The 66868-nt window shown below is 45.9% G+C and overlaps 10 protein-coding genes, 3 long non-coding RNA genes and 1 pseudogene across 24 annotated transcripts in view; 8 read left to right on the top strand and 6 right to left on the bottom strand.

Moving 5' to 3' along the window:
- Positions 1-120, top strand: part of LOC120693448 (anthocyanidin 5,3-O-glucosyltransferase-like) — a 2027-nt gene extending 1907 nt beyond the window's left edge. Inside the window, exon 1 of the mRNA XM_039976896.1 lies at positions 1-120. This exon is cut by the window's left edge and continues 1907 nt beyond it. Within this exon, the coding sequence (XP_039832830.1) occupies positions 1-83 (83 nt within the window). The 3' untranslated portion in view covers positions 84-120.
- A 652-nt stretch (positions 121-772) lies between these two features.
- Positions 773-2149, bottom strand: LOC120691515. The gene is made up of 2 exons (XR_005682267.1): positions 1842-2149; positions 773-1262 (listed from the first exon to the last, which is right to left on the bottom strand). It is a non-coding gene; the product is annotated as an uncharacterized LOC120691515 (long non-coding RNA).
- Positions 2150-2428: 279 nt separating this feature from the next.
- On the bottom strand, positions 2429-3169 carry LOC120689257. Its single transcript, XM_039971564.1, has one exon. The coding sequence runs from the start codon at positions 3167-3169 to the stop codon at positions 2429-2431; it is 741 nt and encodes a 246-aa protein (XP_039827498.1).
- A 4424-nt stretch (positions 3170-7593) lies between these two features.
- LOC120689790 (dormancy-associated protein homolog 3-like) lies at positions 7594-12351 on the bottom strand. Of its 3 annotated transcripts, XR_005681438.1 has the most exons (5): positions 12107-12351; positions 11795-11989; positions 9185-10790; positions 8780-9090; positions 7594-8144 (listed from the first exon to the last, which is right to left on the bottom strand). XR_005681438.1 is itself a non-coding variant. In XM_039972187.1 (3 exons), exons 1-3 carry the CDS (start codon positions 12216-12218, stop codon positions 10699-10701), a joined length of 399 nt encoding a protein of 132 aa, XP_039828121.1. In that variant the 5' UTR covers positions 12219-12347; the 3' UTR covers positions 10253-10698. The 3 variants fall into 3 exon arrangements, 1 of the variants encoding a protein (XP_039828121.1); XR_005681437.1 differs by having other exon boundaries at positions 8780-10790; XM_039972187.1 differs by lacking the exons at positions 7594-8144; positions 8780-9090 and having other exon boundaries at positions 10253-10790; positions 12107-12347.
- A 6946-nt stretch (positions 12352-19297) lies between these two features.
- On the top strand, positions 19298-24094 carry LOC120690392 (uncharacterized protein C57A7.06-like). Its single transcript, XM_039973033.1, has 11 exons — positions 19298-19736; positions 19940-20066; positions 20338-20780; positions 20945-21169; positions 21263-21565; positions 21676-22008; positions 22090-22170; positions 22249-22332; positions 22418-22792; positions 23010-23141; positions 23513-24094. The coding sequence occupies exons 1-11, from the start codon at positions 19458-19460 to the stop codon at positions 23681-23683; spliced, it is 2553 nt and encodes an 850-aa protein (XP_039828967.1). The 5' UTR covers positions 19298-19457; the 3' UTR covers positions 23684-24094.
- A 252-nt stretch (positions 24095-24346) lies between these two features.
- Positions 24347-27376, top strand: LOC120687910 (blue-light photoreceptor PHR2-like). The gene is made up of 4 exons (XM_039970000.1): positions 24347-25376; positions 26191-26420; positions 26500-26598; positions 27061-27376. The coding sequence occupies exons 1-4, from the start codon at positions 24450-24452 to the stop codon at positions 27140-27142; spliced, it is 1338 nt and encodes a 445-aa protein (XP_039825934.1). The 5' UTR covers positions 24347-24449; the 3' UTR covers positions 27143-27376.
- Positions 27377-27727: 351 nt separating this feature from the next.
- Positions 27728-29389, bottom strand: LOC120687911 (60S ribosomal protein L22-2-like). The gene is made up of 2 exons (XM_039970001.1): positions 29041-29389; positions 27728-28149 (listed from the first exon to the last, which is right to left on the bottom strand). The coding sequence occupies exons 1-2, from the start codon at positions 29289-29291 to the stop codon at positions 28005-28007; spliced, it is 396 nt and encodes a 131-aa protein (XP_039825935.1). The 5' UTR covers positions 29292-29389; the 3' UTR covers positions 27728-28004.
- A 1542-nt stretch (positions 29390-30931) lies between these two features.
- On the top strand, positions 30932-34915 carry LOC120691042 (peter Pan-like protein). Of its 2 annotated transcripts, none has more exons than XM_039974002.1 (7): positions 30932-31134; positions 31280-31580; positions 31707-31937; positions 32039-32131; positions 32225-32412; positions 34348-34541; positions 34635-34915. In XM_039974002.1, the coding sequence occupies exons 2-7, from the start codon at positions 31353-31355 to the stop codon at positions 34718-34720; spliced, it is 1020 nt and encodes a 339-aa protein (XP_039829936.1). In that variant the 5' UTR covers positions 30932-31134; positions 31280-31352; the 3' UTR covers positions 34721-34915. The 2 variants fall into 2 exon arrangements, with proteins under 2 accessions (XP_039829936.1, XP_039829935.1); XM_039974001.1 differs by having other exon boundaries at positions 30935-31134; positions 31277-31580.
- A 1340-nt stretch (positions 34916-36255) lies between these two features.
- LOC120687263 lies at positions 36256-36999 on the top strand. The gene has a single exon (XM_039969249.1). The coding sequence runs from the start codon at positions 36405-36407 to the stop codon at positions 36798-36800; it is 396 nt and encodes a 131-aa protein (XP_039825183.1). The 5' UTR covers positions 36256-36404; the 3' UTR covers positions 36801-36999.
- Positions 37000-38070: 1071 nt separating this feature from the next.
- On the top strand, positions 38071-39183 carry LOC120692085. Its single transcript, XR_005682475.1, has 2 exons — positions 38071-38172; positions 38486-39183. It is a non-coding gene; the product is annotated as an uncharacterized LOC120692085 (long non-coding RNA).
- Positions 39184-43392: 4209 nt separating this feature from the next.
- LOC120687265 lies at positions 43393-44207 on the top strand. The gene has a single exon (XM_039969251.1). The coding sequence runs from the start codon at positions 43483-43485 to the stop codon at positions 43843-43845; it is 363 nt and encodes a 120-aa protein (XP_039825185.1). The 5' UTR covers positions 43393-43482; the 3' UTR covers positions 43846-44207.
- A 920-nt stretch (positions 44208-45127) lies between these two features.
- On the bottom strand, positions 45128-48816 carry LOC120687266. 7 transcript variants are annotated; one of them, XR_005680672.1, is made up of 10 exons: positions 48457-48811; positions 47526-47727; positions 47311-47433; positions 47038-47177; positions 46821-46970; positions 46564-46708; positions 46348-46422; positions 45997-46252; positions 45692-45897; positions 45128-45494 (listed from the first exon to the last, which is right to left on the bottom strand). It is a non-coding gene; the product is annotated as an uncharacterized LOC120687266 (long non-coding RNA). The 7 variants fall into 7 exon arrangements; XR_005680673.1 differs by having other exon boundaries at positions 47536-47727; XR_005680674.1 differs by having other exon boundaries at positions 47688-47727; positions 48457-48809.
- A 1492-nt stretch (positions 48817-50308) lies between these two features.
- On the top strand, positions 50309-55073 carry LOC120689598 (serine/arginine-rich-splicing factor SR34-like). 3 transcript variants are annotated; one of them, XR_005681329.1, is made up of 16 exons: positions 50309-50464; positions 50641-50736; positions 51108-51173; positions 51294-51368; positions 51451-51556; positions 51632-51678; positions 51761-51818; positions 52888-52937; positions 53130-53186; positions 53272-53357; positions 53430-53525; positions 53978-54089; positions 54174-54323; positions 54511-54544; positions 54631-54705; positions 54790-55073. XR_005681329.1 is itself a non-coding variant. In XM_039971911.1 (14 exons), exons 2-14 carry the CDS (start codon positions 50650-50652, stop codon positions 54802-54804), a joined length of 852 nt encoding a protein of 283 aa, XP_039827845.1. In that variant the 5' UTR covers positions 50309-50464; positions 50641-50649; the 3' UTR covers positions 54805-55073. The 3 variants fall into 3 exon arrangements, 1 of the variants encoding a protein (XP_039827845.1); XR_005681328.1 differs by having other exon boundaries at positions 54174-54544; XM_039971911.1 differs by lacking the exons at positions 53978-54089; positions 54174-54323.
- Positions 55074-55754: 681 nt separating this feature from the next.
- LOC120689256 lies at positions 55755-59950 on the bottom strand (annotated as a pseudogene).
- Positions 59951-66868: the final 6918 nt, after the last annotated feature.

Raw genomic sequence — 66868 nt, 5'->3', positions numbered from 1 at the left:
TGGAGGACGGCGGCTCGTCGCGGACCTCGTTTGCTAGGTTCTTGTTTGATTTGGAGATTCTTGATAAACAGCTTGGCAAGTGACCGTGACCCTTGTTTGGCATCCATGCCAATTCTCTAACTTCCAGCCCTCGTTTCTCTTCCCTTTTTCCACCTTGCTAGCTATACGGAGTACACAGCCAGCTGCTCCAAAGGGACACTGCCAAATTACCAATGCTGCGGCGATCTTCAGCGACTACGTCGGGGATGCAGCTATCGTTCACCAACTATCACCCTTCCTACTAGGTGACCGGAGTTGTTTAGTAACGCTCATCTGAAACTGTTATTGAACCGTTTAGCGTCATAATATCAAGAAGTTGAGGAAAACGTTCAATCGGCCACCAGCCTACAAACTTCCACCAGCAGCCAGATCTGCTTGACTTGTGCAACGTTTCAGCATGCGCTTCAGACCAGCATCGCTTACCGGCACGTATCATCGCTTCAGACCAGCCTCTCCAGGAATTCATTTGTGCACTGAGTTGTGCAATGCGCAGGCCACAACAGGAAACAGACACCCTTGCTGGCTCCTGGCTGCAAATGTGCGATGGCCTCTACAATCTGGTTCCTAGATGCCTGCTTATTCTGAACTTGCCAGTGGCCTGGGAAGGGGTATGAATTATGATCTTCAGACAACTACTACTGACGAGGCGCTAGTAGTACCAACCATTTCCAGACTCAATAATTCATTTGTGCACGCATCAAGAGCGCGATGCAAGTGGCGCACAATACACAAGTAACAGAAGCATCCCACATATATATAGAATTATCAGAAGGTTCAAAAGACCCATATAACAGGCATCAATCAATATAACAGGCAGTCTGCCTCTCCCCCTAAAAAACAGGCACCGAACACCACCGATTTACCATAGCAGTAGAAGAAACAAAGTAACAAACAAGTAAAGATGCAGCAGAGAGATCCCCACAGCCTGGAGCTGCCTTCAAGAGTAGATAGAAAACTATACACGGTGGAGGTAAGGCAAAACAACATGCAACTTCTCTCCATGAAGTAGATGCTAGCCAAAGCATGAAGTCTAGCAGAACAGGCTCAGCTGAAAAATAACAGGTTCTAAAGAGTTATGCGACCAGAAATACTACCTCACTATTGTCGTCTACCATCACAACTAGACTCTTCATTCTTGATTTAGAAGACCTTGCATCACCTACGCCTTCATGGACTTGAAGAACCTTCTCTTGGTCCCTCACATGTAGAGGCAGGTCCAAGTGCTGCAGAAACACATATTAAAAAATGCACACATCAGCTAAATGCGGAATTAATTTGGCCTTATTAAACATTATCACTCACTAGGCACATCGACTAACAACTAGACAGTAATGGCTAACAAAAAAGTGCAAACTCACGAAGTGAAATCAACTCAAAATTCCAGAGATACATCTCCTATTTAGTATTTATATCATCACCGGTTATCCATATTTCTAACTTGTTAGGTGACATTGATAGGATACAGCCAAAACATGTACAAGGTTAAAGATAAGAAGAAGGCTGATATATATCTGGCGTGTACACGCTCATCGAGGTAATGAACTTTTTAAATCAATTCACGTCCAAGATCTGTCCCTAACATTTATAATAAACGAAAGTGCTAATATGCATATGCGGCAGGTTTTAAAAGATGGTTATGGTTAATAAAACAATCAGCGAACACAGTTTTTAAGATATGCCATGGTCATGAACTCATTTTTCTTTCAATTCACATGCCATCATCAACCATATTTGAAGTTGCTAGCAGAAAAAATATTGATGATTATGAATATTGACATATCCAAAACTAGGCAAATTGGTACCTGGAGTGTAGAAGCTCGTGTACGGAACAACAGGGTAAATGACACGGTCCTGAGGTATCTTCCTAATCTGTCCAGTTTTCAAATGAATAATGACATATGTCTGATCCTTCCCCCTCACAATGGCAGTTACACCATCTATACAACAAATTGTTGGCAATGAGGCCGGCACCGGCAGTGTACCGATTGTCCCGATATCAATGGCTTGGCTTTGCGCCCATCTTGCATATCCCTTGGTACCAGACACCCTTGACCACAGGTCAAGTTTGGACCCATGCACGGAGGCGAATCCCAGACCATCCTCCACTGTCACCAGATGTCGGGAGGGTTTTTCGGACACTAATTAAAAAACTAATTTCAGAACTCACTTGGAAACCGCGAGACGAATTTTTTGAGGCCTTTGACCGCATCATTAGCACATGTGGATTACTGTACCACTTATGGCTAATCATGTACTAATTAGGCTTAAAAGATTCGTCTCGTCATGTACATCCAAACTGTGTAATTAATTTTGTTATTTAATTATATTTAGTGCTTCATATATGTGTTTAAAGGGGAGGTGAAAATTTTTGGGTGAAAATTTTTTGTAACTAAACGGCCCTCAGAGATATTTCCTGCGTGCCCAAATCATGTTTCAGGATTTTGATGTTCCTCCCATAGTCACCAGACATGAAGTGGAGTGCATTCCCCACAAGGGCACTGGGCGCAGCCAGATGGACGCGGGCACGGCGAAGCTGAGCAGAGGCTCGCCCGCTCCATGCACCAGTCTCCGATGAGTAGACGCAGGCGACCGCCTCCCTTGAGCCGATGCACACGAAGACAACGAGGAAGTGGGCACGGTGGCAGTCAAGGTGGTCGCAGCCGCCCTCCGCCGCGGCACATAGCACCGCCGCAGTCCAGTTGCAGCAGTACGGGTGCGGATACATGTGATCCGGCAGCTTGGGAAGCCGGTGGTGGTCGCCCGTGACGGGGTCCCAGACGACGAGGTCGTCCCCCGAACAGCCGAACGAGAAACTATGCCAGGAAGCCGCGCTGAGGAGGACGCGGCCGTGGCGCGCGTCGACGGAGCGCCAATCGACTCGGATGACGTGGGGCAGGGGGGCGGAGGAGGTAGGGACGAATCGGGAGGTAAGGTAGTCGTTGCAGAAGAACCCCAGCATCGGAGGCGCGCGGTGGAGCTCCCGAAACCTGCGGCGGAAGCGGGGGTCGGAGATGAGACGGAACCAGCACTTGGAGACGAGGGCGGCGCGGACGAGGAGCTCGGGCTCTTCTGGGGAGAAGCGGAGGAGGATCTCTTCGATTAGATCATCGGTCAGCGCCGCCGGCGGCATGCTGCTCCGCTTGGTCGGGCGGGCGGACGCCGGCGGCGGTGCGAGGGTTTGGTCGGTCGGGCGGGCAGATAGGTGAGGTGCGACCGTGCGAGACGGGATGACGCGCCGAGCCGCCTGCCCGGTTGGGTTCAACCAGCTCGAGCAGGGTCTCTGCCGGGTGGGGCCTAGAAGGCAGCGAGACTGCGAGAGAGGGCCTGTACGGTTGGATTCTGATGTTGTTGGCCTGGACATCTGAAAAGTAAACAATTTAGGCTGATTAGGTCTTGTTTGATTTTTAAGTAGCTGTTACATCAAAGAGTAAATTGCACCCATCATACAACAACTTGATATGTGGGTGCAAATTAGTCCGACAACTTGTAAAGTGCTCAATTTAGTACAATAACTTGATAGTTGGGTGCAAATTGATCCAATAACTTAAAAAATACTTAATTTAGTGCAATAACTTGATAAATTAGTGCATTCACAATCCAAACATTACATGATAATATATTTGCTAATTTCAAGCCACAATAAAGAGTATATTCACGTCGGAACATATTATTTGACCACGGATTTTTGTGTCGCAATGGACACCAATAATTTTATTCTCAAAATAAATTAGTTATGGTTATATTAAAAATAATATATTATTTAACCACCATTACAACTGCAACATATTAAGCAAAATAGATGAACGTCAATAATTCTTAAATTTTATAAATGAAAATTATTGATGGTGCTCTGTTGTTGCTTTTTAACTATGTACAATTTTTTATTAGTTCACATGCAAACAAATTTTAGAATTACACTATTAGCATCAGTGAAACACTGAAGTCGATAAGAGAGACCTTGAAATATTAAACATAGGTTTCTTCTGCGCTTCTTCTCATGTATTCAACAATGTTCATGTTTGTTTCTATTTATTTAGTTCATTTTTCCTTTCTAACGAATATATGAGCTTTAAAAATATATGTACCAAGCTCCTAAAAGGTATCAATAGTTTGTATCAATGTATTGGATTTTTTAGTTTAACAGTGCATATAATCAAACATATCGGAAACAATGAGGGTGATTTTTTCAATATTGAATATCAAATTAAATAGTTTTAATTAAGATTAAATCACTATAAAAAATAAATAATGTAAAGACATAACATTAATTTCTAAACAGTGAGGGTTTTTATCCTGGCCAAATACATTGCCACGCAGGCGCAGCACAAAACTCAATGGTCAAATAATACTTAATAATTTGTCCTAAGATAAATATACTCTTTATTGAGACTTTGTATTAGTTACATCGCCGTGTAATGTTTGGACTATTAATTATTTGCCAAGTAATTGCATTAAGTTGGGCATTTTACAAGTTGTTGGACCGATCTGTACCCACATGTCAACTTATTGCACTAAATTGAGCATTTTATAAGTTGTTGAACCAATTTGCACCCACCTGATAAGTTGTTGTATGGTGGGTGCAATTTACTCTACACCAAATGTTCAGATATCAATTCGGATATTCAGATGCCAATTTAATATAAAACTAATTGTATAAGTTGCAACTAGAGCTCTAGACGAATCTATTAGGTATAATTAATGCATGATTAGTGAATGAGTACTGTAGTAATTATTGATCAAATTATGAACTAATTAAGTTTAATAGATTCGTCTTGTGATTAGTCACGACTTATGATATTAGTTTTCTAATAAATTTATATTTAGTACTTCTAATTGGTGTTTAAATATACAATGTGACGAGACTTATGACTTGAACTGAAAAAAACAAACGAGGCCTAACTGAACAACATCGTGCATTCGCCCATCTCAAAAACGCCATGATGTTATGAATTGCAAATAGCCACACAGAGTTGGAGCAGCACGATTCTGCATTTTAGCAACAAACGGTGAACTCAAAGCAGCTATTCCCTCCGTTTTTTTTATATGACACAGTTGATTTTTTTTCTTCAATTTTTACCAACATTATTTAATTAATCAGTTAGTTAAATGAAGTGAAATGAGTAATTTTACGTCTATTATCAAGAGTCTCTTGAATCTAATTTAAAGATTTGGCTATTTGCATAAATATTTGTAGAAAAGACGAATAGTCAAATAAAAAAACAGGTCAATAGTGTCATATATTTAAAAACGGAGGGAGTATATGTTTTGCAATTCGAGATGCAGAGCAGTCAATGCGGTCCATTTTGATGCTCCGGATGTGTTGTGGCTGTTCAAACACAACTTGTGCTCCTGAATTCATCTATATCAAGAAGCATCATGACCAGCGAAAACCTGAGAAGCAGCTATCATATTCCAGGCAGGGAAACTAGCAGATAACACTTGTCTATTCCCAGCCAATGTGAGGAACCCTAATCGCCAGCGTACTCAATGCCGCACGCTGCACAAGAACAATCGACAAGCCCGGCAGCATTCCAGCATCCATCATATAGCAACACAGATTCACACAGAGTTCAGGCAAACTTCTTCAAATTACGTACTAGCTAGATACCATACATCGAACGAGATTATATGCACCACATCTCAAACCCCTTGAATTTGAAGACCTGCTATGATCCTACCTGCCATGATGTTATGGAAAAAAAAAATCTCCGCGGCGGTGCCGGTGGCGTACTGATGTTATGGTCTGGGGATAGTTAAACAAAGTTGGAGCAGGACGATTCAGTGTTCCAGCAACAAAATGCGAACTGAACCTGCTATGATACTACCTGTTTTGCGATTCGAGATGTGGAACAGACAATGCGGTCGGTGTTACTTGAATCTACGAATGTGCTATGCAGCCACAACCTCTCGGTTCCAATCGGTGCTTCTGAATGTACATCAAAGCCGTGACCTGACATATCTTTTGGAAGAAAAAAAAATGCATCACCAAGCCTCATGACCAGTGCAAGTGTAATTTGGTGAGCCAAGCACTCTCTTTTTTTTTTTTTGATTCCCCAAGCACTCTCTTCGTGCTACTAAATCTAGCGGAGATCGGTAATCCTCGTTGGATCTGAAGAGTTGTATGCTCCCTGATACAGATACCAGAGTACCAGTGTCAAAATAGCATGCAGGTTGCGCAGATCAGGTGTCCGTTCACAATTGCAGTTGACTCTCTTCAGTTTCTGTTGAAATAGCTAGTCGATTCTTCATCTTCGCATGGCAGGGAACATTGGAAAGATACCAAGTTATTCCCACCACGATGCGTCGCTGCCAAACTTCAGAATGGTCAGCGCCCGAGCAAGAACTTCAGAACGGTGCCGGATAACTGCTGGACTGCAGGTGCAGGCCGACTCCAACGGGCAGAAACCACCTAGCTGCTGCAAACACTGCTGCCAGCATCTTCCAGCGTCCTTCACTGGCTCTAGATGCATGGCAGCTAATCTGAAACTGTAGCCAATTCCTATGCATATGTAGCCAATTTTAAAGGATGGTTCAAAAAAGAATCAGGTAGTAGTGACACAGTTATAAGGATATTCCCGTGCCATAAATTCATTTTCAGCACACATACCTGCATTATATTTTCAAGTAAATAGCTGAAATACTATTATTTCTGAATATTGGCAAATCCAAAACTAAGCAAATCAGTACCTAGAGTGTAGAAGCTCATGTAAGGAGCAATGGGGTAAGCGACACAGTCCTCAGGTATCTTCCTGATTTAGCATGACTTAGGATAATAATGTAGCATTGCCGATCCATGGCCCTCAGAATAGCAGCTACAAGTAAGTCTTGTTCACCTAAATAGTTGTTCACTGAGAAGCTTCAGATTTCCTACATCCCAAATCTGCTTGACTTGAGCAGCGTTTCAGATTGCACTTCAGATCAGCATGGCGTACCGGCACGTTATCATCAGTGGCTCCATGATGATCTTCTTCAGGAATTCAGAAAAAAATGGTCCACCCATCCCCACGTTGAGTGTGCAATGCACGGGCCGCAACAGGAAACAGACACCCTTGCTGTCTGCAAATGGGCGCTCTCCTCTACCTATCAGTTTCCTACATGCCTGCTTAATCCGAATTTGCCAGTGACCCAGAAAGGGGTTTGATCTTCGTACAACAAGGCCTTGTTTGGTTGTTCCTGGAACATCCTGGAATACATATTCTAGACTCCGCATGAAGTACTAAATGAAGTCTATTTGCAAAACCTTTTCAGATATGGATGTAATTTTTCGCGACAAATCTAATGACGGTAATAAATCGAAAATTGATTACAGTGATGCTACAGTAACCATCCTCTAATCACACGATCAAAGGCCTCATTAGATTTTTCAGGCTTCCTAGCACAAGGGTTCTGAAGTTGGTTTTCTAAACTGTCTTTGTTCGACACCTCTAATAGGCGGTCAAAGTCCGTTCTAGGTTATTCTAGGAAGTATCCAAACAAGGTCAATGACGAGGCGCTAGCAGCTACCAACCATTTCCAGACTCGGTAATTCTTTTGTGCACGCATCAAGAGCACGATGAAAATGGTGCACAATGCACATGTAATAGAAGCGTCACACATATACATTATCAAAAGGTTAACACGCCTGCACCTAATTATATGCATCAATCAAAATAATAGGCGGATCCCCACTAAACAAAACACGCTCTGCACACCGCTGATTTACCATAGCAGTAGAGGAGACAAAGTAACAAACTAGTCAGGATGCAGCAACAAGATCCCCGCAGCCTAGAGCTGCCTTCAAGAGTAGATGGAAAACTATACACAATAGCATCCATATGATATAACAGTAGAGAGGTAAGGCAAGACAACCCACAACTTCTCTCCATGTCCCTTTTGATGTCTTCTCTCCTAGATGAAGTAGATGCCAAAGCATGAAGATCAGCAGAACAGGCCCAGCAGAAAATCGCAGGTCCTAAAGAGTTATGCAGCCAAAATAACTCACTATTCCTCTCTACGATCACCACAGGACACTTCATTCTTGATTTAGAAGACCTTGCACCATTAAGTCCTTCATGCACTTGAAGAACCTTCTCTTGGCCCCTCACTTGTAGAGGCTGCCCCAAGTGCTGCAGAAACACATTAAAAAAACACACATCATCTAAATGCGGAATAATTTTGGCCTCATTGAACATTTGTAACTCACTAGCCACATGGACTAACAAGTTGCCAGCAGTGGCTAAACAAGCAACACTAACTTGTTATCAAGAGCTCCACCATTAAAATGGCGCACTTGCCCAAAGTGAAACGAGCTCAAAATTCCAGAGTGTAAGTGTGTAACCTCTCTTTACTTAGCACATATATCATCATCCGTTATCCCATATTTCTAACCTTTAGGAGACAATTATAGGTTCCACAGCCAAGACATTTACTGAGTTAAAGATAAGAGCAAGGCTGCTATATATCTGTACTGTACAAACTCAAGGTGATGACCTTTCTGTTCCTCTCCTTGATCAGCCTTAGATCAATTCAAAAGACCCCATCATCTGTCCCTAACATTATAAACGGAAGTCCTACGGACATGTAGCCAATTTTAAAGGATAGTCCATAAAAGGAATCGGGGTAACACAGTTTTATTGATATTCCCTTTTCATCAACAGACCTTTTTTTTCAATTCACATGCCATCATCCATATTTTGAAGTTACAAGCTGAAATATTACTAATTCTGAATATTGGCAAATCCAAAACTAAGCAAATCAGTACCTGGAGTGTAGAAGCTCATGTAGGGAACTACAGGGTAAGCAATACGGCCCTTAGGTATCTTCCTAATCCGTCGAGACTTCAGATTGACAACAAAAAATTCCCGATCCTTTGTCCCCATCAAAATGGCAGCCATGCCATCCATACAACAAATTGTAGCAATCGATGCCGGCAAGGTACCAATTGTCTTGAGATCAATGGTGTGGCTTAGTGCCCAGCTTGCATTGGTACCAGACACCATCGACCACAGGCAAAGTTTAGACCCATCCACAGCGGCAAATCCCAGACTACCATCCGCCATTGTCATGAGCGCTCTGCGATTATAGGGTTTGTGTGGCAAGTGAATCAGAGATATTTCCTGCGTGCCCAAAACATGTTTCAGGATATTCTTGCTCCTCCCCCATTTACCAGATATGAAGCGGAGTGCATTCCCCACAACGGCACCAGGCACATCCAGGTGGATGCGGGCACCGCGGAGCTGAGCAGAGGCTGGTCCGCTCCATACGCCTGTCTCCGACGAGTAGACGCAGGCGAGCGCCTCCCATTCCCTTGGGCCGGTGCAACACGAAAACCACGAGGAACGGGCTGCGGTGGCAGTCGAGGTGGTCGCAGCCTCCTTCCACCGCGGCACAGAGCACCGCCGCGGTCCAGTAGAAACCCAACGGCAACGGGTACTGGGGCGGGTACACGTGCTCCGGCAGCTTGGGAAGCCGGTGCTGCTCCCCCGTGACGGGGTCCCAGACGACGAGGCCGTTCCTCATGCATCTCCTGGTGTCGAGAAGCACGCGGCCGTGGCGCGCGTCGACGGCGCGCCAATTGCCGGGCCCGGGGATGGCATGGGGCAGAGGGACAGAGGAGGTGGGGACGAAGCGAGAGGTCCATCGGTTGGTGCAGAAGAACCCCAGCATCGGGGCCGCGCGGTCGAGCTCCCGAAACCTGCGGCGGAAGCGGGGGTCGGAGATGAGGCGGAACCAGGGTTTGCAGACGAGGGCGGCGCGGACGAGGGGCTCGGGCTCTTCCGGGGGGAAGCGGAGGAGGATCTCCTCGATGAGATCATTCGGCACCGCCGACGGCGGCATGCTGCTCCGCTTGGTCCGGCGGGCGGTCGCCGGTGGCGGTGCGACTGCGACCTGCGAGGGATTGATCGATCTGGAGAGGTGCCAGCTGGATGCCTGGACGGACGGCTGGATTTGCGCGAACTCCGCGCTTGCGTTTTCCACTTTTCCTGCTCCTTTTGCTACACCTGAAAATCTGAAATCCCTAAAGCTTATTAGAACTGAACGGTTGTGCATTTGCGCATCTCGAAACGCCGTGATGTTATGGTCTGCAGACAGCTAAACAAAGTTGGAGCAGGACGTCCAGCAACAAAATGCGAACTGAACCTGCTACGGTCAGACCTGTTTTGCGACTCGAGATGCTGAACAGTCAATGCGGTCGATGTTCAATCTACGAATGTGCTGCACAGCATCCATCACATAGCATCGCGGATTCACAGTGAGTTCAAGCAAACACCTTCAGTTTACAAGATACCACACATCAAAAAGGATTACATTACATGCACTCCACCTCAAACCCCGCTAACATTACAGGCAAGACCCTATCCATTTGACACGCAGCAGGTAGAGGGAACAAACACAACGCAGCAAGGGCAAAGCTCCACGCAGCCCTGCTGCCACATGCACACTTCAGCAGCTTATTGACACGGCACACCACAAAGAGCTTTCAACATATTCAACAAACTAAGCCACACTGTGGATGCAAAAACACTAGCATAGCAGCATCTACAATATATCACAGTAGAGGTAAGACGGCCCGTGGTTTATTCCTGTTCCCCTCTTGATGTCCTCTCTCCTCCTCCCCTACACCTTTGGTGAAGTAGATGCTTGTCAACGAGCAAAAAGGTGTGTGAGCATGTTGCGTGCTCACACTTCGAAGGGAGGAGTGGGGCTGGTCGTCCCTGGTGGGGATGCCCTCTCATAAGCATCAGACGATGATTTCCTTCTGAAGCGACCACCTGAAGAATTCAGTACTCAAAGTTAGGCAAGATTCAATCAACTGAATGAAAGAGAGAACACTCTGAAACACTGAAGAGCTAATATTTAGCTGTATTACTGAAGGCCCATGTTATTCAAACTAACAAGTATTCACGCTACTCACTCTGGCAAACGGTGGAGAAAATATTAGCATCAATAATAGTTAAAGAAATACATTCCAAGAATTCTAAACTAAAACACGGTTGTAGAATTTGCAATAGAATCAAGACAGTGAAATGTGAATTGATTGCAAGTGTCCTTGAGTGACGATGGGACTTCTATAGTGATGGATTCAAAAACGCGCCTCGAATAATCCATATCATAATACCAGGTTCAGTAGGAGTCATTTGTATACAGCACGAGATCAAGCTTTGAAATAGTGGCTACCTTGAGTTAATTTGAAGCCTTCATTTCTAAAACCATCAACAGAACATATACTGGAAGCTTAACTAAGGCAAGACCATCATGTATGTAACGATTTCACCAAACATGTACCTTGCATATGATAAAGCAGGTCCAGACGTGATACAGATAATGAGATAATACTAACAAATGAAACCAAACCATATCTATTATTGGTTTATATTATAGATAGAGAAATTAAAGAAAAACACCTTCCTTTTGAGGTGTACCCCACCTTCACACATGATAGCTACGTTTATCCGAAATGGTTGCTTCATTTCAAGACACAAATGATAACTTATCAAACAGTTAATCCGATAATATGCAAGCCAAGTATCCACGATAGCGACCCGAGAGCGAAATGCGCCCACTGGGAGGAAATGTCCAAAGAGCCCCTGGCCCGGTAGCCCCATCTAGATGCTTCCCAACTGGGCGACAAAACCACGCAAGCGAAAGCCACCGGTCACGTCGTTTCCAAGGAGACACGGGTGCGCGGGCACGAAATGACTAAACTGCCCCTATTCCTAGGAGATGGTTAATGCGAAGGGAGGGAGCAAGGGGTCCAGGAGTCTCGGGCACTCACCGGCGCCGGCGAACGGCGAGATGGGCGGGGTGGTCCCAAGCGGCGAGGCCGGCGGCGTGCTGGCCGCGCTCCTCGGCGACGACGGGTACCCCGCGGGGCGCTTGATCATGATGCTGCGTGTCACCTTGACCGGCGTCTCCTCGCTGCCCGACGCCGGCGACGGCGGGACGAAGGCCGCCGCGTCCCCGGCCGGATCTGTACGACCAACGGGAACCAAACGATCAGTCAGATCGAAGGGAACAACGGCTACAAGGGGTTGTATTTTACGCGTATTTTCTCTTTTACTCCGGCGGCGGCGGCCACCTCGCTCACCATTGATCTTCACGGCGGCGGGGCGCACGGGCTGCTTGCGGAGGCGGCCGAGGCCGGTGTCCGGGCGGGGCCCCGCGACGGTGTCGTCCCACAGCTTGTCGAGGAGGCCCATCCCGCTCCCGTCGTAGTCACCCGGCCAGCTGCCACTGCGCGATACCGATCCCGTGCACGACGCACAGCTCCTTCCCCAAAGCTTCCGGATCTGAGCGAACGAGCGAGAAGAAGAGCCGAGCGGGCGGCGCTTATTTATACAGCAGCTGGGCCTCGGGCCGCCGCGCACTCGCTCCCTGCACCCGGTCCGTGGACCGCGTACTGATGCGGGTGGGCCCGGCACCGGGGTGCACGGCCGGCCCGTCGTGGCGGGTTGCGGGGCGCGGAAGGCAGGGACGTGGCGGGTGTGGATAAGATCGATGGGGCCGCGCACGTGGGGTGGCCCGCCTGCCGGCCTGTGGCGGGGTGCCAGGTGGGCCTTTCGCCGGGCGGGCGTCACGTGACGCGCTCGCCGGCCCATCCCGTGTGGAGAGCCTTTTGGGGTAGAGGCGGAGGCGGAGGCGTACGCGGGCGGCGGCTGCCGCGCGGGCCAGGCGGGCCCGGTGGGAGGTGCTGCGGTTGCGAGGCGGGTAAAGTTCTTGGTGGGAAAAGGTTTCGTCTATCTTCTGCAAAAAAAGATCGGAAGCGGACGGCGGTGATTGATCGAGGTGGAGGAGCAGTAATTTTGACTTGACCGGGCGTGGGGCGGCCGGCGGGTCCGTGCCGTGTGGGGTGGCCGGCTGGGGGGTGGTGGATCCAATCCACCCGGTGGCGTCGTGATCGTGAACCTCTTCGTCGCCGCCTCTCCCGTGTCGCCGTGTGTGGAAATCATTCGCCGCGCGAAGAGAACGGACACTGACATCGATATTTTGTGCATTAAGATATATGATTGGATTGACACGAGCTCCTACGAACGGCCTAGTTCTTTTTCTTAGACCGAGTAAGGTCGTGTAGTATACTAGCATACCGGTATTTTGTACGGTACGTGTTATTAAAAGATGGACCTATAATACGTTGATCCTGTTGGGATATGCACAGCTTAATTTTTCATCTTGTGATGACCATTGAGGAGAACATCTATCATCAGATATACAACGGAAGAATTAAAATCACATGCACTAGAAACACAACGGGGTTGTTCGGATTATAGCCAAACCACGCCACGCCACGGGTGTGGCGAGCCACAGGCTGTGGCAGGCAATTTCAGCGCCACACAATCAGCTGCCGCTGCTGTTAACTGTTCCGTGGAGGATCTGTAGCATGGCGCGGGTAATGTAGCGGTGGCGAGGTGTGGCTATAAACCAAACACGTTGAGGAGTAAAAACTCATGTAACCAATCGGTCCACTCCAAGCTTTCACTATAATCAACAAATAATTACAAGGAGTCTTCTCTAGGACCTTTAGAGGATTACACCAGCAGCAACACATTCATCATGATACACTTGACATCAACAATAACAACAACCACAACTATATAGCAAGAGGTATGACAACTGTTAACTGAGAAATCACAGATTCTGTCCCTTTTGGTAATCAGTTCATATCTCACAAACCACAACTCCACTATGCACAAATTTTAATAGGCAAATAGATCTACGAGTCCTCTGACTACTGACCAAATTTCAGCTCAATCGGATACCGTTTGACCACTTAAACAAATCATCTACCGAAACTGCTCTGTGCTGAAACTGCAGTCACCTGAACTGATAAAACCCTTATCAAATCTGATGCTCTGCTCAACCAATCCTCAAACCAACTGATCAGATCGAAGTACTCTAAGTGTAGAACGAGCTCACCAAGTTTGGCGCAAATCCAAGTACGTTTGAGCCTCCAATCACTGGTTTGAAGCAGATCGGTTCACAGCCACCAAATCTGGACAGATTTGCTTCTTCTTCTTCTTCCTCTCTTCTCTCTAGTTGTGTTGTGTGTGTTCTGCTCTCCCACCGCTCCAAAATGACGGCCAGCAGCTGATAAAGATGAGGTAGGGTTTCTTTGCTTGCCACTTCCTCTCAAGAAGCAATCTCAACCATTGATTCAAACACTACATCAATGATGCACAAGCACTTGGGCTTGTGGGCTGTCTTCATGATATTTGCTGGGCTCCAAATCATCCTTATTTGGAGGGATAGCCCAACAAATCCCTCATATAAAATATAGTTTGATATGGTATGGTCTCCCAAATTACAATTGGACTATTTATTTATTTTATATTGTAATTGTTATGATTATATTTTTTGAATTATTAGATAGTACATTTGATTACATATCTATCCGTATCAAGTTTATTCCATAATAATTTAAAATTGTTGACCAAATTATTGGTCGAAGATTGTAGAATTTGAATTTTGTTATGCATGAATGTTTTAAATTTTGTTATGCATGAATGTTTTATAAAAGGGTCTATACAGAGTAGGTAGATCAAGTAGGGCGTGGAGCTAGTTGGGTTGAGTCTATACATCTACAGTAGCTACAGTACAGAAAATACAGCCCAATTCCTAGAGCCATAATCCTAGTGGCCCTAGGCTCTCCTTCGCCACTAAGAGCAAGTACAATAACATTAGAGCAAATATTATAGCAGGTTGTAAGCAGGTTGAATACTAAGATAAAGAAGAAAGAAGAAGCGGTATGTAAGCTTAGAGCAAGTATTATGGATTGGTGAAAAACTGGCGAAATCCTAGATGGAAGAGAGATATAGCAAGAGAGAGAATGAAGCGGGCGGCTGGTGAAATGCTTGCTCCTAGCTGGCGGAAAGGAGTGTTGTGTCACTACTGTGCAATGAATGCTCAGCAAGGTCTGTCCATAGTCACAAAGTTCCTGGGTCGACCGGATCGAGAAACGGGGTCGAGGGTCGAGGGTCGTCATTTTATAAAATTGTGGTACGAAGGGGGTATACATCTATGGAACGATAAATTTTTATGTGGGACGCGACCCTGATTCATCGGGGTCGATATCTTCGGGTCGATAAAGACAAAAACTATATATGTGCTACTAATGAAGAAACTAATCTGCACAAGCATATAAGAAACATATAAAAGAGTACATTTAGACCATGCTACACGTACTCAGCTCATTGTCTAATAAAAACCACACCAATCCACTGTCCTTAACCTCCTTATCCCAATTAAATCTGCTAGCAATGGGGCTGCGACCCCTTTCAAACCGGGACACGATCCAACCTTGAATGGGACACTGACCCTCTTCGACCCCGACCCTCGAATCGGAACGACGTTCCCGGGTCAAGGGACGAGGCATCGACCCCGAATCCTGTGACTATGGGTCTGTCACCACCGCAGGTGATCTGACACTTCCCAGCTGGTGGCTAACGGAGACCATTAAACTTGCTCTTACAACCGGGTTCGATAGAAGAACTAAAAAACTTTGTGAGAGACCATTAAACTTGCTCTTATAGCCGGGTTCGATAGAAGAACTAAAAAACTTTGTGTGAGAGAGATAAGTGAGTCGGATATTAATGATGAATAACTAACTATTGTAAACTATTGTAAGTATCTTTGCCATCAGCAGCAAACTAAATTATTAATCTTGCTTTTAGGGACGTTGCTGTTAGAGCAAGTATTATGGTGGGCTAAAAGCAGGCTGAATGTTGAGGTGGAGAAGAGAAAAGAGGAGAGAGAAGGAAAGTCGGCTGTTAGGGCAGTTCCAATGGGACATTAATGGTAGTTTCTATCTCTTTTAAATATGTTGACAGCTCAACATTTTACTGATGTGGCAAGATAATTAATGGGGAGAGAGATTAGAAAAGAGAGAAACGGTTTCTTCCTCACGAAACCGAGTCCTCGCAAGAATCGAGACCGGAAGAAACCGGCTATTTGGTGTTGGGGAGACTCTACTCGTTTCCAACGGCTTCTTCACAAATTCATTGTTCCGACATCCGCCGCCGCGCCAAATCGGCCCTGCACCTGGCTCCCAGTCTCATCCGAGCATCACCGGCAGCGGCACTCGCGGGGTTGTCGTGCATCAGCAAGGCGGTGTGGATGACGCCGTCGAAGGCGGCGCGGGAGGTTGGCCATCTGCAGCATCGTGAGGCACTTTGCCGCGCCGTCGAGCACAAATGGTGCTACGAAAGAAAACAAAAAGCAAATGAAGACCCAATCGAGCACAAATGGTGAAAAAAATAGTAGAGAGCAGGAAGACTCAAATCAAACTCCGGCGCCAGCAAATCGAGACGCAAACAGTAGAGGGAAGCTCAAATCAATCTCCGTAGGCTTGCAGCTAGGATGCACCATGGGTGCGGAGGCGGCAAGCTGGACAAAGGAGAGCGAGAACGAGAAAGAAAAGAATGGAGACAGAGAAGAAAGGGAAGGGATAAACCTGTGGGGCAAATTTCTCCTTGGCGACCTCCCAAACAGGCAGGTGGCGGCGGCGGCCACTGTGTTCCACGCACAGTAGATCCATGTCTTTTTTATGATGTATTTAAGTGATCCATTATATAGAAACTGCTATAGAATTTTACTTTGTTCGGCAGACTGGTGCTGGTGGCTGGTGCTGGAGTGGTATGAGAAAAAAATATTGTTGCTTGGCTGGTGGTTGGAGGCTGGTGCTGGAGCGGTGTGAGAGGAGAATACTATTGGGCTGGAGGCTGGTGCACCAGCTGAACAGAGGGATTATGGGTTGGAGAAGATAGTTTCTAAGAATAATTAATTATGTTATTTTTCTCTTGGAAACTGAAATGGAAATTGTCCATTGGGACTGCCCTTAACTAACGGCCAGCTTCGACACAAGAACCAAAAAATTGTGTGAGATAGATAAGTGGGCCATGTATTTATGGTGGAGAGCTAAATCATTATACAAGTGGGCTGAGAGGTGAGCTGCAAAGGTCCTTGCAACCAGCAGCAGGCTAAATCATTAGCCTTGCTCTTAGGGATGGTGGCGATGCATGACCGCGCGCACGTTGCTAGACCGGCCTCGATCGAGTCAGCTGCCACGCACGCATGCGCCCGTGATTAGGGGGTAATGGGCCATGACCCTAGTAGTCTCTTCACAGCCCAACAAAGCCTTTAAATTTTTTAGTTCAAAATTATATAAAATTAAAGTCCGGTTCTTTTAGGGCCCGACTCTTAGATTTTCTAGTTCAAAATATTGGGCCTTTTATCACCTCTACCCGTGATTCGTGGTGACAAACATCTCGCACGCTGCGCCCGACCAATCACGACGCGGTGCGCGTCCGGTCAGCTCCTTGCAGGCCCCCGAGTCTATGGAACCAAACAAACGTCGACCGATCAAGGATCAATTGCACGGTTGGTTCGGGTCATGTTTGGTTTCGGCGCTAGAAAGTGCTAGGGAACTTTGACCGCTAATTACGATATTAAATTAAGCCATTTTATAAAACGAACTCCATAAGCCCTGCGCTAGGAAACTTGAAGAATCTAATTAGACCTCTGACACGTGATTAGAGGATGGTTACTGTAGCATCACTGTAGCTAATTATCGATTAATTATCGTCATTAAATTTGTCACGAAAAGTTATATCCATCTCTAAAAAAATTTTATAAATATATTTCATTTAGCGCTCTATACATGCAAGATTTTTTTCTCAACTCACGTGCGCTGAGAAAACGCGGAAGGCCCCGATCCCCGGCATGCTCGCCGTTGAGCGGGCAAAAGCGATGCGATGCGCCTTCGTCCGCACGAAAAGCGATTCGCGGCCACAGCTCCTCCTCCGTTCGGAAAAGGGTCGTTTTGGTCCGTTTTCGTGTGATCCACGCATGCCATTGCCATGAGCCCGCGGCGCAGGGCCGGGCATCCGGAGCCCGCCGAGCCGGAGAAGGAAAAAAAACTCATCGGCAGCCCGTACAGAGGTGGGAGATCGCGCGGCGAAGGTGCTTTCAATTTGTCGCTTCGTCGCGAACAAGGATGACGACGCGGATTGAGATCCTCTGCAGTCGACTGCAGTGACCGACGCGTGGGCCCGACGAGCGGCTGGGCCCACGTGCAGTGTCACTCTGCAGTCGACTGCAGAGGAGTTGATTCCGACGACGCGCGCCTTGTTTCACTCACCTCGCAGCTCGCACTCACCCGTTACTTGCGGCAACGGGCAAGGGGCAACGCAGGTGGATGGACACGGACGGAATTTTCCTTCTCCATATCGGGCGTAGTGGAGCAAGAGCAAAACCATCTCCGGACACCAGCGCACCGTGCGCCTTTATTTTGGCTCTAGCCGATCATTAGAGCTGGTGATAATTAACAAGCAGGTATTCATGACAGCTATTCACAAGAGACGATGATCTATTCTCTCGGTTCATATGTGTCATCGAATTAGCCAAATCCAAATGGCAGGACGAACTTGCAACTCGGCACGTCAATCAAAGATAGTTTGTGGGGACAACCGGACAAAAACTTGAGTTTTGTTCTTATTGCAAAAAATATTTAATGAGACGGCTACGTGTTTCTTGCATTGTTTTCTTTATCTTTTTTCTTTCTTCACATAAGGTCAAATTCCTCTTCCTCTTCCTATTGTTTGCTGCCGCCAACCGATGTCCCATTCATGTTCTAATCCTCTCCTCTTTAGATAGTTCCTACCGTCCGATTCAGAGCTCTCATCATTGTAATCCTCCTAATAAAACCAATCTTAGAAGTATGATGGAAGTGTTATGAATATTAAATTTACTGATATAGTAGAAGACAAAGAAAGATGAGTGTCATAGGATGTAAAAGGAGTGTCATTACCATGATACTACTCAGATTCGGTAATCTAATTCACAATCTTGAAAGCTATATGAAATACCGAGACTGGCCTGGTTATACCTCCCACCAAGGCAACAACTAACCCCTTAGAATTCTAATAGTAACCGAACAGAAAAAATAGAGGGCGAGCTTGTAATGTTTGCCAATGCAAATGCAATGCGTTGGTCATCCATGGAGCTTCGAAACGTAGCCCTAGGCGTATACGCGTAGGTTGTATAGAGTTTAAGCCTTGCTAGCTGCTCAAGCTTGTCTCGCGCTCGCGCTCGCTGCGTACCTTTATCCCAGCTTAAAGAGTTCCCATAGAGTTTTTTTTTTCTTTTTTGAGAGAGTCGACAAAAAAAGTAGAGAATGGCTTTCTAGGGCTCCAGCGTGTTTCCTCCTAGTTTTTAAGCCCAATTCCAAAAACTTCAGCACCGGCCCAATTACCCAGTACAAACACCAAATACTCTGAAAGCCCATGTCTCGTTTTGCCGTTCCTGTCTTCACGAGCATACCCTAGCCGCCAGCAGCTCGACGCGCCCGGCACCCGTCGAAGTCCCCGCGCAACGCCGCCGTCCCTGCCTGGCCGCCTTCCCTCTCCGCCCAGCCGGACCCTCCCGCCGCTCTGCTCCTCGCTCCAATGCCGAAGAACCCCGCCATGCGGCGCGGCAAGCCCGCCCGCGGCCCCGAGAAGAAGCGGCGCCACGGGCCGCGCCTACCCACGGCGATGCGCCGGGAGCTTGACGCGATGGGGCCCGCCCCCGCCCGCGGCTCTGACGACGAGGAGGTGTCGGACGCGGGCGCCGATGACGTTTACGAGTACGAGGAGGGGGTGCCCGAGGAGGAGGCCGGCAAGAACGGCCGCTACGACGCCGTCGCCAAGTACGAGTACGAGTTCGACAGCGACGCCTCCGAGGCGGTGCGGTGACCCCCTTACCTCTCTCGTGTGCGTTTGAGAATTTGATGTAGAGCGGCTAACTAGCCGCGACACGATTTGCCGTGCAAAAAAAAATCAAAATGAAAGTGTTTTAGTGCGCACCGGCGAAGATATTGAAACGACGTTGCTAAGCATTGGAGTAGGTCTGGTACTTGCGCTGAATAGCGTTCGGATTTGTGTTTTAGGATGAGGATGTGCCTTCGGAGGAAGGCGAGGACATGGAGGAAGATGAAAATGACGATGGTGAGGATGAGGAGAAGCAGATAAGGATACTTCAGGAGACGACTGGAATGCCTAGAGAAGCCTTTGATGGTAAACTTTTTGTTAATCTTTGGACATTGCATATGAGAGATCTCATAGACTATCACATACTGACATAGATCTTTCATTGAAGGCTTGAAAGGGCTGCTCTTTCCTGCCAAAATGTCATGTGACAAACGATATTGTAGCTCTCATGACTAGAAGACTAAAACTCTAAAAAAAATGTATGCTTAAAATCACATTTTCTCTTGAAGATGGTGTAAAAATTGAGTTAGTTTATATCAGTCGTGGTTCAAAAATCTGAAATACTTTGTCAAATCAGGAAAGAAAAGGAAACAGCCATTGGAGCTACCATTGCAGCAGCATGAAGATGGACCTGTCACACTTAATGATCTCTTGGATAATATCCAGGGGAAGCCTGGGTATAGCAAGGTCCGGAAGAGGCTACAGCAGCAGGAGAAAAAAACAATGGTCATGGCAGCCCCACTTCCAAAAGTGGAAAGGGAGAAGCTTGAACGTCGCCTGACGTATGACACATCCAGGGGTGAACTCACGAAGTGGGAGAGAAAAGTGAAGCGCGACCGCGAAGCTCCTACGCTGTTCTTTGAAAATGATTCCAACTTGGGTGTGAACACTATAGCGGCAATTGCTAGTGAATTTAAACCAAGGACTGAGTTTGAGAAGAGAATTGCTGAGATTACACGAAGCACTGAAATAGTGGAGGCACACAAGAATGACGGTGCCAAAATCCTGGAACTTAACAAGGTATTTTGATGATCTCATTGCACTTCATCAGTTCAATTGAATTAACTAGGTACTATAACAGTGCGGACTACTATGTTTTTGTTTGTCGAACATGTTTACTGTTATGGTGCATGTTCCAAGCCTTGGAACACTCTTCGCTAAATAAGTTAAATGGACTTATGTAGATTGATGTCGAAGATGTGAGAGAACGCCAAAACCGCCTTGCAAAAATGCGCAGCCTCCTATTTCGTCATGAGATGAAAGCAAAACGTGTGAAGAAGATCAAGTCCAGGACATATCACAGGATGTTGAAGAAGGACAAATGGAAGGCGGCAGCAGCCACAGATTTTGAGGCAGATCCTGAAGCGGCAAAAGATTATGCTATGAAACAAGAATTTAAACGCGCAGAGGTAAATCTGTGCCCATTTCTTTTTGTCTTGTTGGATAAATTCCTTGTTTGTCTCCCCAAAAACATCTTTAATTCGTGCCATTATTGTTTACAGGAAAGGATGACATTGAAGCACAAGAATACATCGAAATGGGCGAAACGAATCCTCAAGCGTGGATTGCCTGTTCAAGATGAAGGCACACGAGCTGCTATTGCAGCTCAACTCCAACAAAATGCTCTTCTGACCAGAAAAATGAATTCCATGAAAGATGATTCTAGCAGTGAGGGAAGTTCAGATGATGATGATGAGAATGAATCAGAAGCAAAAATCTTAAACAGAGGGAAAGAAAAGATTCTCAAAGTTCTTGCAGATGATAAAGAGATACCGAATTCAGGAGTTTTCTCGTTGCCTTTCATGGTGCACTTTCATTACTCTTGCCCTTTATGCATTTGTTTAGCAAAAGTATATTTGTTAGCATCATTGTGATTTGGTCATCACCATGATCACATTTCTCTGCTTATCTGCAGGAGCGTGCTATGAAAAAGCAGGAGGATGCAGCTTATGAGGAAGTACGACAAGCCCTTGAAGAATATGACGATTCCTTGAGGAAATTGGAGGATGATAGCACTGAACAGAATGAAGATTCAATTAAGGTGACAGGTAAAAGAATGTTTGGGCCTGCCAAAAATACACACACCAATGTGAATAAGAGGCAAAAACTAGAAGAAACTGAGAATAGTGATAGTGAGTATGATTCTGACCCTGCCCAACATTTGGGCAACAATGAAGAAACTACAAAGCAAGATGATCTAAAACTTGGGACTGCACTACTTGATGATGAACAGAATGATCTTTACAGAGTAAGATGTTTATACCTTCAAGTTATTAAATTGTGTGATTTACATTGCAGTAATCTGATTTGTAGTTGTTGCATTATGTAGAGCTTCGATGATATCATGAAAAATCCAGGCCCTAAGACAACATTTGAAGTTGGAATGTTAGCTGGTGGTTCCTGGAAAACGGTACTTATACTTGCATTCGCAGCTATCTATTTCTTTGCCATGCTATGTTTTAAGCTCATGGACTATTGTTTTCACCAGGTCAAGAGTAGCAAAGGAAATGACAATGGCATTACCAATAAATCGAAATTGCAGGCACCTTGTATTGTAGATCCAAATCCTAAGGTTTACCTTAATTATGATCCATGGTTCTTATGTGTAGATCAAGTTGAATTTCACTGATTTTGTTTTCCACTTTGTTTTTAAGTAGCAACGGGATTACAATCCTGATTCAGATTCGGAGGAAGAGATGGTTGAGGGCTTCTTGACTACCTCTGACACAAAGGAAAGCTATGAACTTCCATCTCAAGCTGAACTCATACGCCAGGCTTTTGCTGGTGATGATGTTGAAGCTGAGTTTGAGAAGGACAAAATGGAAGTTTTAAATGAAGAGAACCCTGAACCTGAAAAACCTGCTCTTGTTCCTGGCTGGGGCCAGTGGACGGACATCCAACAGAAAAAGGGACTTCCATCATGGATGATCAAAGAACATGAAATCGCTAAAAGGAATAGAGAAGAAGCCTTGAAGAGGAGGAAGGACTCAAAGCTTAAGCATGTTATTATTTCTGAACATGTGGATAAGAAGGTAAAGGTCTATTTGATATGTTATATACAACATGTTGATTGTGCTTTATATTTCTGTTGTTTATCTATAGTTTGTCCCTTTGTCATTCTGTTATAATTCTGGAATGAGCATATCTAGATGTAATGTTTCCTTCTGCTTGGATATGTAGTACTGAGACATTTCTTTATTTTTTTCTTAAGAAATGCTTTAACGGCTTTTACTCCTTTGCACTTTGCAGGTTGAGAAGTATTTAGTGAGGAATTTGCCTTTCCCTTACACTTCGAAAGATGTGTACGAGCAGAGCATCCGTATGCCTATTGGACCTGATTTCAACCCAGCAATATCGGTTTCTGCTCTCAATCGACCTGCGGTATGTGCATCTCACTGATACTGCCAAGAACTATTGAATTTGTACAGATACTTGAGGATGTCTCGTCGAACAAGTGATTCAATAGTCTACTTTGAAATTAACTTGTATTGCTTTGTCTGATTTGCATTGTGTTCAAGTACAGTGTAGTATAGTCTGTTTTTACATGTGCAACCAGGAATGGTGAATGATGACATGATTAGGACCCTATCTTGATAATTTTTTACTTGCACAATGTCTTGTGGTCTCAGGGCTTAACTTTCTGGTTGGCAATAGCCAATTAATGGCGAGTACATACTCGTGCCATTTATTTATGAAGTGTCTATTGATTAAGATATGCTTTTATTTCACTGTTGTACCTCTTAATTTTTCAGATTGTTAAGAAGCCTGGTGTTATCATTAAGCCAATACAGTACGAGGAGGTTGATCCCCATCAGAAGCCGGATGAACCGAAACGGGTTATTCAGAGAGTAACTCCAAACCAAAATGCCAAGAAAGCCTCTTCAAAACAATCAAAGGGTGGAACTTCACATAAAAGGAAGTGATGATGCAGCTGTCTACTTTTCAGTTGCTCGATCTGTTGAGAAGTGAAGACATAAAGGAGGAGAGCTCATCAGAATTTTGTGGCCGCACCGAGTTTGAAAGTGCACACCGGGAAGAGTGTACATTGATTTTTCTCATAGTGAAAACAGGTTTCGTCTTGACCCATAGCCCCATAGGCCATAGGAAAAGGTTTCACACCACTAGTTTATTAGGGTTATGAGCTCCTGCGCCAGAGCTTTGGAATTTTGATACTCCAAACTAGTTGCATGTTATTTATTGTTTTCGCTTCAGTGATAGTGATCCTATGATTCTGATGTAATATGTATCGAGGACGGATCCAAATAACCACTGTTACTGTCGGTATAAAAAAATGATCGATTTGCCGATGTTCAAACAGGGATTTTGTACGTACAGATACAGAGAAAAGGAACAGATCGGTCATTATTTTTTATACACCAACTTTTGTTTTGTTTTCAAAATTAAAAACTCTTTGTTTTGCACAAACTACAGAATTTGTTAAATTTCTGCCCTTGAAAAGTTCACATCTTGCCAGAAGGGGTTGGTGACAAAAGCGGAATTCTGGGTTTCTGGTAAACAACATGGTTGGTGGGGGTCCAAAATTCTCCACCACCTTCCCTCCTTCCCCCTCCCTGACTCCCTCTCCAACTCCAACCAACCCCCCTCACTCCCTCATCCACATCAAATCTGTTCCACCTCTCCTCGGTCCCTCCCGGCCTCCCTTCCCTTCGTCCGCGCATCCCACCAACCATGGCCGCCGCCACCGACTCCGACGCCGGCGCCCAGCCGCGCGACGACCCCAGCCTCCTCTCCTTCGCATCCTTCTCGCTCTCCCTCAACATCCGCGCGCCGACCGCCCCCACACTCGCTCCCATCACATCCACCATCCACCTCCCCACCCAAATCTCCACGCTCGCCGTCTGCCTCCACCCCTCCGCTGCGCAGTCCCCGTCCCGCCGCCCCACCCGCCTCAACTCCGCCTCCTCGGTCATCTCCCCGCTGCCCGCCTCCACGCCGGGCCTCTCCCGCTCCTTCCCGTCCGGCGCGCCCGCCGCCGCCGGGCGCCGCCGCACGCTCGTCTGGTTCCGCGCCGACCTCCGCCTCCACGACCACGAGCCGTTCCACGCCGCGGCCGGGGCGTCGTCCTCCCTCCTCCCGGTCTTCGTCTTCGACCCGCGGGACTTCGGCAAATCACCCTCGGGTTTTGACCGCACGGGCCCATACCGCGCCAACTTCCTGCTCGACTCTGTCGCCGACCTACGTCGGAGCCTCCGCGCGCGCGGCGGGGACCTGGTGGTGCGCGTGGGCAGGCCCGAGGTGGTCATCCCCGAGCTCGCGCGGGCGGCGGGCGCGGAGGCCGTGTACGCGCACGGGGAGGTGTCCCGGGACGAGTGCCGCGCCGAGGAGAGGGTGCAAAAGGCCGTCGAGAAGGAGGGCATCAACGTGAAGTACTTCTGGGGTAGCACGCTTTACCACGTGGAAGACCTGCCATTCCGCCTCGAGGACATGCCATCCAACTATGGCGGCTTCAGGGAGGCCGTGAATGGCTTGGAGGTCAGGAAGGTGCTCGAGGCACCCGAGGAGGTTAAGTGCGTTCCCATGAAGAACGTGCTCGAGCCTGGGGATATCCCCACGCTCTCCGAGCTTGGGCTCACTGCGCCACCCGCCATGGCACAGGTCAGTCGGCTCCTTGATATACTCATCAGGTTCTTTCTCGTGGGTGCATTTATATTTTAGATCTTTCGCTAAGTTTAGAATCTTGACAATAAAATCCAAGCTCACTCTATATTACTTTTCAGTAAATAGTACAACTAGAAGTGGATGGAAGTTGCTAATTATAGCCCAGGAGAAACCAGTACTACAATTAATTTTTATCGTAGGATGTTAAAGAAGTATTGTGTTTTGTCTCAAAGAGAAATGCCAAATTCCACTGTTCCTGCAATTGCATTGTTTATCATTGTCTCACCTGCATCTGCATTAGCAGTTAGTTTTGCTTTTCACGATCATGACATCTCGAAAATGATTTCACATTTTGGAGCTTTGGGACCAAGTCATGGGCAATTTATGCCTTGGTCTCTTCATTATCTTAAAGGGGTTATTATCTGCAGCTTTGAGACTCTCTTGCATCTGGCACTGTCATTATCTGCAGTCCACTTGATTTAGGGGCACCATAAACCTTTAACCTATGAGTTGTTTATGTAGAATATGCAGAGCTGCATTGACATCTTAAAGGGGTTTCAACATTAATTTGGAAGTGATGCTGAGCTGTCTTGCTTCCACAAAAAGAAAAAGAAAAAAGACTGATCAGTTAATGTGAACAGTGGCACTGGTGATAGGATCAGTTCTTTTGAATAATGGGAATAATTTCAGTTAGTGCCAAGGGCATAGTTTTCTGTAGACCATAGCAAAGACCCATTCTCTTCAGCATTTGTGTACTCCTTTCTACACTGCATCCTGATCTCTACATCTATTTTTTTGATCATGTACGTAGGACTCGAAACCTGCTGTTGGCTCTACTCTCATTGGTGGCGAGACAGAGGCTCTGGAGAGGTTGAAGAAGTTTGCTGCAGAATGCTCTATGCAGCCAAACAAAGCAGACAAAAGCAATACCCGAGATAGCATATATGGTGCTAATTTCTCCTGCAAAATTTCACCATGGCTTGCTACAGGTTGCCTCTCTCCACGGTTCATGTATGAAGAGTTGAAGAAGCATGCTACCAGGTATGCAAGTTTGCTGAACAGAAGTTCATCGTGATAGAAATTTGCTGCTGTATATAATTAACTGTTTTTGTCCTCCCAGAGCAATTCCTTCTGGGTCAACACCCAAAAATGATGATGGCACATCCGATGCTGGGACAAATTGGTTAATGTTTGAGTTGCTATGGAGAGATTTCTTCAGGTATGTGTCTCCTACCCTCAGTGTTTGACATGACTAGCTGAGCTGAGCACCCATGTGTCGCAGAGGGTATGAAATAATCAACGCATAAAGTGTAAACTCTAAAGGCAATACTGTGTCATCCTGTATGCATAAGTATTCAATGCATGCTTGAATCGGAAACTCGAATTTTGCACCATTCTACTATATCAAACTATCAATTAGCACGAATATTAATTATGCACAAAGTAATATTCCTGCATTATCTTGTAAATACTGTGCAAACTGAAGTAGTTTAGATTTTATGCTTCTTGGACTCATATTCTCATCTGCATCTTAAACTGAATTTCAATTGTTTCACCAGTTGGGAAATATGTAATAAAGAGCAACTTAGCATTAGGCATAGGCATTAGCTTCCTCCATGTATTCTTCTTATGCCTAAAATGGTTCTACGCATACAACCAACTGACTAATGAAATATGTCAGGTTCATCACAAAGAAGTACAGCTCTGTACAGAAGACATCTGAAGTTGCCACTGGTTGCACTCCCACCCCAGCGCTAGCATGAACATAGTTAGACAAGCTGATTGCCGGCTAGTTTTTGGGACATGAACGTATGCACACTTTCAATGGAGATTTAATCTTTTTTTTTCCACCAATAAATGTTGGTAGTGAAAGTGGTAATAGTGCCCTGTTCTTGCGTTTTCGGTTCGATTGATCTCAGAAGGGATCTTTGTATCTGTCGACATTCCTCTACATAACTGTTCCATACTTTAAATGGCATTGCGAGCGACCTTGAATACCCCCTATGTGTTTTGTCAATTGACGCGTATTTCCCAGCCAGATGTCAAGAACGAAAGAGTGGTAGCATTTGGTTCAGTATGCGGTAATGTGAACGAAATCAAATTATAAGGGATCAGAGGTTTGGTGTGACAAGGTAAACAGTATTGGGTAGCAAAATACAATTGCAGGTCTGATTACATCAATGGCAATTAATTGCCGCTGAATTACATCCGCAAGGTTACAACTCACATGGTGCTGTCCTAACTCATCTCACGACCAACAGAGACACAGAAGGCTTGAGCAGTTAGGGCAGGGCAGCCAGCAAATGGGCAGTCTGCTCCAGGTTAGCAAGCGGGACAGAGAAATCACATGCACTTAATTTGACAACCGGAGTTTCCATACTGATATAACCAGTTCGATAGACAATCATAGCGACAACCTAACGATAAATCGCTGATGATGTGTTTCACAGACAAGCAAGAACAAACATTTTTGGACTCAGATTATCTAAGCATCACATGGAAGTTAACCACTCTTCAAACACATCAGGACATCAATTTAAACATCAAAACTCATCCCTTGAAAGGCTACAGCAAGACTGTTCCAACACGTCCAAAAGTTCACAAGACATAGATAAGGTAGTGCGCCTAATCCTCCTCCTCACCCTCATTCTCGGCAATGTTGAAGTACCGTAGCTCATAGACGCTGCGGTCCTTGTTCGACGCGATGACCCGGAGCCAGTCACGCACATTGTGCTTCTTCAGGTACTTCTTGGTCAAGTACTTGAGGTACCTGAGAATGGAGCAAGAGAGCTTCAGAAAGTGAACAAAGTACCATTATTTTGAAATGCAAGCATCGCAGCATTTCAGAAGAGCTGGAGTATAATTTAGGCTCAAATTATACTTACAAGAATGCAATAAAAGATGCATTATTGAAGTATGGAGCATGGTGGTCAACGGATGCAGGCAAATAAACTAATCCCTTCAATTTGGAATGTAAAAATCCATTTTTCCGAAGTGCAAGCGTAAAAGCCAAAACAACCAATAATTTGGAACGGATGGAGTAGTAATAGATCTAACTAACAGTGAGGTAGGTTCCATTTTCGAAATGAACAGAATACAAAACGAGAAAGAACTACGTACTCTACCAATAAGCAAAGTAGCAGGAACAACACGGCATCTGCAATCGAAAAGGCTGTGTAAACTAGACCTATCAATTGCGTGACTGCTGTGTCATATACATCTAAATAGGATTGAGACAGAGATATAATCCTGTGTGCAAATATGCAGCTGCAGTGCAGCTGGAGTGCTAATACAGCATCCAATCCAATCCATTGACGAGCTAGGAGATACTATCATGTGTGAAGTGTTTGCTCGCAGCAGAAGTGTAGAACTAAGCTTTACTTGCTATGCAACCATGTTTTACATTACTCACTGCATATTCACCAAATGAGATTCAGTAGCTAGCTGCAAAAGCAAAAATGAGAACAAAATACCTATTCTCCAAGTTCCAAGTAGAACAAAATACCTAATCCTGCGTGCAATCATGACCAGTTCAGCCCCTATGGCACAGATATGAACGCATACAGCTCGGTATATACATAATATGTCCTAAAATGGGTACTCGGAGCTAGGAATGCGTGGATCTGGGTGGTCGAACAAGCAAGCTTTGTGCGACGTATACCTCTTGGAGAAAGGCCCCTCGGAGGTGACGGTGACCTTGGTCTTGTCGCGGGAGACGGTGACGCCCTCGCCGAGGTTGCCGGCCTTGCCGCCGGCGACCTTGATGCGCTCCTGCAGGAACTTCTCGAGCGTGGCGATCTCCATGATCTTGTCCTCCACGGGCTTGGTGCAGTCGATCGTGAAGGTGACGGAGCCCTTCTTCTTCCCGCCGGCAGCGCCGCCCTTCGCCCCCGCCGCCACGCCGCGCGCCATCGCCTTCTTCCTCCGCCTCTCGCTGGGCTCCTCCGCGTGCGCCGCCGGGTTCGGTGGTGGTGGCTGCGCGCGAGAGACGATAGGGTTTTGAGGACGCGTCGGGGAGGTGACTTATAAGTAGTAGGGTTGAACAGATCGGACGGCCACGGTTCGTTGATGGGGGTAGCCACGCAGTTTGGGCCATACGGCCATCATGGGCTACTCTTGTTGTTGGCCCATGCCTTCGATCCGGCCCGTTTAACCATGCTCGTAGTCGCGTTTTTTTTATTTTTATATTTTTCAAAATTATTTTTTATAGAAATATATTTTCGGTTTCATAATTTACATATTTATACCCCTACCGTCCGGCTGCGGGGGCGGCCGGCCCCCTGCCGCCCTCCTGCCGGGTGGTAGGAACCTTAATGTAAATAAGATTTATTTTTAATCGCATTTTGGCCTCTGGGGGAGGCTGCCGCCGGGCGGCTGGAACCCGTCGCCCGGTGGCGGGGCGGTAGGCCTACCCGCCGCCCGGCAGGGGGGCGGCAGGGCCTCTTCTGCAGGTTAAACCTTGATCAGCAGTGCGACATTAGATGTGGTTTTAAATATTTTGGATAGAAATAAAAACCGTTAGTAAATTAGATGAATATGAAAAGTATAACTTAACAATTCATACACATACGCAACTGAAAACGAATAGGTGATGCATGAAAACGAAATAAGTATAACATGACGACATGTCCATAACAAAAATACAGAAACAAATAGAAACACCTCCTAACCACCCCGGGCATGTCGACCTCTTTTACGCTGTGCGTAGACGTGGTCTGTAGGGTAAGTGTGTCGGTCTGGAAGCCCTACGTCTCTACCTGGACGTCCGGTGGCCACAGGTGTCTGGAAGGTAGGATCGGTCTGCTGGTTAGGTGTAGAAAATAACCAACTCCAGTCTTCGAAGCTCGCCTTAAAGGTATCCTGTGTGGCCCCTATGCAGTAGCAATTAAGATATCTTAATCACCATCTTATAAAGTCATATATTTGGGTTCTGTATTTTTGTTATGGACATGTCGTCATGTTATACTTATTTCGTTCTCATGCATCACCTATTTCGTTCTCAGTTGCGTATGTGTATGAATTGCTAAGTTATACTTTTCATATTTATCTACTTTACTAACGGTTTTTATTTCTATTCAAAATATTTAAAACCACATCTAATGCCGTACTGACGATCAAAATTTAACCTACGGGAGGGGCCTGCCGCCCCCCTGCCGGGCGGCTGCCTGGCCTACCGCCCCGCCACCGGGCGGCGGGTACCTGCCGCCCGGCAGCCTCTCCTCAGAGACCAAAATGTGATTAAAAATAAATTTTATTTATATTAAGATCCCTACCGCCCGGCAGCCGGGCAGCAGGGGGCCGGCCGCCCCGTAGCCGGGCGGTAGGGGTATAAATCTGTAAATTATGAAACCGAAAATATATTTATGTAAAAAATAATTTTAAAAAATATAAAAATAAAAAAACGCCTCGTAGTCATAGGCTGTACTACTACCTCCCTGCTGCTTGACCCATGTGTTCCATGTAGACAATAATCGAACAAACTACTACTGGGCTGTTTTCCACAGCACAATGCCAATTTAGGCCGAAGGCAGCGGGCGGCCTCGGTCCACTATTCTTACCTTGTATCCCTCTCCGACCCCGACGACCAAATCCTAAACGCCCGCCGCAAAGGCGACGACCAAATCCTAAACGCCCGCCGCAAAGCCAAAGCGACGCCGCCGGTGCCCCTCTCCGCGGCTCCTCCGCTCGCTGCTCCTCGCTCCACTGCCGCGGCTTCTCGTCCTCATCGGGACGTCAATTGGTCTCCTATTGCTAAGTAATTCTAGCTCCACTGGATGTATTCCCCTGTTCCACGAGCTGTTTTTGCTCTCCACGAGCGGTGTTACTCGTGGATTCACGCGCTCCGTGATACCTCGCTAACCCGATCCATTCATTCATCCATGATTATTCTTCCTCAGCAGGAAAGATTGAGAATACTTGTTCCTAACCGGGGCGCGAGTGCAATCATTTGTGTGTTCCTCCAACTGAGCGGTCATGCGCCACCCAAGGTCCGGGCCGGGGAAGAAGCGGGGCCGCGGGCCGCGGATCCCCGCAACGACGTTTAGGAAGCAGCTGGCGGCGTTGGCGAACGTCGACCAGATCACTGGCGCCAAGATCCCCAAGAGTTTCGTCTTCTCCCGGGGCAAGCTCCCATCCACGCTCCGACACCTCCAGCAGGACCTCCGCAAGGTCATGCTCCCCTACACTGCTCTCAATCTAAAGGTCCATCCCTATCCCTATGCCCTACTCTAGCTTGCAATCGATGAGTGAGTGCGCTTATTTCAATGCTCACTAGCTGCCAACCTGGAACATCGGTGTTTTACACTTGAAAGTCGAAACAATTGGCAGGAGAAGAAGCGGAATAACCTCAAGGACTTCGTCAATGTTGCCGGTCCGTTGGGTGTGACACATTTCTTGATCCTCTCGAACCCTAAGAGCCTGCCGCACCTGCGCTTTGCCAAATCGCCACAGGGCCCAACCTTCACTTTTCAGATAGAGGAGTATGCGCTAGCGGCAGACATTGCAAACTCCCAGAGGCGGCCCAGGTGCCCACCGGGGATATTCAAGAACTCCCCTCTGGTATATGACGCAAATTTGGAGAATTTTGTAGCAGTATAGTTTCTGAAGAAGATATTGTTCGCTGATACCTTGTTTTGACATTGAATTCATGGATTGGACAGGTTGTGCTCAGCGGGTTTTCAGGGCTTGGCAACCCTTTTGAGAGTTTGGTTGAGTACTTTCAGCATATGGTCCCTGCCGTTGACCCAAGCACTGTAAGTATTGGGCAATAAAATCATGATGGAGTTTGATGTTTTTGTACCAGCATATTCTGATAAGTGATAACAATACTGTGTTTGGCATAATAGGTCCAGCTGGCATCTTGTCAAAGGATTCTATTGTTAAAATATGATAAAGAGAAGGAGGTTATCGATTTCCGGCATTACTCCATCAAGCTTCAGCCTATTGGGGTCAGTCGCAGGATTAGAAAGCTCATGCAGAGCAATCAAGTTCCTGATCTAAGAGATCTTAAGGATGTTAGCGATTATGTTACAAAGTAAGTGCTCTTTTGCCATTATATTGCAATGAGGTACTTTCAATTTTCCAAGAATGCCGATATGCATGGAAACCATGATAGCTCACAACACAAATGTAAACTAGTATATGGGATGCACATGACTATTGTGACATTTTTAATTTCCTTCTTTGGGACACCATAGAGGATTCACATAACAATTGCCTGATGTGCAAAGGGTTTAGTGAAAAAACATGTGATACACCATTTTTTGAAGAATCCTTTTCAATCCATTTTGCCATCTCAGAATTCGAAATATTCCTTTAAAGATTTGGAAACATGCTGCGTAATACTGTATGGTTGTATGCCTCTATCAAAGTGTAACCAATATTAAGTGGGTGCATTATTTTTGGTTGGGATCTCGTCTGAATAAGGTTGATCATGTTATTTTCCATATTATGCATTAGTTACTAATGTTCAGGAAGTTCACAGTATTTGACTCAATCAAGTGTAGATTACTGAAAGGAAGTGTTTGTGGAACATAGAATTGGAAAAATGTAGTGGGCTGATAGAACAATGGCAGACTCTAAGAAGAGTCTGATGCATTGCAGCCAGCAACTACAGCTACAGATAAGTGTTGTCATTTAGGTTACAAGTTGTAGTAGGACAGAAGAATTGTATGGTAGTATGATACTATTTTGACATTGCTTAAACAAATACTGATTAGTTATGTGCATATGCTATATCCAACATGTTACTGTTCCACTAGCACACAATAAGGCCTTCATGTAAGAAGAGGCTCCTCAGTCATCATCATAATGTCAAACACTCAAACCTCCATGGGCCAAACAACTGAGCAGGCCATCCATCCATCCATCCATCCATTATTAGCTATAGCTATGCCATGCTAAGCTGAACATGTAGAAGTTACAGCCTACAGATGATCTCAACAGTGACATAGCATATGCAATTAAGCATAAAAGCTTCAGGTCGAAATGCTAAATTTTGTCAAGTACAGTGAAGAAAACCATCAAATACTTTCTTTTGGAGCAAACAAAATTAGAGAGACCTCCACTAAATTAGCTGTAACCACCTATATGGAATTCCTAGAATGCTAGGACTATATATGTTGCATGCATTGCCTAAACTTTCAGGAAATGTGATATATTTTGTTTTCAGCAAAGAACAGAGGAATAATGAAGCTGAAAGAAGGAAAAAAAACTTATGACCAACATAATGCACAATAGTAAAGGTTTAGTAATTGGTCCATTACATGCGTTCTGAATGTGTGCGTCTTCAGTGTACTCTCTCAAAAAAAGAGTAGCACCCAGAGTTAAAAAGTTTAGATTACAGATGTCACTACATTGAGAGACCCTGGCAGTGTATATGATGGTTACGATGAGGTAATCAGAGGGCTACCTAAACTACATACAATGTTTAAGCACCCAAGAATCAGATTAAAGTGAAAAGACATAATAGTCATAAGAAACAAATAAGTACCAAAACTCAGCACATAGCAGGTATTGAACTTCAGATTATGGATTTAGTGTGGTGGAGAAATGGGTAGTAAGTAAAATCACCTCCATTTACCTCCTTGAAAGATTGGTTTGTGCAAGAAAAGACCCTATAACCTTAGCCCTGCAATGTCTATAATGCATTGTCAGAGACATCAAGTTTAGGAAACACTACCTGGTACCAGGTCGACTCCAACTTTTTGCCTGAAATGCTCTTTGGTTGTTTGCCTCAGTGGAATGTCTTGTTTTTCACCTGAAATGTTCTTGTCCCACTCAGCTACTCATTTGTTAGTTTGCTGCGTCCAGACTATTTTTACTCAAAATATTGTTTGCTTTCAGTTGAGGTAACTGTGATGATCCAAATATTAGTGCCTGGCATTGCGTTTTTACAAGTAATACACCTATTTGTTTCTAGGATTTAATTTTGTGTAATAAACCCTTTACTTGTGTTCACATTCGCAAGAGCTGGATATGGATCAGAAAGTGAAGCAGATGATGAAGCAGCAATGGTAAGCCTACCGAGTGATGTTGACAAATTAAACCAGGCATCAAGGAAAAGCGCTGTCCGTCTCCAGGAGATCGGACCAAGGATGACTATGCGCCTAGTTAAAGTTGAGGCTGGGCTATGTTCCGGAGATGTCTTATACCCTTGGCCTGGTGAGTTCCATTGATGCTGTAATGTCCTCCTTAAGTCAATTTTAAATGTTGGTTACATTTTTGTTTTTGTCCTGATTTTCCTTTATGTTACAGTGGGGAAGCAAGGGAAAGTAACTGAGAAAGAGATAGAAGGACAAGAAGAATCTGAGGATGGGTCAGAGGACGAGATGGAGGAATAGCAATTTAGATGAGCTCATCAAAGTGCTGTCATTTTAACAATGTGAAGCCCCAGTTCTCTTTCATAACAACACTTAGCAGAGCTTTGGTTCTTTCTCACCTCCTGTCTTATGGTTTGCGGAGCATTAATCACGTATACTATTTTCTGGTAGGCTCTATATTGTGTATTGTTTGATTGGGTTGCTCTAGTTTCAACACACTTGGTGGTTGCCAAACGGGCATGTGGCTTGCCGGTTGAGCCGCCATGCTTTGTTTATGAGCCTGTTTGGCAAGGCTGGCAAGGTCGTGGTTTCTCCAAAAACTACTACTACTCTGGCTTCTCTAGTGAAGTTGAAGTTATTTTGGAAAATATTTGGTAAAACAGCTTCATTCTGCTTTTCTTGAATGAGTTGGATAGGAGATGGTTGGAGACACGTTTTGTTTGGTGCCTCCACCACAACTGAAGCTGTTTTAGTCAAAAAAAAAAAAACTGAAGCCGTTTTGAGCTTCACCTTCACCAACAACTTCTTGCTGCTCCAAAACAACCCGTTTGACAGGACTTCAGCTGGAGCCGGTCTCGGAGCCATTTCTTGCCCTGCCAGAGAGCTTCGACGAAGCGACGAGCTCTGCCAGCTGCCTTGGAATCACATGCGGTCATGCAGACCTCCGAGGATCCGAGATCTTGCCGGGGCGACACCGGGATCTGGCCAGCCTCATTTTTCTAGTGTCATGCTAATTGTCGGCTGATCTGACTGGTGAGCCGGGTTCCCTTCCCACCAGTGCTGGGCAACTGGGCAGGTTCTCAAGATTCTCTAGCATCGACTGTCCTCGGAGGATTTAGGCTGACCTCACCAAAGTACCCGAATGAGCCCCCCCGCCCGCAGGAACAGGAAAACTGAGTGACGTGGCGCTGCCGGGGGCTGTGCGGCACGTGAAACGAGTGGGCTGCTGACGACTGAGTAGACTGCTGACGTGTATGTACACATGGATTGTTCGGGCTTATGCACCGGAATTTGGAGAAGGAAACTGGCCAGGAATTTGGTCCGTATTTGGTTGCCTTGCGTAAAATTTTTGAAAAGACATCTTTTTACATTTGAAGTACTAAACATAGACTAATCATAAAAATAATTGCAGAACTCGTCTGTAAATCGCGAGACGAATCTAATGAGCTTAACTAAGCCGTCATTAGAGGTTATTTACTGTAGCATTACTGTAGCAATTTAGTACCTAGTTACAGTCTAATTAGATTCATTAGATTCATCTTGTCATTTACAGACAGTAGTAGCAATGCGTTTTTTATTTCGTCTAGATTTAAGTCTTCATGCAGGTGCTGATTTTTTTTTTTGGAATTTTGGTTTAGGCAACCAAACACGGCATTGGAACCGGTGCCATCCATCAACCGGTGGGTAGGGCAACCACAATCTGATGTCGCCGCGTGGAGCCCACCGGCGGTGACTCGACCACCACGGCACCGGCGCCACCACCCCGTACGCTTTCCTCTCGTGTGATCTACCTCTCCTGTCTCGTCCCACGTGACTCTTGCCCTACTCATTCACACTCCCACTCGGCCACTCCCAGTCCCACCCACCCCCTCCCGGCTCCCCGTCCCCGAAGCTAAATCCTCCCCACCTCCCACCACCACCATCCCAACAGAGAGAAGAGAGACCGAGAGGGATCCGGAGATCTCACAGGCAGCGGGCGAGGGCAATGGCCGGCGCGGCGGACGAGTACTACGGCGGCGGCGGGGGCGGCCCGCGCGGGGCGCCGCACGGGCTGCTGCTGGCGGTGGTGGTGGGGCTGGTGGTGGCGGGCCCGCTGTTCCTGGGCGACGGCGGCGAGGCGCTGACGGAGGCCGTGGCGGAGCTGCTGAGCCCGGTGGGCCTGCTCCTCCTCCCCGTGTGCCTGCTCTTCCTCATCCGCGTCCTCTCCTCCGACCGCGGCGCCGCGGCGCTGGCCGACGTCTTCGCCTTCGGCGGGTCCCCCGACGCCGTCCACCGCGTGGGCGGCTCGCCCGTCGGCGTCGCGTTCATGCTCCTCCTCATCCTCGCGCTGCTCTACTACCGCTCCTCGCTCTTCGGCGGCGACGGCGGCGACGACGAGTAGGGTAGGTCAGGTCCGTAGGAGCCGGCTGCGGGCGCGATCTCCGGCCCGGCCGGCAGGTTGGCTGAAGCGTGGCGTTGGAGTTGTTGTTTTGTAATGTGAGGTTTGGTAGGGGCGTGGGTGTAAAAGTGCGCGAGGAAATCGGAGTAAATTAAATGAAGTTTATTTGAAACTTTTTCATAGATGAGTTGAACGATGCTAATTAATTCATGTTTAATCAATAATTAGTGGATGATTACTGTAGCATCACTGTTGCAAATCATGAATTAAGTAGGTTCATTAGAATCGTCTCGCGATTTACAGTCCATTCATGCAAAAAGTTTTGTAAATAGACTTCATTTAGTACTTCAAATTAGGCTCTGTTTAGATCTTTACAGGTTTTTGCAAAAAAGCCGTAAGCGCATTAAAGTGAAACAAAATCTTGCTAATTTGAAGTACTAAATAAAGTCTATTTACAAAACTTTTTACATGGATGGGCTGTAAATCGCGAGACGATTCTAATGAGCCTACTTAATCCATGATTTGCAACAGTGATGCTACAGTAACCATCCGCTCATTATTGATTAAACATGGATTAATTAGCATCATTAGATTCGTCTCGCGATTTACAACCCATCTATGCAAAAAGTTTCGTAAATAGACTTCATTTAGTACTTCAAATGCCCTTTTTATATTTTTACATAATTTTGCAAAATGAACTAAACACCCCCTTAGCAAGATTCCGTTTGCTTTTTTGTAAAAAACCTGTAAAGATATAAAAAGATCTAAACAGGGCTTGGTGTTTTGTTTCGTCGGGCGGCTGAAGCTTCTGTGCTGCATCGCATCGGGCCATGTGCGTTGTACTCTTCTCCTTCCCACCGTCCCATCGGTGGGACTCGGATTGGGTGACATTGCAACAGCTTGTCACCGGGAAACATTGAGCAAATCTAGAGCGTCGAAGGGGGATCCAACGACCCGTGATGGTTCGGCCGCAGCACTCCGTTTTGGCGCAGACTGGCGCCCAAATCAGGCCGCAGCATCCCGTTTTGAGCCTAGCGCGCGCCGAAATCGGCCGGTGCCGCCAGTCCGCGCTCGCCCTGGTCCCGCGAACGTCCCAATCCCGCACGGACCTCGCGACGCCGGGCCGCCGCGGAGGTCGCCGGGCTCGTCGTCTCGCCGCGAGACGGCCGCTGCCGCGCAAGCACGAAGCAGGGCTGCCGGCACGAGCAGAGGCCGGTGGCCGGCCACCGGGGCAGGCGACCGGCCGGCTGCCGCGGAGGACGGGGCCGGGGGGGGGGGGGGGGGGGGTCGGGGCCTCTGCCCTGCTGCCGCAATCTGAGTCCATCCAGGCGGGAGGCAGGCAGGTGTGCCCCTCGCCGGCCTTGCTCGTTGGCAGGTATAACCAAAAATATCTATGCTCTTGATTGTGGTCAATGTGCTCTTGATTTTGGTCCTGCGAGCTGGAGATTTTAATGGAGTTATCATCGATCAAGTATAACATACAAGATTAATTATGAGCACCAATAGGATAGGGGAATTTAAATCTGTCATTGCTGATTTTAGTCTGAGCTCCCGAGCTTACATTATTGCTTGCTGTTTTGCTGCTCTTATGACAGTTTGGCGCCCATAGTGTTGTTTCAGTCTTCCAATACTATGTATGAGATAATTAAATAGGTGTTCTGATAGTTACAATTGGGATTTTGTTTCAGAAATTCGAAAACCGGACATTTCATTGTTGTGGAAGGCAATGGCAGAAGTTGATAAGAAGATGCGTGAACTTGGTTTGAGGTTCAGAAATCCAGATGAGGGTTGGCTGTTTTGGGTGGCATATGGTGGCCGTACTGGCTTTGATGTGAGGAAAAGATACACAAATATAAGCAAAATAGATGGTAAGGTGACTTCATGCAGATATGTTTGTTCCAATGAAGGTTTGATGTGAGGAAAAGATACACAAATATAAGCAAAATAGATGGTAAGGTGACTTCATGCAGATATGTTTGTTCCAATGAAGGTCATCGAAGAAAAAAGAAAACAGAACAAGTGACAAAGTGTTTTAGAGCTGAAATAAGAACTGATTGCAAAGCTCGAATAGTTATTTCATTGGATCGAGAAACAGGAAATTATGAGCTGAAACAAAGTTGTGAAGATGATATTCTCTGCGATGAAGATCTATTCTAGTCTTTTGGATAGGATGGTTAGATATATGGCTTTTGGACAGGATGGTTAGATAGATGCCTTTTGGAAAGGACTAACTATAGTCTTTTATGTTCTCTGTTTAGTATTTGGACAGAGCTAACTATATTTTGTGGCCAAATTGTACAAGTGAATGTGGCCTTAGAATAGTTGTTAAATGGCTACTCAACCAGGATTGATTATGTGATCAATGGATTTCAATACCTTCTTATTACCATTTGTTTCCCTCTTGTGTTTTTGCTGTGAGCACAGTGGTGCCTTTCCATTGAAAGTACTTTTGAATTTGATCATTGCATTTCAGTTCCAGTTATGCATCTGTAATTATGGGGACATGCTGCCAAATTTTTAAGAAAATAATATCACAAAACTAACTCATTCATTCATTCATCCATTCAAATTACAGCTTACATCAATCTCAATCAGTTTGCTCAAGTAAATCAATTTGCCAACTCTCACAATGTCAACTCTCAATCAGTTTACAGAATCAATTTGCCCAACTCTCACAATGCCAGACACTACCAATTCTTCTTCCAAGCAGAACCTGGAGCCTGCTTCCCAAATCGGTCACCATGGCAGCAGGGAAGGACCGGCTCGGCACATCCACACCCTCGGTGGCCTCTAGCGGTAACTTCCTTGCGGCGGCGGCCTCCAAGCGGCGCCACCAACCTGCCGCTACCCGCGCGAGGCCAGGCCCGGTGGCCGGCCACTTCTCGCCTCTGCTCGCGGCGGCAGGGCCACCGCGGCCTGCTCCGTGCGCGCGCCGCCGTCTCCAGCAGACTCCTGCGCCGGCGTCCCAGTGGTGGGGGCCTCGCAGCGGCAGCACCGGCCTGCCTTTGGGGCCCGCGCGAGGCCAGGCCCGGTGGCCGGCTGCTCCTCGCCTCTGCTCGCGGCGGCAGGGCACCACGGCCAGCTTCGCACGCGCGGCGCCGTCTCCGCGGACTCCAGCGCCGGCGGCCCCGCCGCGCCGGCCTCCCACAGCAACGTCCCCGGCGAAGTCCCGCGGCGGCGGGTCCCTTGCGGCGGCAGCGGCGGCGGCGGTTCTGGGGGACGAGGAGCGCCGCGCTCGGGCGGGCTGACTGGGCGGTCCGCGAAGGAGGCTGCGGGTGAAACGAGATTAGAGTGGGCATCCTCCAGGGCCGGGTCGGGTTCGGGTCGGGCCAAAAAAAACCCGGTGTTTTTTCTAGCGGCCCGTGCCCGACCTGACCCGGTGGCCGGGCCGTAAAATTGAGCCCGCACCCGACCCGACAGCCAGTCGGGTCGGGTCGGGCCAAAAAAAACCCGGTGTTTTTTCTAGCGGCCCGTGCCCGACCTGACCCGGTGGCCGGGCCGTAAAATTGAGCCCGCACCCGACCCGACAGCCAGTCGGGTCGGGTCGGGCCAGGCTTATGTAAAATGTCGGGTTCCTTCGGGTTTTTCGGGTTTCGGGTCAAAATTTTTAGCCTATGCCCGGCCCGTCAGTCATACCGGGTCAAAAATTTTGACCCGAACCCGCCCATCAAACTCTTCGGGTCGGGTCGGGTTATTTTCGGGCGGGTTGGGTCAGGTCCGTCGGGTCGGGCAGCCCATGCCCAGGTCTAAACGAAATGCAAGGGTGAAAACGGAGGCCTAAAGGTGGGCCCGCGCAGCTGATCGTTGGATCCCCTTGGACGCTCTAGATTTGCCTAATGTTTCACGGTGACATGCTGTGGCAATGTCACCCAATCCAAATCCCCCTTGGTGGGGATTTGGATTCTCGCTCGCACCTCGCTCCGCCATTTTTACCCTACAAGTTTATTTTCTCGTGGGCGGACTGTGAATTTTACGTTTTACCACGGTAGGCAGCACAGCAACGACTAAGCGGGCGTGCAGCGACGACTTTGACGGTAAAGTCGTCCTGGTCGGTGGCGCGGTGGGCTCACATGCCCTAAAAACATTTTGTACTTGTGTGTAGTAGAGTAACCATACTGTCCAAAGTGTTAAAAAAACCATACTGTCCAAAAGTGCTTTGGCCAATTCAGCTGCCATAGGCTCTAAGCGGCAGCGACACTAACAAGTGGTGCGAGCATGCTATATACTACTTCCTCTGTCATGGAAAAAAAATACAAATTTTGTATCAAAAAAAAAGAAAAAAAATACAAATTTCACCTCTCCAGAAATTTAATAATTTTAAATTTATCTAAATTTGTAAAAATAAACTTACTAACATTTATATCTCAAAATAAATTTAGTATGAAAATATATTACACAATTATTCTAATAATACTTATTTTGTAATATAAATATTATTATTATTTTGTATAAATTTGATTAAATTTGAAATGGATTGACATATCAAAAAACGAGAATTGCATTCTTTGGAATGGAGAGAGTACTATGAGCTAAAGAGCTCGAGCCCATTTGTACATTGCAACTTTCACCAACAATGTATGGACGCTACGTATTGTATGCAGTAGGGTCGCTTAGAACGCCGTTTTCGATCTTTTTCCTATGAGATCCTTTAGTTCTCTATACCTTCTCCGGTGCATTTCAACTGTGTGGAGAATCAATCGACACCAAATTTCATTGTGTCGATGAGGATACCTGGATATTGCACGGTGATTGGAGCAAGCAGAGAAGATGAGCAGAAGACGAATGTGTCGCGGAAAAATAAAGAAGGAAATCGAGGGTAAAGATCATCTAGTAGAACCCTTTTAAAAAATAAAATAAAACAACCTGGTAGAATCACCCAACTTTTCAGTGTCTTCACGGCGTGTTTCCAACTTTTCAGTGTCTTCACGGCGTGTTTGCAGCGTGAATGCAGCTCGCGGCATGCTGATGCATGCCAAGTAGGGTTGAAAACGGGATGGAAAAATCTCGTCCCGACCGGCTTCGTTTAGCGTCTAAACCGACCGTAAACTATTTTCGCGGGAAAAAAATAGGAAAACAAGAAAACAAAACGGAAAAACATGCGGGAACAAGAACAGAAACGGTTGGGGTATTTTACCGACCGTTTTCACGGTTCCCATTTTCAGTCGGGAAAATTTCCGCGGGAATTTCCGTATTTGTGTAGGTCAATCCCCCGCATCTTGCTGCCGCGGTGGCGGTGCGCCAATGCCATGCAATGAAGCAGCACCCCTCTCCTCCCGTCGTCGGCCTCATCGGCGCGTCCCCAGGCTCCTCCGTCGACCGGCCAGCAGCCAGTGGCTTCGCCGGCCGCCGGCCCCAGGCACACCACCGCTCGCCGCTGTACCAGGCCCTCTGCCGGCCGCCACGGCTGCCCAGGCCTGCCGTGGTGCGGCCGCCCGCAAGTCCGCCACCAGTCCCCAGGCGTGCTGCAGGTCGCTGCCTCCCCAGCCCCGCAGCCCCCAAGCTTGTCCTCGTCGGCTGTGTTGGAAACGTGAATTGTTGTGTGCATGCGTTACAGCGTGAATTGTGAATTCGTGATTCACTTTACCTGTGTTGCTTAGTTATACGAGTCTTGTTTCCATGTTATTTATGCAGAGTTGTAATTATTTTGTTGAGTTAAATATTTGAAGTGGTTGTACGTATTTTTCCGTTTTGAGTTATCGATTCCCGATCCTAATCGGCATGCTCCCGAGTCCCGAATGATTCCGTTCCCGACATCCCGTAATACTGATTTCGCTTTCCCGTCCGACTTTCTTGTTCCCGCTTCCGTTCCCGACCAAAAAATACAATTACAGAAATGGTTAAGGATTTTTAGCGACCGTTTCCGACTGTTTTCATCCCTAATGCCAAGAGGACGGCTGCGACTCTGTGAGTGTGACTGTGTGAGGCATCTCTGTGAGCCTGAGGAATCGACTGGTTGGTCAGCTAGATCACGTGAGGACGAGCTGCGGCGAAACTGCGGAATGGACCAAATGCCAAAGAGAGCCTGCAGTTCCCTTCCCTCGAACCTCGTCGATGGCGACATGCGGTGACCACGTACTCAAGCCGTCGTCGTCGTCGCGCGCGCGTACCAAATGTGCAGCTCGTGCTCGCCGAGGGCCAGGGCAGGTCGTCATGGCGCGTTGGAGCTCTCTGTGACGAAGGCAAAGCGCCGAGGCAGCGGTGGTCAGGTCGGGTCCCGATCGAACAGCCAGCGCTTGCTGTCGATGACGCAGCCGCGGCCGTGTCGACCAGTGGGAGAGGCCGCCGAAGCAGGGCGATGGTGCACGGTGCACCGCAGCGTCACACGGTTCGAAGCCAAGCGATCTGATATTCGGCCCATTTCCGCGGCAGCCCGGCCCAGTAACCCGAAGTTCACGTACGTACGCCGCCTCCAGCCGCACGGCCACACACCTCACCCTCAGCCACCGCCCACCGCCCACCAGGTCGCCGTCAAAGATAAGACCTTATCCCGCGCGGCCACTTGGCGAGCCGGCGGCCGCCCACGTCAGCCGGGCGCGCTGACCTGGCACCCCCTCCAGCTCCACCTCTCCTACCCAGGCTACCCTATCTACATAGCCAGCCGCTCTTGCCATCACACGTACACCCCCGACCAACCAAGCGAACCACACAACCACGAGAGCGGAGCACCGAGCCCAGGCAGGATCCCATGGCCGCCACCGCCGTCGCGGCGTCTCTGTCCGTGGCCCGGGGGCTCGGGAAGCCCCTCCGCGCCGGCGGCAGCAGCAGCGCGTCGTCGCTCCGCGTCTCGCCCCGCGGCAGGCCGGCCAGCAGCAGGGTGGCCGTCGTCCGGGCGTCGTCGTCCGCGCAGAGCCCGGCCAAGGATTGGGCGGCCGCGGCGGCCGTCGCGGCGGCGCTGGTGCTGCCGGAGGTCGCGGAGGCCGCGCAGCCGGGGATCTCGCCGTCGCTCAAGAACTTCCTCCTCAGCATCGTCTCCGGCGGGGTCGTACTCGTCGCCATCGTCGGCGCCGTCGTCGCCGTCTCCAACTTCGACCCCGTCAAGCGGGGCTGAGCTCCACCGCGAGCACGGCCGCGCCATGGCTGTGCGTATACCTATGTACTGAGACTGAGAGCGGTCGTCGATCTCTTTCTCCGTGTGCTTCCGGACGAACAGTACTGTCTGATCTGATGCTCAATCTTTTGCCGTGTAAATCTCATTAATTTCCTGCTCGTGAAATCTCGTGATCCCTAAGAGCCCCCACACGTTCATCTAGGATCGATCGATCAGTTCGATTTTAGTTTACGGTGGGTCGCCTAGAGTTTCGCTTTGCGACACATGCCGTGTCGGAATTCAATCGGGCTATAGACTGGAGGAGATCACTGAAGCGACGTTTCTTTGAAGAAATAAAATGATGAGCACAACATTATTGATTATGAAATCCCTTGAGGGACTTGATCTCGTCTATAGTTCAACATTATTGATTGAAGTACATGGCAAAGTACAAGTATTGATTGAAGTATCTCTACAAACAACGGAAGAATCACGTGGTGGCCACAAATATGCTATAGTGTTATGCAAGTTAACATGACCCCTTAATCTGAGCTAGCAGCAACAAAGGTTGAGGTTTGCATCGACCTGCCTCCAGCATCACTTTTTTCCACCCGCATAAAAGTGCAATTCCACCTCGATGTGTTAGTCAGAGCTTGTAGCATATATAGGGTTGGCAATAAGGTATTTTGCTCCAAGATTGTTTGGGGAACTTGATGCTCTCAGTAAAGATTGCACCCAAGTTACTTCAGTTAGTTGTTTCATTAGCCAAAGCCTTGTGCTTATTTTTTTTAGATGACTAGCAAATATACTCATGTGTTGCTATGAGCACTTCCTTCTCAAGGTAAACCACGCCTGCCCACCGCCCACGCCTTTTCCCTTCCCTGTTGCTGAGCCACAATCTTGCTCATTTGCTAGTTACAATAGGAACATATGATGATCTTGATTCCACATCATAGGAGACTACAAGCTCCACATCTTCCAGTTTCGCATCCGATGAGAAGTATAATGAATCGAAGTCGATGACTAATTTTAAAGATGATTAGGATTCTATGGGTTGTTTCTAGGAGACTAGTAGAGATGTCCGTTCCACAAAGCACGTGTTTAAAAATCAAATTATTTAAAAATTAATTGAATTGCATGGAACTACTGATGCTAAAGAAATCTTATTAATAAATAACAAAGTTTCATTGACGACCAATATGAAAGAACACATTGAGTTGATCTTCTCAAATTTGTAGCTTGAAGCAACGTTACTCACTAGCGTTGACATGACCGGGATCCTCCACCAGCTGTCATTAAGAGATACACTTGTAACTTGAAACCATATTACCAAGTAAAATATCCAATTAACCTCGACAGCTCGAGCTCTGCCACACAGGGACTTAGGCCATTTAATTTAAGTTGTTTTGGCAACAATCTTGAAACTTACAAAGAAATCCAACAGTATAAGGAAAGACGACATGAGTATTCTACGCTGAGTGAACTGAAATACAACAAGGTTTTTGTTCCAAGTTTTTTCGGTACGCAGCGTGGATTGGCTCATATGCAGCAAACGAATTCCATCTGTGGGCACATGGCAGCCACACCATATCCTGGAGCTCCTGTGGGCTTTTAGCAGATCAACAGGCCGCCGCGGCATGAGGTGTCAATTGGTTGAGGCACCGAGTTCACTGCACAAACAGAACAGCCATTTCAGAATCGATCAAAGCTCTGACAGCATGCATTCATGAGCATAGTGAACTGGGAAAATTAATAGAGAACATACCTTGGACTTGCAATAAGTTGTTGCCAGGTGACAGCAAAGAAAATGGCCAATGTTCATCTCTTAGTTACCAAAGATAAAAAAGAACTCAGAATGTTATAGAACCTTTTGTTGAATTAGATGGAAGGGCCAGCAACTGAAGTTGCATGGCCTGATTCTTGCAGCTACTTCAGGGTGGATGCAAGCCAGTCAAGGCCATCACATAGGCCCTCAAAACGGAGTGCACAGGTCCCCTGTATGTGCCATGTTCTGTTCCTGAGATCATGCAATCCCAGTCCTTCGCTGACCTCATCTGTGCTCATCGCACCTCACTGCATGAAGAAAAAGCATCAGTCTGGAAGTTTAACTCCATCACTGTTCATTTGATCCTTTCATATATCTGCAGGCATTCGCAACAGTTCTAAACTTACCATTTTTCAATTAGTCACAGAGAATCTGTTTTCCCGGTACAATCATTGATCAAAAGGGAATTTCACAAAATGCATGTGAGCACGCCCATACAGTAACAAAAAAAAAAGCTACGCAAGCAGCGGTTAGCACTGCAGAAACACTGCAGATGAAATGTTTACTATTTTTATAAAACATGTTTTTATAAAAATTTGATGAATAAATAATAACCCTCTTGCACATCGTCCGTGTCATCATGCTCCCAGATAACGGAGTCAGCTGTTAGATAGCACAAGAATGCTCAAGTATCAATATCAATCTACACCACCAGATATCAGGGTTAAACACGGTTGTATGATATTTAAAGATCTAACCTTTTACTGCACTCCTTGTAACCGGACCACTGCAATCTTTCGTAACTATTGATTGTCCGGATGCTAGCAACCCAACTGCAATTGAAACAATGAAACAAAGATAATTGTTTCAGGAGACAAACTAACCTTGATCGATTTAAACAAAGATAATATTTCAGGAGACAAACTAACCTTGATCGATTTAAACAAAGATAATATTTCAGGAGACAAACTAACCTTGATAAAATATCTTACTTTTAAGTGACTTGATGACACTTCCTTTCCAGACACTACGATTCATATTCTTCTTGTTGATCATTTCCTTCTTAGCAATATCGGATATATTTGCATAATGCAACCTATCCCTAAACCTCTTAATCTCCTTCTCATTACCATTATCCGCGTATAAAAAAATACAAAATATGTTAAATTCAAAGATTCAATGAATTTGGTCGACATGAGGAGAACATATTGCAAATACTACATGTAATTACCTTCATCGACTATGGAATATTGACTTTTCATCGCATAATTCATAGTCAGTGTGATAAAAATGGTCTGGTAATTAGGATCGTTAATCAAAGATTTCCCAGTATCGGTACCATCCACTTGCCAAGTCAAGACCGATGAAGGAACAGTAACACCTGAAAGGAAAACATGAAGCATTACTGCTCCACTTGTTGATGATTTTACAGGTCGACAGGATAATACCTGATGTGGACAAATTTATATTGCCGACTGTTGCTTCGTCGATCCTTGCAGTACAAATCAAAGCTTCTTTTGCAAATGTTTCAGATGTACCCTCCACTTTTTGAGTCAAAATCGATGAATCGATGAAGCAACTGTAATACCTGAAGGGGACACAACGTGTGAATCAGCAGCTAGTTGGCGGATCGACGAACAGCTCAAGAAGTCGATGGATATGGACTGCTTATAGCTGATGGATGAACTCATCAATGAACAATATTTAGAAGAAGATGCTACATGACATCAAGAACTCCAAGCCCCAAAATCTGTTCACCGTCAGTATCGACTATAACTTGAATGCTCCTCTCTAGCCAGTTCTGCAAATCAACCATCATCATGTTCGGCTCCTTGATGCTGAACCTGATCATTTCATTATTGATTATGACACATCCAAAAAAAGAGATTTCAAATAACTGTTCGCACAACCCATAAATGAAAGCCCAGCATGGCACCAGTTGATACAAGATTGTGTCACAGTCAAGAAGTTCATCAGGTAATTAATCTCGTCCCCTCCCTGCGCTGATGCTCCCAACAGACTTCTTTTGTGCTTATTGTGTTAGAATTTCAGCTGGTTGATGACAAGCCTAGATAGATGAAAGCCAGAGAAGGGTGACCTTTAGGCTTGAGCATTGGGCTCTCATCTTCACCTTCAGTCTGGTACAAGGGGAAAAAATTATACAAATAGCAGCACAGTTTGCCTTTCTAAGAAACAACGGGATCATATCACAGGGTACAAAGCTGATCCAGAAAAATTTAGTAGTAAATTGTGATAGATTTCTGCAAATGATTTTTTTGGCAAGGAAATGATAAACTGAGGTCAAATAAATTATTATCTTGTCCAAAAGGAAATACTCTCTTGAACTGAATAAAAAAAGAGAATTTATATTGTTCAGTACTGTACAAGAAAGAGGAGGATTATAAAAACAAAGAGAGAACACTCTCTTGAACTGAAGTGAACATGATTCAGCTAGGCACAGAAGAAATCAGCAATGTATCAAATAGCAGCACACAAATTCAAATTTTACCCGAGAAATAGATGGCTGAAGAATTTTAATGTTCAAGCATTAAAGTATTTATTGGTCCTACATATTCAACATGCTTGTTCTCTTGGCCAATCTATGTTTGGACAAATATTATGGTATGTAATCCATTTAGCGTTGCACATGAGAAGACCACAAGTAAAGAATCAATTATCCAAATCATCACAGTTAACGACCTAAAAAATCAGTCCATGAAGGGATTCATGTACATGGTCTCTCTTCGGATGAGCAGAAATTTGGAATCGTTGAGATCAGTTACCGTTTCAATCGATGCAGACCAGAACAAGCAAGAAAGGAGAGGAATAGACAGTAAGAGAGGAATGGGGGGAGCGACGACTCGCACCTGGCGAAGAACTGGAGGTCCGTCCACCCGCGCCTCGCGGAGGCGGAGCAGCGCGCCGGCGGCACCGGCCCGCCGCCGCCCGCTGTGTAGCCCCTGTGCGGCGCGCGGACCCGCCATGGAGCGCCTACGGGGCCGCCGTTCGCTGGCCTCCTGCAGGGCAGAGCGGCACCGCGCGTTGGGGTCGAGGGCCGCGAGTTGGGGCGGAGGGCATCGGGGGGAGGCGGCGTCGTCAGGGAGGAGGCATCGTCGGCACGACGCCGGGGACGGAGAGACGGCGCGGCCCTGGGCACGGAGCGGGGCGGTGCGGGTCGAGAGCGGAATGGACGTGGTGGATTGATTGACGTTCAGCTCCCAAAAATAAATTGCCTGATTGGCTGATTTCACGGAGAGAAGATAGGTAGGGTCGGTGGGTATCGGCGGGCGGGTAAGGCTGCGCCTGGGTGAGAAAAAACATGGGATTTTGGTAGAAATATTTTTTTGACGGTGTTTTGTGGTTTGGTCAAGCATTAAGATTTTTTATATGGGTCTAAAAAAGATATTTTGTGAGAGGGTGGATGAGTTTGAATTGGTAACAATTGTTTTCAATTCTTTCATCTTTTATATCTTTTATTTATTTATTTATTTATTATTATTTATTATAGTATAGATTATGTTAGACCCAAAGAGTACTCCAAAATCTCAAACTAAGTCCGCCTAATCTGCTTTGTAAATAGGATGAGAAGAGTTGATGAAGATCAATATATAAAGATTGCGCCTTATCACCACGAATTTCGGTGGTCGCTCATGGGAGCTAGCAGATCTCACTAGCAGCGTATGCAATGTGCGGTCTTGTTAGGGCAAGATGTTGAAGACTTGCTCGGCACCAATACTTTTCCGATATTGGAATTTGGAAACCAATTTCTCGCAGATTACCAAAGGAGTTATAAGGCTAGTCTCAGTGCACAGTTATAAAGCTCTTTTTGTCAAAAAATAGTTGGCCAGAATTTGAACTCAGGATCTCTTACATCGCGTATACCTTTCCTACCATCTCACCTACACATAACTTCTAGATGAAAGATAAATATTTTCCTTACTAATTGGTAACACCAACCGTTTGATGAATTTGATGGGCCCATAAGACTAGCCGGACTTGGTGTTCATGTCCCCATTTACTAGCCTTATCTCGACCCACACGAGGTGAGCAAGGGGGCACTCAAGACAAACCTCACACCATCACACATGCTTCTCTTCACTAGTTTTTTTAGCTGGGTACAAGTTTGAAAACTGCCGAAGAATAAGTGAGGAAAGAGGGGAGGGGAGGGGAGGGGAGGGTGGGGGGGGGGTTGAGATTCAGTGATATTGTCACGATGACATTTTTTGTGATATTGAGTCACTGACGTGTGGGACTCACGTGGACCCGGTGAATATGGATTTCACGTGTTAGTGACTTAATGTCACGAAAATGTCACAATGACAATGTCACTGAATCTACATCCGGGAGGGGGAGGGGATGTAGATAGGAGTTGACACTGACATCATTTCGCCACTGACAAATACCTTCACCTTGGTTGGTGTGTATGTGTGTGGAGGGGTGTTGTCGGATTTTACATACCGATCAAATGCATACATCGTCAGTTGAATTTTATTTAACAAGCACAGACATTGCAAGTCACAAAATTGACCAAATTGCGATCTTTCCATCCATCTGCTATGGTGACAAGAGGGCATTCTTGGAAGGCAGAGAATGACAAGAGGGCGGCCTCCAATATTGGCCATCCCAAAATGGGAGCCCAGAATATAAATGGGCCCAGCAGCCCAAAGAGTCACGAACGGGCTCGCCCCACGCTCGAACTGGCCCGTCGAGAAATCGGAACGAACCTGACTCGCTCCGGCCGTCTGTGGCCGGGTCTCCCTTCGGGTGGTCATAAACCCTCGTCCCCCTTCTCTCTCATCCCCACATCTCTCGACCTACCGGCCGCGGCAGCCAAACCCTAGCCTCGACCCGCCCTTCCGGCCACCGCGTCTTCAGGTACAAATCTACTCTTCTCCTTGTCCCATGGGTGATTCATGCCCCACGCCCCGCCGTCTCGCACGATTTGTTTTGATTTTCGAACCTTCTCTTGTGGGCCGTGGTCAGATTGGGGAGATGCGGATGCGGCGGGGGTTGGTTTGCTGATTGATTTTACTTTATTGGTAATTTTTCAGCGGGGAAGGATGAGCAGGCGCTGGAGCCGCACGATCTACGTCGGGAACCTCCCGGGCGACATCCGGGAGAGGGAGGTGGAGGATCTCTTCTACAAGGTGAGGTTTTTTAATAATAATTTAATTCGTTATCTCGATTTATTAATCTTACCAAAGAGAGGAATCTGTGATATTGTGGTAGGCTAGGCTGGGTTACCGTGTGCTTGTTAGAGACTCGTGATGCTGTATGCTATATTTAATTCCTTAATGAAATGGGATGCACTGGCATACTATTGTGGAGCTCACTGAGCACAGAAGACTGATTGTTTTGAAAACCTTGTACTATTGGGGTTCACATAGTTGTTTGTTCTCTACTTCACTATGGAACGGTAGAACCTCAAGGCTCAAGCTAAGACGTGCTTTAGGATGTGCTTGTAGTTGTGGTACATTTTGCAAAGAAATGTCTAATATTATAAATCTTGTGAATGCAGTATGGGAGAATTGTTGACATTGACTTGAAGGTCCCCCCGAGGCCACCTGGTTATGCTTTTGTTGAGGTAATATATACCTGAATGTGTTGGATAACACGATTATCTTTTCCCTCAAAGATGACCTTGGGGTTGATTGATTATTTGAGTCACAGACAGCAAATATAAGGTACTTTGCTAATCATGTAGTTTGAAGATCCTCGTGATGCTGAAGATGCAATTGCTGGGCGTGATGGATACAATTTTGATGGACACCGCCTAAGAGTAAGCTAAGTAGTGCTTTGATAAGCTTACCTACTCCTGTTCTGATAAATTTATTGATCTAACTCTTTACTGCTGTGCACAGGTGGAGCCCGCTCATGGTGGTAGAAGTAATGCTTCCTCATATGACCGTTCAGGTGGCTTTGGTGGTGGAGCCCGACGTGGTGTGTCAAGGCGCTCAGAGTATCGTGGTATGATTCGTGTTTGAAAATCAATGTTTACTTTTCTTCCATGACTGCAATCTTAACTTGATTCAATGCAAACAGTTCTTGTCACTGGACTGCCTTCTTCTGCATCATGGCAGGATTTGAAGGTTCGTGTCAAACACTTCTCCCACAAGTTTTTGTCTAAGTTTGCATTCTTTCATCTCATTAGCACTAAATATTTCTTTCCAGGATCATATGCGGAAGGCTGGTGATGTTTGTTTCTCTGAAGTGTACCGTGAAGGCGGTGGTAAGTTGCATTTTGGTTAAAGCTGTTGCTTTTATTGCAGTTTTGAATATGAAACATTCATTATACATCTTTAGAAGCTCAGGCCTGCAAAATGTACTTATGATGCTAAGCAATAGGGCTTAATCTTTGGGTGCCATTGGCATCACAGAACAAATTCTATAGATCCTCAACATATTGGTCATCCATTGTGGCATAGGCCTTAGAAAGCAATCCATACCTTGTTTCGTTTCTCTTCTTTAGTACTGTCACCTAGAACAGAGAGAACTAGTTTCTGACAATTTTTTAAAATATGAGTTGCTATATTGGTAATTATTTAGTTGTTAAAATTAATTTAGGAACAGTTCAAATGACAATTTGAACAAGAAAGTGTAAGCTTGTTTGGAAACATAACAAAAAACATAGTATCACAATTTAAACATACTAGCGTCACATGAACAAAATAAAATGTACTGGGACAACAACTAAACCTTACTGCCCTTACTGGAGTAATGCACCTGCCATACCTAATCCCTATGGCTCAAGCAGATTGAAAATTGAATTCTAGATTTGAAGGATATTGCCTTCAAAATTTGCAATTAGACTTGTTCTTAGTTGGTGACATTTGTGAGCTTCCCACACATCAGATATGGACATTCCAGCATACATCCTATGTTCTTGATTCCCGCTAAAGAATATCTGTGTCTCCTGTATGGTTGTATAGCTATGCCTAGCTCAGTTAGAATTTCTATGGCGGAAAAAATTCATTCGTAAATAAGTCTCTCTCCCCTTGGTCTGGAATCCTACACTACCTCTTCGATGAATCCTTATGAAGTTCTACAAAGAACGCACTTGTGAAGTACCCATCATTGCTGCTTATTCTAGGATGGGTTATTGATGCCTTAAGCTCCTGTTAAAAATGCCCCACCACTTGCTGTGCTAGCAATATAAATGCTGCATGGCATAATACTAATGTCTCTTATCATCTATTGTGAAGATTTTGTTTTTTATTTGATTGATAGCTCATCCTTCCTTTCTGTAAGGAATATTATTTTGGTGGCAAGTTCTTCACATATATTTCTATTTGTTACAGGCACCATTGGAATTGTGGACTACACAAACTATGATGACATGAAATATGCTGTAAGTCTATATGACATTGCCTGGTCAATTTGGTGATACATTTCATTTTACAGCTTTTTTCTTGCTCGCTTCTATTTGACTTCTGCAATACTTGATCTCGGACTTTCACTATCTGTCACTGCTATTTCTATCCCTTCTATTTAGTCCTAGAACTGTGTTTTTGATGCTCTTGGCTTTGACAATCAATTGCAGATAAAGAAGCTGGATGATACTGAATTCAGGAATGCCTTTGGGCGAGCTTATATAAGGGTAGGCTTTGTTGCATGTTACTAGTTTAGTCCTGATGATGATCTTCTGTAGTTCCATTATTAACCATGCACCTTACTTTTTACAGGTGAAGGAATATGATGGCAAGCGTGGACGCTCCTACTCACGTAGCCGAAGCCCAAGTCGTAGCTACAGCAGAAGCAGGAGCCCGAGGTATGCTGCCATATCATGATGTCCTTTGGTAACCTTGTCTATAAACTAACTAATATTGAATATATTCTGCAGCAAATCGCCCCGGGCTCGCCGCTCAGCATCTAGATCCCGTTCAAGGTCTGTTTCTTCCCGTTCAAGGTCTGCATCAAAAGGGCGTTCTCCGTCAAGGTAACATACACCAATCCAGCTTAGCTTTGAACCCATAAGTCAAGTTCTTATGTGCTATTTTCTGCATAACACAACCGATACACATTATGCTATATGGACTAGTATGCCTACTTTTGTGTCATCCTAGCTCGTTTGCATTCTTTCAAAGATTGCTGCTATTTTATTTGAAAACAATAGTTATCAAGCTTATTAAAATAATGGCTTTGTTCGGTAAATCTTCAAGGCCTGAATGGAGTCCTGTTGACTCCCTACAGTGATAGAAGATTTCATTTGGTATGTAATCAATGTGTAATGAACACTGTAACCTTTAATTCTTTCATGTCAGCACCCGGGCATGTATACAATGATGATGGCTTGCTGTACAGTCTGATTGCTTGGGGTTCCTTCTCAAGTGCTCAGACACTCTAATTTATGATATGGATTGCTTAGCCTGTTCTATTTTGTTTTTGAAGACTCAATTGTCTCGCCGTTTAATCTGGTATTGTGCGGCGATCTGGGGATTGCGCATTAGGATATTGAGGATGTGATTTTCGCAATTTGCTACAATTCAGTTGGTTTTATAAGGTATGGTTGTTAATTGAGAGCTTCTATGGAAAACTAAAATTGTCCCCATGTTTTACCTAATGTACTGTAACTGATTGCCATCAGAGCTTGGGCTTAGCGCATTGTTTGGAATACTGGACATAGGAGCGTTAAGGATTGATGATCTGGATTATGGTGGTACAGTGACTAGGAATATACTTGGAGTCCAATGCTTGGGGAATGAGTTTTCTTCCTGCCTCGGGCACACTTCAGATGGTTGCTGTAGTTCATATGAACTGTTGACATTATGCTACTTTAATTATTGCATGGAACTGAATGCTTCTATTTTCGATGAGCTTTTATTGCTTTCATTCGGCTGGGCGAGGCGTCATGGCTTTTGGAATCAAGTTGTTAAAGCCGCATTTCGGATATTGAATTCAGTTGTTTCTGGAACCTTTTGCAGATCACCAGCAAGATCTAAATCTCCTAATGCTTCTGTAAGTTTCCTTCATTATAATGAGATAAATTTATTTTATTTTATTTTATTCTGTGCTTTATTTTATCTGCTAAAATGTCTATGCAGCCAGCAAATGGTGAAGCAGCAAGCCCCAAGAAGCAGAGCCCAAGCAGAAGCCCATCTGGCTCACGCTCTCCTGATGTAAAATGATTGCGCTTGTCTTGTTCGCTGTACTGTTAATAACAAACATGGCTGATCTGACTGAATTTCAATCAAAACTTGCAGGCCAAACCTGAATAAAACTGGTGCCACCGATGAGGCATTGCAGATGGGAGTCCAGAGCTCGTCTTTGTCTGGTCACGTGATGTCCTCCATATTGTTCTAGTACCATCGCTGTCCTAGCAACTGCGCAATGAGATTGGATATTAACTATCAGTTTGTATCGTTGGACCCCCGACTTTGTTATGTTTTCTGGCCCGCTGAAGGGCTCATTTTTACTTCAACTTTTTGGGATTGTTGAATGCTATGTGGCTCTGGATTATGTTCACTGAATCATGTTGTTCTGAACCTCGTGCGTGTTTTTCCTTCATGTTCCTCTGGTTTGCTAGCTGACGATGCACAATTTGTGCCTGTCAAGTGTCAACCTTGTGAAATGATTAGACTTGGACACTGACAGCCCGATGTTCTAAGGTCTATTTTGACGTTGAGTCGCAATAGCGCTCCTGTTAAGCGATGGTTGGTGGTTGCGGACTTGTGGTGGCCCGGTAGAGCAGAAAAATAGGATGAGTTCTGGACGGTTGGCTGTATTTGGACGGTATATGTTGTACTGTGTACTTTAACTTACGAATGTGTTGCTGTAAGCCCCCTGTTGTGGCCAGTCTTGATCAGAACAAGGTCACGCACGCTAACCACCCCAAGTTGCACGCAGCAAAAGTTGCTACCTTTGCCGTCCAGCGCGCCCGCCCGCTTGCTGTTTGCTGAAGGCCGGGGATGGGTGACTTTCCATCAGCGTCCGCCGCCACTAGCTCAGTCGCAGATTCGGGGGCAAAACGCTCGCGACAAATGACAAGTCCGCGGCGGCAAGCGGTGACGAGTGCCGGCGAACGACGTCGGTGAATTGAGCGGTGGCGAACGACAGGAAAGCTGGAGGCCTGGAACTAGCCGTGGCGAACGACAGCAAAGCTGGAGGCCTGGAACTAGTGGCTGATAAGAGTAGCTGAAACGTGCGGTAGGTTGCGGCAGCGGCGGGGTAGTTTTATCAGGTTGGTGTTGAGAGTTGAGACCAAAAGTATACATGACTAAAATTGTCTTTGTATGTTTTTATAGATCATTAGATCCTAACATAACATTTTGATTTGCATTCATAAATTCATATGTATTCCATAACTAGTACGCTTCCTTGGATGCTATGATCTTGACGAACAAACTGACCCTTGACCCGTGGGCGCTGCTCTGCAAGTAATTTCCGGCTCTGGTATCGAACCTGCAAATGAACGTAAAGACATAAATCACAGGTCCTAGTAGGTGACATCAAAGAATTGGATTGAAATGAATACGTGCAATTAGTTGCTTACCTTCTTCTCAAAGCACCTATCCTTCCTCTTTAGCCGGAACTTGTTCAGTGCAGCCTCTCGCTGGCTCAGGTGTCGTGAACCTTCGGCACTTGGGGTTTCAGTAACACCCTTATATACATTGGATGATTCAGTAGGGGCAGTGATCTGGTTGGAAGTGCTATCACAGCCACTGCTGCTCAGAGTATTTCTGGTGCTGTCTAGCATGGTACTAATTCCACTTTCACCAGTCATAGGAGAAACATGCCGTGGATTATCTTTAGGAATTTCAACACGCAGCTGCTTCCCACTGGCAATTTGTTCCTCTGCATTTTCAACTGGTTTAGCACCCATTTCATTTGGCTCATTCTGTTGAGATTTTTGCGGCAGTGAAGTTGCTCGCGGGGTTGATTCTTGCCACATTGATGTTTTGATATTCCAAATGGGAGGAGCTGACTGTGGGTAGAATAGGGATGCCATCGGTGTACCATTCCAGAATGGCTGCCCATCAAGTGTGAGACCTTGGACAGGGACAGGAAATGGTACAACTCTAATAGGAGGCTGACTTGTTTCAGTCATGTCTTGAGAGGGAGCTGCCGAATCTCCATTTTTATTTTCAACATCCATTAGTGTTTCTGAGGTGCTGCACATTTGACCATCACCAGAATTTTCTAAGGTGGACACAGCCCTGCAATTATACCTGTTGACAAGATACTTCCAACAGTAAGATATAGTAACGGGCACTTGTAGAACTTTGAAAACAAGAAAATTGTGCAGTAAGATACAGCAATGGGCACTTGGAAGTTCCATGTCAAAGTTTATGTTGTGGCTACAATAGTTGGATCTTTTATGCTTTAAGATCATCTCAAGGTAAGTCACTATTAAAAGAAGTCTCTTAACTGAGCTTGGAAAAGAAAAGATAAATGTCAAAAGTTACTGGAAAATTTCTGTTAGCCTGTACCTAATTTCTGTTAGCCTCTACCTACATTAGGAACAAAAAAAAAAACAAACAAAAATAACAACCAGATCTGTAACTAGACTTATCTACTTTACAGAAGTTTTTAGGATGGTGAAAGTATCGTTAACATGAAAAGCCAAAGGAGTACTTACAAGGAAAATGCAGATGAAGTTGAATGGTTCAGTGTTCTTCTATCACTTTTCTCGTGGTTCTCCAATTTTCCGTAGTTCTTCTAAGAGAAAGTTCCAACTGGTGTGCCGGGATGGAGCCCTTCTCATCATTTCCCCTAGATGTTGTTCTCATAGCATCCACCTCCATCTGTGTGTTATGCTTCTGCTGATTGTCCATAATGTGGACTAACTCCATATCTCTGGAAGCTCTCTCAGAATTATTATCATTCAAACTTGTCCTTTTCTTTGGCGATAAATCGTCTTCTCTTGTTGGAATCAAGTTATTACCCTCAGCTGCTGCCACATCACAACAAGGTTATGTTAGTAAATTTCCTGCAGACAAATTGTACATCACAAGTTGAAAAGAAAGGGAAAAATAACTTTGTATTTTGGTCTGTCCATTTAGCTCAACATTCTTGTGTCTAGGAATAGAGAAATTCCTTTCAGTTGATTGTTTATACTCCAAAATGTTGTTAGTTTGCTTACTTTCAGCCTCCAGCTCTGACCTTGTACAAGAACTCTGCATGAGGGGTATCTAACTAAGTCCATGAAGAACTACGTGAAGAAAGATATCCAAATTTGGTAAACAGCAGGACAGTCCGTCAGTCCCAGCTACCACCTACCAGGAATTAAAAGACTACTCGTATGCGGTATGACAGCACAAAAAAATCGCATAACTCATATATAATGTTACATTAACAGTCTAATACTTTAAAAAACTTTCTATGACAACCATGATTGTGTACCGCATTCTAATCCTGCAAGCAGCCAAAAGATACTTACCTTAAATTTTGGCAGATGCACTTCATTTTACCATGCCCAAAAGGACCGAACTGTGATACTTCGCCAATCATAAACATTACTCTCATTCAACAAACAGTTCCATTACCCACTTGACTCGGAAAATTTATTAATTAGTTGCCTAACATTAACACAGATCCAAATGGTTAAATGACGTCTCTGATATGACCTACTATCGGCTATGCTATGTGGGTAATGAAACTGCCTTTGCACAAAATATCAGGTGATGGGAAATGTTATTGTCCGATCCTTACTGGGCAAAGTAAAATGAACAGCGCAAATGCCATATGTAACTCAGTAACTCACAATAGCATTTTACAAGGCAATTGTAAACTCTAGGCTACCATTAGTAGGACGAAACAGCATCTAGACCACATTATGTCATTGATTTTAAAACTTACTTGAGCATCACTTTCTGTTCACTGCATTCTCTATTTTTAGGGTCTCACCTCAGTTCAAATTATCAGCTTTTCTCACACCAATTTTCTGTTCGATTCTTTCTGCAAGATTCTCTTCTTGTTGTATGTGCTGCACATCAGGACCACCGTTTGCCTGAAGATAAGGCAAGGTAAATTTAGAGAAAATTAAGTCTCATCACAGATTACCAAATCTAAGTATAAAACTATAAATGGATAAAGCATGAAAAGAGATGCAATCATGCCAAAAAGATACAAATATGTCATCTTACCAGTTGTTTTCTCCAAACGTGCTGCCACAAGTTCCTTAATTCATTCTTTCTTATTGGCTTAACAAGAAAATCTGCTGCACCCTTTAGCATGCATTTGAAAACCATGCTTACTGAGTCATGCGAAGACATCACTGGATGACAAAAAACAGCATTAAACTTAGTAGTGACATTTATTAGATTAAAAGAGAGAGAACATGAGAAGATTGACATACTTATAACAGGGATGTTCTTGGACGCATCATGCTCCATGATTGTGGATAACAAGAGGAACCCAGACATCAAAGGCAGATCAACTTCAGTTAAAACGAGGTCAACGTTGAAAGATTTTTCCTTTAATATGTCCCACGCCTTCACACATCAGAGGCTGCAGCAACTGCATGAATAAAATGCAATACATGAGGCTGATTAAAAATACCATTTCTAATTTTTCAAAATGGTGTTACTCGAACAAACCCAATAGTGTAAACAATAAGATAAATTAACTAAAAAAGCTAAGTTAATTATTATAAAAAAATCATCTACCCTAACCACAATTCTCACTATGCTAAAGAATTGTGGCAGTACAGGATTTAACATTCAGACTTTAGAGGCAGATGTCCCCAATCATGAAGGTAGCGATAATTATTGTCTTAGTTGGATTTTTTTATATACATTATTATTATAGGAATACTAGTTGATACTTGGCTCATGTGAAATTCACTACTTCATTGGCCTAAAGAGCAGGCAGCACCACCATACAGCAATGTTTTTTTAACATTAATTTACTGCAGGCTGCAGCAAGCCAGTAGTTCACACTAAGGGAGGCGACTGTCAAATATCTCAAGATCACAGTCAACTAAAAACCACAATTCCTCGCAAAAAAAAAAACACAATTACGGAATTGCCCACACTGACAAAAAAAAAAACATTGTCTCGCGGAAAGCAGGCGTATCCGCGTATCACACCGGGCACCGAAATATAGCAGAAGTGAGATGTCTACTGCCCAGAAACACGAGCAGTTCCCAAAACTGGCAAGTTTTCCACCGAAGGCCAAACTGCGCTCGATTGTTTCCAAGTTCCAACAAACCAACACCGGCAACCTCCATTCCACATACGACTCAGCTCAGCGTCATACTCTTTGTCTTCGGTTACGTTTTAGCCGCTCTTAACCCCTAATTAACCCCCTACGCAGCCTAAAACAGATACCAATTGCACAGGCAATCAAACGATTCGACTCAGCTGGCGAAGGCGGTGCGTTGTGCGTACCTCGGTAGCCGCACTTGCGGAGCAGCGCGGACTCTTATCCTGATTTTCTTTCTTTTCCGTCTGGGATCTGACTTAACTACTGGGTCCCGATTCGTTCGCGGGGTGCAGTCCGATTCCGGCTAGGAGTCGCGATTCCTGGCATATATATATATATATATATATGCAAGTTGTAAGTCCATACATATTGCGTTCCAGGTTGTGTAAATTAAATCTTGGGGCGCAGGATCTCACGTTAGACAAGGTAGAAGGGTCGGGCAAGTCGCAGATGGAGATGAGGACGCAATCGTCGGGTCGCTGCTTGTGTGGCACGGCCAAGCCGGCGGCGGCGGTGCAGCAGAAGCATAATCTCTATCTGGTGCTGGACGACTGGGATAAAGGCTACAGCATCTACAGAGTGAGCGAGGAGGATTTCGTCGTCTCCGACGCCGACGCCGACGCCGACGACAAGAACAGCCCTCGCCAACAAGCGGACTCCCCGCTGGTCCGCATCAAGGCGTACCAGTGCGCGTGGTTCGTGGCGGGCCATGAGACCAAGATTTTCGCAATGAATCCGGCGAAATCCAGCCCCGGCATCCCCGTATTGGACACGGCGACCTTGTCGATGACCGTGTGCCCCAACACCTACTCCCGGGGTGACCATGGCCAGAGACCCGTGTACGCCTCCGTCGGGGACAGGTTCCTGTGCTTCTCCTACCCTTTCGTCGACGTGCTGGGGCCGGAGCCGGCGGCGCTCTCCGGCGCATGGTCATGGACCACCATCGAACATGATCAGCCGTTCGACTCCACCTCCGTCGGCGGCTACGCCGTGCACCCGGACGGGCGCACAGTCTTCATGTCAGTGTGGGGCTACAACCCCGACGTTAGTCCGGCGAGAATTCACGGCGACCGGTGCAGCACCTACGCCTTTGACATGGAGCGCTTGGATTGGACCTACCTCGGCGAGTGGACCCTGCCGTTCAGAGGGCAAGCCCACTATGACAGGGAGCTGGACGCCTGGGTTGGGATCTGCTGGTACAAACAGGATGGAGCTGCCGGCCGCGTCTGCTGCTGCGACGTCCCGCCCGATGCTGAGCCGCGCGACACCGTGCCCACATGGAGGCTCGGCGTCGACGTGCTTTTTCGTCCGGACGACTTGCATTTTGGCGCTAAGCTCGTGTACAAGGGCGACAGCAACTTCTGCTTGGTCGAGTCCCGCCGGCGGGTGCACGACGACCATGATGGCCGTTACTTTCGCGACGTGAAGATGACCTCGTTTGCCCTCAAGTACGACAAGCTGGGAGATCTGCGGACTACCCGCCGTCGGGGCTATGCGTCCCTGTGGTACCAATCTCACAAAGGTGGGAACCCGGCAGACGATCCAGTGGCGTTCTGGATGTGATGTGAATAATGCTCACAGGCTTGCTTGCTTCAGGAGCATATATATATAACCCTGTACTTTCAGCTTATGTATACTATGTTGTAGGACAAATAAATGTGGCATACACAGTCGTGCTAGTTCTGCTATGGCTCTAATGGGACATATATATATATATATATATATATATATATATATATATATATATATATATATATATATATATATATATATATATATATATATAAAACACAAAGGAAGCAGCTTATAAACTGGGTTCGCAAATATTCCTATGGCTCTAATGGGACATAACTTTCATCACAAAGGAGAAGTTTAGCTATCAGTTTTAATCTTTGAAATAAATTCTCTCCAGCGACAAGATATAAAGAATCAGGGTCTCATTATTCTTACTATATCCATCTTAAGCGAACATGATGTACTTTTAAGCTCCCAACAGCAACAAGATTTCTAGTAATATAATCACGCAACACTCATATTTAGGTTAACACTAAGCAAAACATCTTTTCATGTCAATTTAGTTCGAAACGGAAAGCAACTCGCGTAAAAATAGAAAGTTTAGGAAGCAAACCGAGCTGTGGACGGAAATCAGCGGAGGTGGGGCCAGCAGTGGGCCGCCCGACCTGTTTATAGGGCCGCGCGGCCTGCCCCTGTGGCGCCCCGTGGCCCGCTTTGTCGTGCGAGACTCTGGTTACTTTCTGTTTTCCATAGATTTTGTCGTCGGAAATTCTATTTTGGTCTTCGTTCTTCTCCCCCACACTTGCTTCATGTTACCTTGTATGCAAAGCACGGTGGAGACATAAACAAATATCCAGAGAAAAATAGAGCGCAATAAATTAATGATGGATCACTTTACTCAATATATGGAGAGCACTTTATTACACTTTGACACTTAAACAAATCTAAACTTTAGAGCAAACCAAACTATTCAAACTAGACTTTAACAGACTCGACACTAATACTTGTGCTCTCTCTAACTAAAACTTCAAGAGGACCCTTACCCTTCTTAGGATCGCGACCAACATCCTCATTGTCCCTTCGCTTTTTTCTAACATCCTCCTTCTTAAGAAGATGTCACTACTACAGAACAGTCCTTTGTTCCAGACCATTTTTCCCGACTGCCATTGGGCCCGGGACAAAAAGTGCCTTTTGTCCCAGGTCCAACGGCTAGCCGGGCCAGCGGGCGGGGCGGGGGGGGGGGGGGGGGTTAGGTGAGTTGGCTAGGAAATCATGTGCTAGGAAAGAGGTCTTGGGATCGAATCCCGCAGGGTGCAAAAGCCTCCCGGAAGTCTTGTCCCGGTTCCAAAACCGGGACAAAAGCCAGTTTGGAACCGGGACAATAGTAAGGGTGCTGTTGGTGCGATGTATGTCCCTACACATCTCTGCGAGGGCAACTTCCTGGGCGAGGTCCGCAACAGTCTTCCTATTCTTCTTTTTCTGCAGCATCCTCTGGCTGGCTTCTAGGAAGGGGATCCTCTTAATGATCTTCTTTAGCACGTACCCCATTGATGACGACACGGGATGGAGGTGCATTAGTGTACCTATGCACTCTCGTGTTGCCATGTTCGTCGCAGCGCATCCTAGTAAGCCACTCGCCGGCCTTCGGCTTTTGGACGTAGACATGGCTGGGGACTCTGATTGGCTTCTCCAATGCAGCTTCACGACGCCGATCATAGGGCTGGGCGTACATGACCTGCTTCTTCCCTTCTGGAGGTGGTGGAGTTGGAGGTCGACTAGGAGGCACGCGAGGCAGAGGAACATGGTCGAGAGGTATGATGGCTAAAGGCTTAGGCTCTTTCTTCAATGGCACCACGGCCTTGCTCTCCTTGTTGTAGGGGGATGATTTGCTTGTCGGCCATGGCTGCTGGTTTGGGAAGATGAGATGAGAAAAGAGAGGACATCTACCTATGGGTCATCGGCTTGCAGGAGGGTTCAAAATCTAGTCTTTGGGATCGCTACGATAATTGAACAAACGACTCGTAACGGAGAACTTTTAGAATCTAGGCAACAGAATATCCGACGAAGCAAAAACTGGTGGCGTGAGGGGGCAGGACAGGTCTGCGCGGCCTCCCCCGGTGTCCCCTTGTGATCTGCTTTGTCGTGTGGTCTTCCAACTCTACTCTAACCCCCAAAAAACATATTTTCGGACTCCGAATCGAAGAATTATAAAAATGTAGGTAAATGGATAAACTCTATTACGTCTAATTCCTCGGACTCTTTATTGGGCTCTAGAAAGATTTTGAGACGTTGACCATTTACCTTGAATAACTTACCTTCGTCGTCTTGTAGGGTGACGGCTCCGTGCGATGACGTGCTCACCACCTTGTATGGTCCATCCCATTTGCTTTGTAGTTTTCCATGCCCAAAAAGTCGTACCCTAGAATTAAAAAGTAATACCTGATCGCCAGGAGTGAAGTCCTTCTTAATCCTCTTGTTGTGCCATCTTTTGGTTCTTTCTTTGTAGATCTTAGCGTCGTGGTACGCTTTCTCTCTCCATTCGTCATGCTCGGATAGTTGCATCTTCCTTTTGTTTCTGGCAGCTTCAAAGTCCATGTTCCATCTCTTGATAGCCCAGTGAGCCTTGAATTCAAGCTCAACAGGTAAGTGACATGTCTTCCCGTACACCAGCTGATAGGATGACATCCCGATTGGTGTCTTGTAGGCTGTCCTGTAAGCCCAGAGTGCTTTGGGTAGCCTATCTTTCCATTATGTTCCCATCTGGTCCACTATCTTCTGAAGGATGTTCTTGATCTGCTTGTTGGACGTCTCTGTTTGACCACTTGTTTGTGGGTGATAGGGAGTAGCGACGTTGTGTTGGATCCCATGGTTCGCGAGATATTTCTCGAAACGTCTGTCGATGAAGTGAGACCATCCATCACTTATCACTACCCTTGGCACACCGAATCTTGGAAATATTATTTCTTCAAACATCTTCATGGAACTCTTATGATCAGCAGCTCTGCATGGCATGGCCTCAACCCACTTAGAAACATAGTCTACTGCCACCAGAATGTATTCATAGTTTCCGGATTTTGGGAATGGTCCCATGAAATCAATTCCCCAGACGTCAAAGAGATCGACTTGTAGGTTGGTGGTCAGTGGCATGGCATCTCTTGTATTGATGTTGCCATGTCTCTCACATGCTCCACACCGTCGGACGAAGTCTTTTGTGTCTTGATACATGGTTGGCCAGAAAAATCCGTTTTGCCAGATCTTTGCATGAGTATGGAAGGCTCCATAATGCCCTCCATATGGTGATGAGTGGCATTTTTCGATGATCTTCATTCCTTCTTCTACTGGTACACACCTCCAGAGTAGCCCGTCTGAGCAAACTCTGAAGAGGTATGGCTCATCCCACATGCGATGATGACTCTCGTAGATAAGTTTATTTTTGTCGACCCCTGGTGGTACATATCCTGCAACCATAAAATTAACAATATCTGCGTACCAGGGGTCAGATCGGGTGATCCGATAGAGCATGTTGTCCCTCATTGCGTCATTGATGGGTGGTTCCTGTGGGTTTCTCAAAATGCATTCTATACAAATGACCGGCAACAAAATTTTCTACTCCCTTTTTATCTTTAATTTCTAAATCAAACTCTTGGAGCAGCAAAATCCATCTTATCAATCAAGGTTTAGCATCTTTCTTAGTGAGCAAATATTTCAAAGCAGCATGATCAGTGTAAACAATCACTTTAGCTCCTACTAAGTAAGATCTAAACTTGTCAATTGCATAAACAACAGCTAGCAACTCTTTCTCAGTTGTGGCATAATTAAGTTGAGGTCCCGTCAAAGTTTTACTAGCATAAGCAATAGCATGATGCTTCTTATCTTTTGTTTGCCCCGAAACAGCCCCCACAACATAATCACTTGCATCGCACATAATCTCAAAAGTTAAAGACCAATCAGGGGGTTGAATAATGGGAGCAGAAATGAGAGCTTTCTTTAAAGTTTCAAAAGATCTAAGACAAGGATCATCGAATTCAAAGGGAACATCCTTAGCTAGCAAGTTAGTAGGAGGTCTAGCAATATGAGAAAAATATTTTATGAACCTTCTATAAAAACCAGCATGGCCAAGAAAACTTCTTATCCCTTTAGCATTCACAAGAGGAGGCAACTGTTCAATTACTTCTATCTTAGCTTTGTCTACCTTGATCCCTCTTTTAAAAGCTAGATGGCCTAGCACTATTCCTTCTCTAACCATGAAATGACATTTTTCCCAATTAAGGACTCAGTGCTTTTCTTCGCATCTTTGCAAACCTTATCTAAGTTTTCTAGACAATCATCAAAAGTCTTTCCATATACAGAAAAATCATCCCTGAAAACTTCCATAATCTCTTCAATCATATCAGAAAATATAAACATCATGCATCTTTGAAAAGAAGCTGGAGCATTACATAATCCAAAAGACATTCTACGATAAGCATAGGTTCTATATGGACATGTAAAAGTGGTTTTGCTTTGGTCACTGGGATGGATTGGGATTTGGTGATACCTAGAATATCCATCAAGAAAGCAAAAGAAAGACTGATTTGCCAACTGCTCTAACATTTCATCAATGAAGGGCAGTGGAAAGTGATCTTTCCTTGTGGCTTTATTAAGTTTTCTATAATCTATGCACATACGCCAACCAGTGATGGTTCTTTGAGGAATTAATCCATTCCTCTCATTTTTAACAACAGTCATGCCTCCCTTTTTAGGCACAACTTGAATAGGACTAACCCACTCACTATGTGGCACTTGATAAATAATCCCGGCGTCCAATAACTTAAGACTTCTTTCTTAACTACCTCTCCCATCGCATTATTGAGTCTACGTTGGAGGATGGAATATCAGGATCTGTGGGAATGCGATGGGTGCAGAGGTGTAAGGATCACCGGGGTGTCCGACCCTAGAGGGGGAGGGGGTGAATAGGGTCGCTAATCGCTTTTCTATCCTTGGGCTCAATCTAATTGCATAAGATAAACCTAACACGTCCTACACATGCTAGTTATGACTAAGGTTTATCTATGCTACCCTCTACTTACCCCAAAAGACTTGCCACCTATAGCCAATCCTAATCAAACTAACTAGAAAAGTAAAGGTAAGCAAGAAAGAGTAAATGCGGAAACGTAATGCGGTAAGTAAAGCGGTAAGGGAGAGGATATGCAAACTCCCGTGAAGACACCAAGACACACGATTTAACGTGGTTCGGTTAGGACACCAAAGTCCCTCCCTACGTCCACGGCCACTTGCTCACAAAGAACAAGTGTGATACCGAGTCTCTTCGCTTGATCACCGTCTTGCCACGCCTCCAAGGCTCCCGACAAGCAAAGGCTAAGTGACGCCAAGTCACAAAGACGAGGTCACCGCCACCGTCTATCTCGAAGCGTCACCACGGCACCGTCTTCACTATCTTGGAGCTTTAACACCAAGTAGGGGCCTCCTTCCCCGCACAAAGTGTCGTTGCCACTCCACACCAAGTCGGAGGGTCACACGACGAGTACACAAGGTGCTTGCCGCAGCAAGGCTTTCTCTCAAGCTAGTTCTCTCAAGAACTAAGCCTAAACAAGCACTAAGCACTCTCACAAGTGTGCTTAA

Source organism: Panicum virgatum, chromosome 9N, assembly GCF_016808335.1.
Source record: "Panicum virgatum strain AP13 chromosome 9N, P.virgatum_v5, whole genome shotgun sequence".
Classification (NCBI taxonomy): domain Eukaryota; kingdom Viridiplantae; phylum Streptophyta; class Magnoliopsida; order Poales; family Poaceae; genus Panicum; species Panicum virgatum.
The sequence above is the reverse complement of the archived record's forward strand: the minus strand, read 5'-3'. Positions and strand labels throughout refer to the sequence as shown.

Coding starts and splice junctions, on each gene's coding strand:
- LOC120687265 (XM_039969251.1), top strand. CDS start 43,483: ATGGCCGCCACCGCCGTCGCGGCGTCTCTGTCCGTGGCCCGGGGGCTC.
- LOC120689257 (XM_039971564.1), bottom strand. CDS start 3,169: ATGCCGCCGGCGGCGCTGACCGATGATCTAATCGAAGAGATCCTCCTC.
- LOC120691042 (XM_039974002.1), top strand. CDS start 31,353: ATGCGCCACCCAAGGTCCGGGCCGGGGAAGAAGCGGGGCCGCGGGCCG. Junction 31,581..31,706: donor ACACTGCTCTCAATCTAAAG/GTCCATCCCTAT, acceptor AACAATTGGCAG/GAGAAGAAGCGGAATAACCT. Junction 34,542..34,634: donor TGTCTTATACCCTTGGCCTG/GTGAGTTCCATT, acceptor TTTATGTTACAG/TGGGGAAGCAAGGGAAAGTA.
- LOC120687911 (XM_039970001.1), bottom strand. CDS start 29,291: ATGGCGCGCGGCGTGGCGGCGGGGGCGAAGGGCGGCGCTGCCGGCGGG. Junction 28,150..29,040: donor GAGGGGCCTTTCTCCAAGAG/GTATACGTCGCA, acceptor CTCCATTCTCAG/GTACCTCAAGTACTTGACCA.
- LOC120687910 (XM_039970000.1), top strand. CDS start 24,450: ATGGCCGCCGCCACCGACTCCGACGCCGGCGCCCAGCCGCGCGACGAC. Junction 25,377..26,190: donor CGCCACCCGCCATGGCACAG/GTCAGTCGGCTC, acceptor TCATGTACGTAG/GACTCGAAACCTGCTGTTGG. Junction 26,599..27,060: donor CTATGGAGAGATTTCTTCAG/GTATGTGTCTCC, acceptor GAAATATGTCAG/GTTCATCACAAAGAAGTACA.
- LOC120690392 (XM_039973033.1), top strand. CDS start 19,458: ATGCCGAAGAACCCCGCCATGCGGCGCGGCAAGCCCGCCCGCGGCCCC. Junction 22,171..22,248: donor CTGGTGGTTCCTGGAAAACG/GTACTTATACTT, acceptor TGTTTTCACCAG/GTCAAGAGTAGCAAAGGAAA. Junction 23,142..23,512: donor CTGCTCTCAATCGACCTGCG/GTATGTGCATCT, acceptor TTAATTTTTCAG/ATTGTTAAGAAGCCTGGTGT.
- LOC120689598 (XM_039971911.1), top strand. CDS start 50,650: ATGAGCAGGCGCTGGAGCCGCACGATCTACGTCGGGAACCTCCCGGGC. Junction 51,819..52,887: donor AGTGTACCGTGAAGGCGGTG/GTAAGTTGCATT, acceptor TATTTGTTACAG/GCACCATTGGAATTGTGGAC. Junction 53,358..53,429: donor AGCAGAAGCAGGAGCCCGAG/GTATGCTGCCAT, acceptor TATATTCTGCAG/CAAATCGCCCCGGGCTCGCC.
- LOC120689790 (XM_039972187.1), bottom strand. CDS start 12,218: ATGGGCCTCCTCGACAAGCTGTGGGACGACACCGTCGCGGGGCCCCGC. Junction 11,990..12,106: donor CGCCGCCGTGAAGATCAATG/GTGAGCGAGGTG, acceptor TTGGTCGTACAG/ATCCGGCCGGGGACGCGGCG. Junction 10,791..11,794: donor CTCGCCGTTCGCCGGCGCCG/GTGAGTGCCCGA, acceptor TGAATTCTTCAG/GTGGTCGCTTCAGAAGGAAA.
- LOC120687263 (XM_039969249.1), top strand. CDS start 36,405: ATGGCCGGCGCGGCGGACGAGTACTACGGCGGCGGCGGGGGCGGCCCG.